Source organism: Vitis riparia, chromosome 19 (assembly GCF_004353265.1).
Source record: "Vitis riparia cultivar Riparia Gloire de Montpellier isolate 1030 chromosome 19, EGFV_Vit.rip_1.0, whole genome shotgun sequence".
NCBI classification, from domain to species: domain Eukaryota; kingdom Viridiplantae; phylum Streptophyta; class Magnoliopsida; order Vitales; family Vitaceae; genus Vitis; species Vitis riparia.
In genome coordinates this window covers 1,947,427-2,018,649 of record NC_048449.1, presented here as the reverse complement: position 1 = coordinate 2,018,649, position 71,223 = coordinate 1,947,427, and the positions used below count along the sequence as shown (strand labels likewise).

The 71,223-nt window shown below is 34.2% G+C and overlaps 7 protein-coding genes across 12 annotated transcripts in view; 4 read left to right on the top strand and 3 right to left on the bottom strand.

Annotated features, from left to right (window-relative positions):
• LOC117909640 (inner centromere protein) overlaps positions 1–759 on the top strand; it is a 5,229-nt gene extending 4,470 nt beyond the window's left edge. For 4 of the 6 annotated variants that reach the window (XM_034823730.1, XM_034823728.1, XM_034823732.1 and 1 more), the window contains one exon: positions 352–443. In XM_034823730.1, the coding sequence (XP_034679621.1) occupies positions 352–358 (7 nt within the window). In that variant the 3' untranslated portion in view covers positions 359–443. Of the gene's footprint in view, positions 1–351 lie in introns of all 6 variants that reach the window. The other 2 variants (XR_004650416.1, XM_034823729.1) reach the window with 2 other exon arrangements.
• A 1,485-nt stretch (positions 760–2,244) lies between these two features.
• On the bottom strand, positions 2,245–6,361 carry LOC117909279 (multiple organellar RNA editing factor 8, chloroplastic/mitochondrial). Its single transcript, XM_034823239.1, has 5 exons — positions 5,922–6,361; positions 5,481–5,578; positions 5,331–5,396; positions 3,059–3,261; positions 2,245–3,010 (listed from the first exon to the last, which is right to left on the bottom strand). The coding sequence occupies exons 1-5, from the start codon at positions 6,305–6,307 to the stop codon at positions 2,468–2,470; spliced, it is 1,296 nt and encodes a 431-aa protein (XP_034679130.1). The 5' UTR covers positions 6,308–6,361; the 3' UTR covers positions 2,245–2,467.
• A 2,278-nt stretch (positions 6,362–8,639) lies between these two features.
• LOC117909557 (ABC transporter G family member 10) lies at positions 8,640–10,676 on the top strand. The gene has a single exon (XM_034823602.1). The coding sequence runs from the start codon at positions 8,670–8,672 to the stop codon at positions 10,509–10,511; it is 1,842 nt and encodes a 613-aa protein (XP_034679493.1). The 5' UTR covers positions 8,640–8,669; the 3' UTR covers positions 10,512–10,676.
• A 40-nt stretch (positions 10,677–10,716) lies between these two features.
• On the bottom strand, positions 10,717–17,418 carry LOC117909558 (cold-responsive protein kinase 1-like). Its single transcript, XM_034823603.1, has 7 exons — positions 17,313–17,418; positions 15,793–15,910; positions 14,857–14,972; positions 14,506–14,716; positions 14,182–14,419; positions 12,674–12,824; positions 10,717–11,415 (listed from the first exon to the last, which is right to left on the bottom strand). The coding sequence occupies exons 2-7, from the start codon at positions 15,863–15,865 to the stop codon at positions 11,047–11,049; spliced, it is 1,158 nt and encodes a 385-aa protein (XP_034679494.1). The 5' UTR covers positions 15,866–15,910; positions 17,313–17,418; the 3' UTR covers positions 10,717–11,046.
• Positions 17,419–23,273: 5,855 nt separating this feature from the next.
• LOC117909472 (protein DJ-1 homolog B-like) lies at positions 23,274–30,457 on the bottom strand. Its single transcript, XM_034823516.1, has 8 exons — positions 30,305–30,457; positions 30,001–30,201; positions 28,853–29,002; positions 27,818–28,000; positions 25,752–25,829; positions 24,314–24,514; positions 24,100–24,240; positions 23,274–23,721 (listed from the first exon to the last, which is right to left on the bottom strand). Exons 1-8 carry the CDS (start codon positions 30,431–30,433, stop codon positions 23,515–23,517), a joined length of 1,290 nt encoding a protein of 429 aa, XP_034679407.1. The 5' UTR covers positions 30,434–30,457; the 3' UTR covers positions 23,274–23,514.
• Positions 30,458–40,582: 10,125 nt separating this feature from the next.
• Positions 40,583–59,730, top strand: LOC117908510 (increased DNA methylation 1). Its single transcript, XM_034822138.1, has 9 exons — positions 40,583–41,021; positions 45,281–48,611; positions 50,457–50,580; positions 51,538–51,617; positions 53,022–53,263; positions 55,939–56,025; positions 57,351–57,450; positions 58,339–58,540; positions 58,638–59,730. The coding sequence occupies exons 2-9, from the start codon at positions 45,429–45,431 to the stop codon at positions 58,952–58,954; spliced, it is 4,335 nt and encodes a 1,444-aa protein (XP_034678029.1). The 5' UTR covers positions 40,583–41,021; positions 45,281–45,428; the 3' UTR covers positions 58,955–59,730.
• A 1,192-nt stretch (positions 59,731–60,922) lies between these two features.
• On the top strand, positions 60,923–67,504 carry LOC117909673 (probable beta-1,3-galactosyltransferase 14). The gene is made up of 7 exons (XM_034823772.1): positions 60,923–61,465; positions 63,258–63,410; positions 63,493–63,575; positions 63,685–63,784; positions 64,820–64,933; positions 66,043–66,185; positions 67,163–67,504. The coding sequence occupies exons 1-7, from the start codon at positions 61,098–61,100 to the stop codon at positions 67,246–67,248; spliced, it is 1,047 nt and encodes a 348-aa protein (XP_034679663.1). The 5' UTR covers positions 60,923–61,097; the 3' UTR covers positions 67,249–67,504.
• The last annotated feature ends 3,719 nt before the right edge of the window (positions 67,505–71,223 follow it).

Here is a 71,223-nt window from a genome sequence, read left to right as displayed (position 1 = left end):
GAAAAATCACAGCATCTTGCAACAGCAATTCCATTCCCAACTTGGTATGGAGTTCCAAATTTTCATTCATTTCAAGGATGTTTCATTTCATGACTGAATTATCATCACTCCATATCATGGATATTTGCTACTGTTTAAACTTGGGAACTGGGGATTAAATGTGATGAAGTTGTCAACTTGACTTGAAAATTCAACCATGATGCTTAGAAATGGACCGACTTTTATCATTTCTGTAATCAAATGAGCATTGTTCTGCTTCTTCTTTTAGTCCAGATTTTGTTGTTCTTTATTTACTCTGCTTTTATTCTCCATGACATGGAGAAGACTGATGAACCTTTTTCCTGAAAACAGATGGTGAAAGAAGTAAATCAGTTGTACAACAACCCCATTTCGGGTATCAATTTGAACCAAAGCAAATTTCGATCTACAGTGAAAATCTTCCAGGGAGCAGTTCACAACAAGCTGTTCATCATAGCTCATCCTCATGTACCAACAGACTAGAGGATGAAGGAGTTGAAATAAGTAAGAACTTAGTTGTCCTTGATCATTCTACCTGATCAGTTTTGGGAACCTTTCAAGAGTATTATTGACCCTTTTACATAAATCAAAGGCTCTGATTGATTTTTAGTTCATGGGAACTCAATGGTGGAGGATATGCAAGCGTGATTTATATGCTGTTTTATATCTCCACGAGTCTATAAAACCATTGTTTTATTTGGTGTGTATTGGAAATGATAACATTCAAGATTTTGTAAATTATATATGAAAATCTTAGGGTATGGGAACATTTATGAAAATAGTTTTTGAGAACGATTTTAAAAAACAAATCTTATATATTTTCTATGATGATAGTTTGTTTGCAAATTTAAAATGTTTTTAATCTCTTTTTTATGTTTTCAAATATTTTTAAAAAATAACTTTTATTTATAATGTATTATTTTTAATTATTCTTTGTATTTATATAATTATTATTTTTAAATAATTCTTAAAACAAATGAGAACAATTAAAATATATTATAATAAATTTTTCAGAAAAAGTTTTCAAAAAATAGTTTTTTTATTAAAAAAAAATATTTTTAAGAGCAGAAAATTATTTTGAAAAATGTTTTCAAGAAAATTAATTAATATTTGGATACAATTGAAAAAAAAAAAGTTTTCATAATGCCTTTAATAATGTATTAGATCATGTAAAAAATGACTTTCAGAAAATGCACCTATGGTCTTGAAAGTCACTTTAAGTTTTTCTTTAAATTTTTAAAAATAATTTCTAAAAGTTTACCAAATATCTAATTTTTGTAACAGAAACATCCCAAGACAATTTTTTTTTTCCTTTCCAAAATTAGTCTGGAACCAGCTCCAATGGGCAAGGATAATATCGCATTCCACAATGAGCATGTAAGGCAGTTAAAAGGAAAATGTCACTCCCATTTCCATCGCCAAGGGAAAGCTCACATTTTCCATCCAAGTGATAGTTTCCTTGGGCGTTTTCCATTTATACCAAGCCTTCATTTCAATCACAAAAATACTAAATCAAAGGGAAAAAAAAAGAGTTAGAATCTCTTGAGTTCAAGTGGTAAAGGATGGGGAGGGTTTGTGGGAGATTCAAGTTCAAGTCCCAATTGGGACAAAAATTTACCTATAAGATTTAAAAAAAGAAAAAAGAAAGAGGAATACTTTAATTTAGGGGAATAAAAAGTATTAATAAAACATAAAGACATTTTCAAATAAAAGAGAATTGAGAAATAAATTAGATAAAAAAATACATTAGGAAATTACACTTTCTACAAACCCTAAAAGGAACTCATCTGTGCCATCCCCCCTCAAGCAAAAGCCACCATGGCATTCCAAGTTGCCCTATTTCATCCAAACTTAGGTGGCCAAGGTTTTCTTAGCCAGAGAGCAGCTTCCAACATATGACACAAACCAAATCATGGATTGACGTTCCTAATAATGATACTGCTAACTCTTTACAACATCTAAAAATTAAGCAGGGCTTTAATCTTAATGGGCAATCGCACACAACAACAGATCAAAACTAGGGAGTTAGAATCTGACTCCCTACTGTTTAAACTTGTGTTCACAAACCCAAGTAGCTCTCAATGGGATCAGCATTTTACCTGTCCATAAGACTCTGTCCTGAACACCTTAAGATCAGATATAGGCAGTCTTACAAACCTTAGATTCAAATTTAATTTGTAAAATATTTAATTCAAACTAGCTCATAACTCCTTATGATGCCTTGGATGCTGTTTAAATATAATGCATTAGAGAGAATATATTGGAGGAAGGATTTCAAACGCAATGAACAAAGTAATATGAAGTGTATTATAGCTAAAGAAGTCTATTTATGTTAATCTCGGTGCTAACAGGAACCTCTTGATTGGTTGGAACAAAAATACAGAGAACTGATGGAAACACCACCATTCATGATTGAAAATATTTACCCTCTGCATTTGGTGCAGTAACTCTATTGGGAATTTCTCCCAGGTTGCTGATCAGCATTCCACCATTGTTGTTGAGAAGCATTCCCCCCAGCGTTGTTAGGTGGCATTCCCCCTCCAAAATTGCTCTGTGGCATACCTCCACCATAGTTGTTTGGTGGTGCTCCTCCCCCATAGTTGCTTGGTGGGGCTCCTCCCCCATAGTTACTTGGTGGCGCTCCTCCCCCATAGTTACTTGGTGGTGCTCCTCCCCCATAGTTGCTTGGTGGTGCTCCTCCCCCATAGTTGCTTGGTGGCGCTCCTCCCCCAATGTTGCTTGGTGGCGCCCCTCCTCCATAGTTGCCTGGTGGTGCTCCCCCTCCATAGTTGCTTGGTGGCGCTCCCCCTCCATAGTTGCTTGGTGGCGCTCCCCCTCCATAGTTGTTGGGTGGCCCTCCTCGAAAGTTGTTCTGCGGCCCTCCAAAGTTGTTCGACGGTGGTCCTCCACCCATGCCCATGTTCGGAGGCGGCCCTCCACCCATGTTTGGAGGTGGCCCTCCACCCATGTTTGGTGGAGGCCCTCCACCCATGTTTGGTGGAGGCCCTCCACCCATGTTTGGTGGAGGCCCTCCACCCATGTTGGGAGGTGAGTTTTGCATAGGAGCTTGAAAATCTCTGTTCTGCATATTTTCCCTTCTTCTTTCGAAGTTCCTTGATCTATCAAAATTACGAGGCCTGTCATTTCGCCTATTCCTTTCATTTGCTCGAGCATTATTTCTTATCCATTCCTCGTGGTATTTAGGGTCATATGGAACAGCTTTTCCATCAATAAAAGGTTCCCCTGCCAAATGAAAAGGAGAAAATTAGAAAATAATCATATGCAATATCATACTGAGTTGCTAATTTCAGCACAATGACAACTCAAGGTTCGTATTATAGAATAGAGAGTGAGGAAGGAGGGGTCAGCCCTCAGCCCACATGGCTCTGTAGCAATTTGCAAGCAACAGATTCACAGCTTTCAGAAATTACAGCATTATTTTAAGTTTGGTTTCACAACCACTGTCATCCGCCAAATATATGTGCATCAATATTTATAGGTAAGTGAAGATTGTATTATCAACAAAAAAAAAATAAAAATTGTTATGTGATCTTGTCCATACACAGAATTTTCAACATTCAAAACTCAATGGCTTATAAATACAGGCTTTGAAAGATCAAGAAAATCCCCACTTCAACAGAAGCAAAAGACTAGGGCTGAAGTTTCATTAATCCAAGATAATCCTTCAAGGTTTTGTTCAGACCTCAACTAATGTTGCATTCTATAAGGAACGTTGTTCTCGGGTTTTGATTTAACCCATGAGTTCTTCAATTTTCAAAATTTTCCAAGTATAGGTTTTTAGTTTACACTGACCTGTTTATTCATCATTATGGTGCTGATATAGAGGTGATTAGCTTCTTTTGGGAACATGAAGTGTCAGTCAATAGGAAAAGTGTGTAACTGCAGACCCTTTTCTAATCGCAACCAAAGCCACACTCAAAAGGGTGTTTTGTTTCATTAGAAAACAGTCAAGGATTGTTTCTTAATCACACAAGCTCTGCCGGCTATTCATGAACTGTAACTATTCATACATAATATATGTTCTGCTTTCAGTTGAAATTAGCACATTATGATGTGATGCCGGTTGTTCATTTCAATCAACTTACAAAGATAAACATTACCCTGTCCATACCCTATCTACAATACTAGCAAATGCTTATATTTATAACATCCTAAAAATGCCAAAAACATTCGAAACATATTTCAGTAAAACTATTTTCATTTTATTATTTTTCTATTTTACTATCAATATTTTTAATTATATTCTTAAACATAAAACTTCCAGTTCACAAAGCCTAGCTACTTGAGGCTTACACAAACAGGAAACAAAATTTAGATACCAACCAAGTTTCACTAAAAAGCTGGATTAGCAATCAACTAAAGAACATAAGGTCAAAATTGGAGACAAATGATGTGTTGAATAGTATTACTAAAAAAAGAAAATAATATTAATAACAACAATAAATAAATAAATAAATCACTAAAAAAAAGGTACCAAACAGAGGTTCACACAAAACTAAATAAAGAGGGAGGATTCAGAAAGGCCTTTAATCAATAAAAAGAAATCTTCGTGACACATAGGTTAAGAACATATGTAGTAATCAAAAGAGTAAAAACACAAGCATGCACAATTACAATTTTAAGTAACAGAATCATACTGGGAAAAAAAAAAATCCATGAATGGCAATAAGAAGCATTGAAGACTGGGCACCTGTCCTGAACCTGCAGAGGAAATAAAAATCTAGACAACATTCTCAATGAACCCAAGCCATAGGGGTTAGAGAGAGCCAGAAAAGGATGGGCACTAGACAAATAAAAAAGGTTTTAACATTTGCTCAGCACACTCTATATAAGAGATGTTTAAGCTATGTAAGTAAGGTTCTCCCCCCTTAAAGAAACATATTTCACATGCAAACAATGGTCTAACCTTGTATTGCACCATCTTCTAAAAACTGTTTTAAAACAAATAGTGTAAATAAAACACGGTGTTCTGACAGGGAAGGTTGGAAATCCACCATGAGCCATATATGGACTGGGGTTGAAAGGACTATTCTAACCTAAACTCAGTTGCGAGCATATAAACTAATTCCATTAATCTCAATAAATGAATTTTGCATCTGAAAGCCCGATCAAAATTTATCAACTTCTGTTTCTCATGACCTTTCAAGACATAACAAATTGGAGAAGTAACAAACAATAAACAAGAAAGAAGTAACCATTCTGTCCTGAATCAGAGAAATATGAATAGAATAAATTCAAATACTATACAGGCGAAGGGAAAAACCTCATCCAAAACCCTACAATTATCATACCTCCATAGTCTTTATTCTTAACATCCAAGTATGAATCTGGAAGAACCCAACGGACTCGAGGTAATTCTGAAATAACAAATTTCAAAAGATTAAAATCCTCATCATCTCGGGCAACACTAGAAATAAATCATATGGGAAAAATGAGCCCACCTTTGATCTTCAAGGAAAGCTCTTCTGATACAAGGGCACCAAATGCAAAGTAGCATCTAGTTGAAACTGAATATATCTTCATCCTTGCTTCTTCCTCACTGTAAAAGATCATAAACAGAAAACATAACAAAAAAAAAAAAAGTGATGAATCATTGCATAAAATAATGCTACTTTCTACCGCAATAAGAAGTAAATAGAAAAATAAAATAAGGGCCTGTTTGGTAGCGGAAATGATAACCGTTTCCTGTATTTCTACCCTTCAAAAACCCTAATATTCGGAAACTGTTTTCGAAAATTGTTCAATTTTCTTAGAAACCAATAGAATACTACAAAGCCTTTAACCATTGAAAAATCGAAGAGACTTTGGAAAAAAAAAAAACAAAAAAACAAGTTCATTGGTTTTTTTTTTTTTTTTCTGCAACCAAACCCTAAATATCTCACCTTCCGACAATCATAGCAAGGGTTTTGATATAGCTGTCAATGATCTCATCTCTGGTAGGGTCACCCTCCGGCTTCTCCATCACCACAAGCCAGTGCTCGAAATCGCAACCGTCGAGCAAGATCGTCTCCTTCGGGGGCCGGTTGGACCAGTTCGGATTTGGATCATTGAGCGAGGAGGAGGTTTGGCGAGTGGAAAAGCTCCGTGCACTAGTCGATTGAGGGAGGTGGCGGAGGACGGAGACGGCTGCTGCGGAGAGAGGGCGGAGGCGGAGAAGTGAGAAAGTGGAACAAGAGGCGGTGGAGAGGGAGAGAGAAGGAGTGGAGCGAGAAATGAGAGACGAGAGAGCGGGCAGCGACCGAGCCAGACACCGAGTCAGAGTCGCCATGGTTTTCTGTAAAACCCTGAGATACAGAGGGATAGCAAGTGATGGAGGAGATGAGGGTTTTGAGGGTTTTTGTAAGGCTTTATCAACAGAGAAGTTTTCAGAGTTGCCCTCCAATTCATAGTTATTGCACAGATGCCCTTTTCAATTTCAGGTGCCCATCATAGCCGTTAAAAATTTAATCATATATTTTAAAAAATAATTAATAAAAATAAAATAAATTCCTGGTTATTTTTAATAAATTCGAAAAGGAAAAATGTTTTAATCAACTTATTTGAAAATATTTATATTAATTTCTATAATTTTATTCAAAATGTAGAGTATTTATTCATTATATCAATTTTAAGAAGTATTTTATAAAAATTATATTTAACTTTTTAAAAAAAATTATATAATATCATTTATTTTATTATAATCAAAGCAAAATTTTAAGAACTTTTAATATCTTTAAAATAAAATATAACATATTTAACTAAAAATATGTTTGACGATGTTTTTAAAAAATATTTTTAGTCTTAAAAATGTTTTTTAAGAAAAATAATATGTTAAGAGTAAAATTTAAAAAATATATTTAAAATTTTGAAAAATTATTTATACCGTTTAAAAAAACTCATAATATTTTACGAAAAAAACACATGATTCTTGTGAGAAAACGCTTCATATGAAAAACATTGACAAAAAAAAAAGATTAAAAATTAAAATTAATAAATTATTTTTATACTCTATTTCAATTTTTTCACTTATTTAATTATTTTATATAAAAAATAAATAATTTACAATTTACAAAATTTTTAATAATTTTAAGTATATTTCACTTTTTCATATTTTTTATTATAAAATCAAATAAAAAAAAAATAAAGGGCAGATGAATATTATAAATATTAATATGAATAAAATATTAGACCATGCATATTTCAAATCAAATGTTGTCTTAAAAGTACATTATAAGTATTTTGTTTATTTATTAAACTATAAAATATTATAATTGAATTTTGATTAATTATATATTTATTAAATTATTTTAAATTAAAAATTAAAACATAAAAATATTATTTTTGTAACAATATATCTTATAACATAATATGTGTGTCATATAAAAAAATTAGTTGTAGTTTTATTACCATATTTTATGTTAATAAAAACTCAAAAATCAAATAAAATTTTATAAATTTTATTTTCTAAAAATAATTTTCACTTTACCTAATCAAACCCAACCACCAAACACTTTAAGATCCTCTCTCTATGAAAATTTCCTTCAATCCAAACATCTAATATGAGGATTTCAAATTAATTTTTCTTTTTTAATCAAATTCCACCCCTTTCAAACAAAATGTAAAATGTATTGTTGAGATTCAAAAGATGGTCGTCAACGTTTACCAACTTTCTCCACCAATATTATATCTTAATATTCTAATTAAATATTTTGAATTTTTTTATGAAAACCTTTTTTTAATTTAAAGAATTGAATCCTAATTTAAGTCCTCGACTATTTTTTTTTTTGGAAAATAGCTTATGTCCCAAATAATAATAATAATAAATCTAAAAATAAGAGAAATATTTATATACAGGAATTTAATTGTCAATTAATATCGATGACATGACAAGTAAAAGAAACATTTTAGGGAATAATTAAATAACTCATTAAAGCACGTATTTCAAATTATTTTTAAATAGATGAAACTAGTACCGATTTAAAAATTTTAAGGTTCTTTTTTTACATATATCTTAAAATTATTATGAACATTAAAGTTTCGGATTATCAAATACCTTCAAAATTATCATTACAATGAATACATTAGTATCTTTTAGTATTACAAAATTTAAAATATATATATATTGTATGTCTTATCATACTTCTATATTCCAAAAAAAGAAAAAGAAAAATTGATTTTTTCCAAATTTGGTAGCCCTAATTAATCCAAATTGACCTTGAAACCCTAGAGAACCCCATGTCATAACTCAAAAGTCATTATAACTAGTAAAACAAACTACCTAGAGCTGTCAAGAGCTGTCAAAGGCAAGGGTAAGGGTTGGGGAAGATGGTGAGGCAACCAACACCAACCCTTTACAGTCAACAGTCTGTTCACCCACAAACCCTTTTGCTTTCTTGCTACTTCTCACAAACCACCCCATTTCCCCGAACACCAAAAAAACTCACCAAGTCAAAGCCCAAAGTCCATTCTCAACATGCATGTGCCTGTAGCCCACTTTGTATGGGAATAACTTGTATGCAAAAACCACGCAAGTTTGGTGTGTTAGCTCATCTTCTCCCTCGCAGCCTTCTTCACATCTCACCCCAAACCTCTCCCTCTCCATCTTATCTCTCCCATTGTTCTTCTTCTCCTCCATTTCCACCTCTATCTCCATGGAACTGCCAGTGAAGTCACCAGCTTCGCGTGCCCGGAAAGGGTCTTACAGGATAGAAACCAGGAGTTTGTCCTACAAGCTGGGCAGTAGGTATGATGAGGTGAAAAGGGTCTGTTGTGGTTGGGGTTCTGAGGAGGTTCCTGAGTTGATACTGAAGGGTGTGAGTTGTGAAGCTAGGCCTGGTGAGATCACTGCCATTGCTGGTCCTAGTGGGGCTGGGAAGACCACATTGCTTGAAGTTCTTGCTGGGAGGACATGTGGTAGAGTCTGTGGGCAGGTGCTTGTGAATGATCAGGCCATGGATGCTGGACTTTTTCGTCGAAAATCGGGGTATGTGACTCAAGATGATGCATTGTTTCCATTGCTGACTGTTGAAGAAACTCTCATGTATAGTGCTCTTTTGAGGCTTCAGGGTGGGAGAAGAGAGGCTGGCAGTAGGGTGAAGGAGCTGATGAGGGAGCTTGGATTGGAACATGTTGCAGGTTCCAGGATTGGTGGGGGAGGATCAAATGGAGGCATTTCAGGTGGGGAGAGAAGAAGAGTTTCCATTGGAGCCGAATTAGTCCATGATCCTGCTGTTATTTTCATCGACGAACCGACTTCAGGGTTGGATTCAGCATCAGCTCTGCATCTGATCTTGCTGCTGAAAGCTACGATGGTTGGTAAAGGAAAGACTGTTGTTTTAACCATTCATCAGCCTGGTTTCCGAATCCTCGAGCTCGTTGACCGTCTCGTTTTGCTCTCAAATGGACTGGTTCTTCACAATGGATCATTGAATCTTCTTGAAGAGAGGCTAAAGTTTGCTGGTCATTGCATTCCTAGGCATGTCAATGTGCTTGAATTCGCCATTGATATTGCAGAAAACTTGGCTGTACAACCTTCAGAAGCTCCCAACAACCACTTGGCTCTAGATGAAAAGGGTTCTGAAGAAAAAAAAGATGCATGCGCCAGCTTATACAGAGAAGAAAAGCCTCCCTTCTACTCGAATTCTCGGTTTGAGGAGGTTTTGATCCTAGGACAAAGATTTTGCAGCATCATATTTAGAACCAAGCAGCTCTTTGCTGCTAGAATCATACAAGCCTTAGTAGCTGGACTGGTACTTGGGACTGTGTTCATTAACACCAACAATGATCAAGGGAAAATGGCCTTACAAGCGCGAATTGGTTTCTTTGCCTTCACTCTCACTTTCTTGCTATCTTCCACAACAGAAGGCCTCCCGATTTTCCTGCAAGAGAGAAGAATTTTGATGAGGGAGACCTCAAGAGGAGCTTATAGAGTATCCTCTTATGTTCTATCAAACACCCTCATCTTTCTTCCTTTCCTTTTGATGGTTTCCCTTCTATACGCCACTCCTGTCTACTGGCTTGTAGGTTTGAGGAGGGATATGGATGGATTCCTCTACTTCTCCCTTGTGGTTTGGCTTGTTGTCTTAATGTCGAATTCATTCGTCGCGTGTTTCAGTGCTCTTGTCCCAAACTTCATCATGGGGACCTCTGTGATTTCAGGGCTCATGGGGTCTTTCTTCCTCTTTTCTGGGTACTTCATAGCCGAGAAAAACATACCCAGTTACTGGATTTTCATGCACTACTTGAGCTTGTTCAAGTACCCATTTGAGTGCTTCATGATAAACGAGTACGGAGGAGAGGAAGGGAAGAAGAGATGTGTGGAAAAAGAGGGAGACCAATGTGGTTTGTTTGGGGATGGTTTCCTAAGACAGCAAGGCCTAGAAGAGCCACAGAAATGGAGCAATTTGGCTGTGATGCTAGGGTTCATCTTGGGATACAGGCTGCTCTGTTTTTTTATTCTGTTGTGTAGATGCTGCAGAAGTACTAGAAACTAGATACAATCCTTACAGTTACAACAGAGGAAGAAAATATATACTTGTTACTGTTCTTTTCTTCTTTCTATTCAATTGTTTTTTTATCATCTTTATAATGTTTTCAATCATTGATTAAAGCTTTCTGTCTGCATTTGTACCTGCTATAAAATCTGCATTGAATCTTCACATACTTAAAATCGGAAAACAGAAGGAAGCCGCAAGAAAGTGCATCAAACACTCAACAATTCATCGCCTTTTTCCATTCATTTGACAAGATCAAATACAATATCTAATTGGGAAGTTGTAGAGAGAAAGCATTTCTGAGCTTTGGAAGACTAGTTTGTCTAAAAGAATACACTCCAATAGAGTTAACATGAATTGGAAAATGAAAGGAAAAAAAAAAAATGATGGGTTATACAAAATATACAAGATCAGGAGTCTCACAACAAGGGGAACAGAAGGTAAACAAGGTTGATTCTTTCCCAGGGCAAAACTGGGAATTCTCTCTAAAAAGGAATTGAGTACCTCCAAAACGCTAAAAAGAATGTCTAAGATTTTACCCGCTTCGATCATATATTGAATTGAAGGTCATTGTGGCAATTGAAGTGGGCATTCCTGATGACAATGATGAATTGTCCAGCTTGCCTGAGCCAGATGCCGTATCAGGCTTGTATCTCTGGGCACCTCCAACTTTAATGCCCATGAGCTCAGAAATGAGGCCAGGTCTGGATATATTGTCATCCACATCTGCCTCTCCTGTTAGCATGCTGACCACAGTAGACATGGTTGGCCGGGATTTTGGCATGTCTTGGGTGCAGAGCAGACCAATCTTGAGGAATCTGCAAACCTCCTCAATGTCGAAATCCCCATTCAATGATGTGTCCACTGCATCTGCTAGCTCCCTTCTCTCATGAAGCTCCCATACCTGCACCAGAGAACCAATTCGAAGATATGATTATTTTGAATGACCACAAGAGTCCATTATGCAGTCTCCTCACAGAAAATCTGTACAATAATTAGGTGATTGATTGAGCAAAACTGCTCAAACATTTAAGCATTTTGAAGAATTTACATCATAAGCACAATATTTTTTATTTATTCTCTTAAAAAGAATCCATAAAAAAAGGTGCAAGAGGTTGGGAGTTCAAGCCTCATGTGGGCAAGAATGGACATATGCATCTTGAGATGAGATCCAACAAATCAAAATTGCTCATCAAGCCTACATTTCCATTCCCAGGCACTATATGCTCCATGTAGAACGCAAGGGAAAACAAGTTCCTACAGCAGGAAATTCAATGCCTCTGTGCCTGTTAAAATCTTTGAAAGTAGGCACTTATTTACAGTTCTTAACATCTCAGCTGACAATCTTGGCACTAACTTCTTGTTTCCAGGCTACCCCATTTCATCAAGCACAGGATAAGGTGTGTTAGACATGCTAAACATAACAACTGATTTAGATGATGATTACATGACAGCCTAACGTGAGAAAACCAAACCACAGGGCTCAAAACCCTCTGCCATCAGTATTTCCCCAAGAAACCAAACCTGCATGAAATGGAGTTTAACACCACACATAAGGGAAATAGAAATATTATTGAGCTTCTTCTAAGATGGGAAATCAGATCTCACATATTGAGAATCAAATGAGTGGACCATATTAATCATCATGTACACTAGTTATAACATGGAAAAGTATCAAATATTAAATGATTCCACTGCAATAAAAGCATTGCCGATCATTTCCATGATTCCATTGAGTATACAAGTAGCCTTTTAATGTGTAAAGCCCTCACCCCGAGTGACCATTAATGAAATGGGAATCATTTCCATGACTGATGGTACTGGACCAATATTAGGATTTCATGGAATATAGGTTATGTTCACCATGCTTGATCTATACCTTCAAAAGCTTCAACAAACACAAGACCATTCAATTCACATTGGGCGTCCAAAGATGCCTTAAATAAAGAATATTTTCAATATTAACCTGTCTGAACCTAAAATATTCCCGTTATCTTAAACCAACACAGCTCTTGTTTCAACATTGCTAATTTGGAACATAATAGTTTTTAGTTTTCTGGAGGAACAACTTCCATACTAAAATGTTATCCTGGACAACCTAGACAAATAACATTTCAGGATTTAAAACAGATAAAAACTATGAGTGTTCAAGAAATCCATACCATTTCAAGAAGATAATGTTCCCCATAAGCTAACCGCGTATTCTTGTTGCTTCTCCCACAAACAATTTCCAAGAGGAGAACACCAAAACTGTAAATATCTGCTTTCCTCGTCAGCTGACCTCTTATTGCATACTCAGGGGCCAAATAACCTCTACAAACACCAAAATTGGATTCCCATAAATATAAACATGATGGAAAGAAAATTAAATGAAAAAGATAGATCCCAGGGCACTGCTCACTCATAGGGGCAGCACCTGCCTAATCTTTATCAACGAGTCCTAGCAAGCGTTTGGATTAAAAGTAGGGAAAAGTGGATTTTGACTCACTAATTTGAAAAAATATAGAAAAAGTAACACCAACTTTCATAAATCAATTTTATCTTCATCTATTTAAAAATATTTTAAAATACATGCACTTTTTCACAATTGAGATAATTATTTCCTAAAATAACCTTTTACTTGTCAGGTCAATAATACCAATTGGCAATTTTGTTTTACCATGAGAACTAATTAAAATAAGAAATTTTAAAATTTTAAAATACAATTAAAATTAAAAAAAAAAAAATTAAAGCTAAAAATATAAATATATAATATTAACTTTCATTTCGCTAAATCAAAATATGGATATCAAGAAAAAAACTAAAAATACAATTTGAGTTAATATTTTATTTTATTTTTAAATTTTTAATATTTTTTGTTTTAATTGTATTTAATTTTTAAGTATTTTAGTTTTAATTGTATTTTAAATTTTTTAAATTTCTTATTTTATTGTTAATGTCAGCTAACATAATTTTTATTCAATTTCATTCAAAAAAGATGAAAAGATGAGTGGATTTATATAATATAGGATATAAAATTATTATTAATTAGGGAATTAAAAAAAATTATTTATCAATTGAAGATCCTCGACAATTTTTCCAAAATGATTTGTATTTCATATTATATAATAAAAAAATTAAAATATATTTATTTGAAAGATACTTTTATCAAATTAAAATGATAAATTAATTTTTTGATCATTTTATATAATATTATCAAGTAAAAGGGTATTTCAATAAATAATTATTTGACTTATATGAAAAACTGCATGTGTTTTAAAATATTTTTAAATCAATGAAGATAAAATTGATTTATAAAAGTTAGGGTTTCTTTTTCTATATTTTTTCAAATTAGTGAGTCAAAACCCACTTTTCTCTTAAAAGTAAGCATCTAATTCTGGAAAAAAAAGAAAAAAAAAAAAAAAAAGTAAGATGGTTAAGATGGTACAATCAGGTACCATCAGGACCATTTTAGTGGAGTAGACCTCTGAAGCAGGACTATTAAATGGCTAACCCAACCTTCCTCTCAATTGTACAACACATGCAAATTGTTGGAGTATTATCAAGAACATGTATTTTACATTCCATTTTTACAATCCCTTAAATAGCAGACTATTGAAAGTCACCATGATTAAATTTATTGATAATGATGAATATTATTGAATAAGATAAAATGAATCTCTGAACTTACGTTGTTCCAGCAACACGTGTACTAACATGAGTCTGGTCTTCTGGAATGAGCTTTGCTAGACCAAAATCAGAGATTTTGGGAGTCAGGTCTTTGTCAAGGAGGATATTGCTTGCTTTGATATCTCTATGAACAATATGCGGATGGACCTCCTCATGAAGAAATGCAAGCCCCCTTGCAACACCAATGCAAATTTTTGTTCGGGTTTTCCAACTAAATTGGATGCCACTGCGTCCTCCATCTATAAGAAAAGAGGATCTAAATTATAATCATGTCTAGATTATTAATGTAATAGGGTTTAATATCAGGAAGATTCTGTGGGCTTACCCAAAAGAGTTTGTGCAAGGCTATTATTCTCAAGATAGCCATAGACCAAGATTCTTTGATCCTCGTCAACACAACAACCATACAACTTTACAAGGTTTTCATGCTCAATTACTGAGATCACACTTAACTCTGTCAAAAATTCTCGTAATCCTTGCCGTGACTGAGCTGAAAGCACCTTTATGGCCACAACGGTGCCATCTCTGAGTGTTCCCTGTCCATCCAAAAGTAATTTCAAAAGAAAGAATGTTATTGGAAAAGACAAATGGTCCACTCACTGTGTGAGCAGGAACGATCACAGATATCTCTCATTCCTTAAAAATACATAGACAAGATCAGACAATGTTCAATTACCTTGTAGACGGAACCAAAACCTCCCTCCCCAATTTTATTAGCCAGACTAAAATCCTGTGTGGCAATTCGCAATTCTCTGTAACTGTACCTATTGACATTCTGGATTCCTGAAACCACTGCACCAATTTGAACTCGGTCAGAAGCTTATACATTTGTATACATGATCCATTTAACCTGTCAGAACTTTGAAGCAATTAAAGGAGACAACAAAACCGGTGTATCAGATGCTGACAGAGATGTTGTCTCAAATATAACCAAGCAGAAGCAAGAATCACCCAAGATGCAAAGTCTGTGACCCTATGTTTAGTTAGATGATAATGCTGGAAAGTGAAATACCAACTTTCCTGTAATGTGGCAATTTCCCTACATTATAAGTGGCACAAGATGTACAACTTTGCTAAGGAAGTGCAAGATTATGGAAGTCCTGCATCACATAATTTCCCACAAATTCCATATGGAACTAAACTTCTAACGGAAACACAACATTTTCAGAGTGTTCCTTAACTGTCAAGTTAACCAAAGAAGCCTAATGGCAGGTTTGATTGTCCATCTATGACAATATAGCAACAAGTGGAGTTTCTAACCTGCAGACCACTTAGTAGAGCTTCAAGCATCTTACGGCTTCATATCACAGATTTGAAACAAAAGGTTCATAAGATATTATTAGCCTCTTCCAGACCACAAATCCTCCTTGGAATTTGTAAATTCCACTTCGGTACAAACTACTTACATTCCAGTTTAGAAACACATAGGGGAGTTAACCTACTGTCAATATTCTAAATCAGCCATAATAGTTGGTATAACATGTCTGAATAGTAATTTACCATGCCTATACCGACCTTAGCTAATGAATTTCAGTTCTATGATGGAAACACCAAAATAATACTCACGATGATTAGGAAAAAGAGTAAAGAATAAAACTGTTTGATTATGTACCGTCATCAACTTCTGCTGTTCGTGTAGTTGAAGAAGCTACCTTCTTTCTAAAACAGAAAGAGAAACAAGTCATCACCAGCTTGTTTATGCCAATCAATAGCTAAACCAAACTACTGCCCTGTCAAATGAACCATTTAAGACAAACAAGTTATTATGGAAATTCACCAAAATCAGAGTTAGTACCTAACCTCTCTGAAATAAAATCAATTTTACCTTATCACAAGACCTATACCTCCAATCAAAAACTTCTTGAAAGAAAAAAAAGGGAATTAAATTTATTTCCCTCAATGCATCATAATAATAACAATAACAAAGGTAAATACCGATCATAGATTCGTAATCGACTTCAATAACAGCCAAGACAAAAACTGCCCCTCCAATAAATAACAATTAAACACAAAGATGCTATTTTGCAACATTAGTGATATGAGTTCCGATATTAAGTTTTTTTTTAAATTTTGTCCACATATAAGTTCTTCATGAAATGCCATCTGAAATCCTAACCTTAAATTTATTCACAAATGAACCAGAAGGAAGATACTTATGCAATACCTAAACTTTTGTGAAATTTAAATGAAAAGCTAAGGGACCTTTGTTAGCCTCTGATATCGGATTTTCTCGCAAAATGACTAAAGAAAATGGTGTAATCACACAATATTTCTTCTATAGATCACCCCTTACAAAAATATAAGCTTAGGTTTTGATTGGGGGCCCCTCGGGCCGAAATGAAAATGATATTCTAGAGAACCATTCCCATATCTGAAAATGAAGTGACAAAAAGACAGTTCAATGTTTCATGAAAACTGACCATTTCCAGGTGCTTTTCCAAACCTGTCGCCTTTATTATTTTCACTACCAAATGGGTTACTTTCTTTTTGTTTTTCTTTTCCTTTTTCCCCCACGTTCCCAGAAACCAAACAGAACCTAAAAGTATACTACATCCAACTCAAATTCATGAAAAACCCCATTCTCCTTAATTAAGAGATAAGAAGTTCTAATGGAAAGAGAAACATAGGAACACACAAATTATAACATGAATTATTATCAAATTCCAATAATGATTTTTTACTAAATCAAAATCCTCAATACTTTTTCCCCAGAAAATATATAAAGAAAGTTAAAGACAAGGAAAAATACACAAGATTGAGCTAAAACTCTTTTCCATATCAGTCTGCATTGAATTGGTCAGTCAAAATAAGAGCACCACTTTAAATCCCAAAAAAGCCACAATTACCATAAAAACATTCAAACAAAAGGTGAGAAAATGAATGAAGATCGGAGGAAAAGAAAATCAAACTCTGAAACCGAAAATTTTCTTTATATACAACCAGGTAAAGCTAAAAACCCAGACCCAACTGGGTCTAGCACGCAAAATTGACCCAGTTGAGCTGGGATTTTTCTTTATAAAAAAAAATCATTTCTTTTGGAGAGAGGAGCACCAGAAACAAAGACCAATGATCTTGTTTTCTTCACTTTTCCTTCTTTTTCTCGGAAACCAAACAAGCAGATGCATAGCTCACCTGGGATTCTCTAAAACAGCAGAAAAAATGGAGAGAAGTAGAGATGATGAAGAAATGATTCGGCTTTGAAATGTTGTCCAACGTCCGCAGGGACGAGGAAAGACTGTAAGGCCTGAGAAAGTCAAATCATTTGCTCATTCTCCTCTGACGTCTCATTTATCGCCTAATAAATTCCTTTGAAAAATAATATATCTTTTTTAATTTATAAAAAATAATTTTTTGAATTATTCTTTATGAAAATGTGGCACGCTTATGTAAAAGTTTTTAAGGTATATTTTATTTTTTTTAATTATTGTTCAAAATAATTTATAAAAAAATAGCTAAAAATAACTCAAATGTATTTACAAAAAAGTAATCCATTTTCAAAATAAATTCTAAAAAACATTAGTACATGTTTGATAACACTTTCCAAAACAGTTTCTGATAATATTTTTTGAAAATTGTTTTATGATATTTTGTAAAATAACATATTGTTCATAAATGTAAAATAATTTTAAGATGTTTTTAATATTTTTAAATATAATTTAAAAATAATTTTATATTTAATATTTTATTTTTAATCATTTTACATACATAATTATTTTTTAAAAATAATCCTAAAAAAACCAAGTGAAAATAAAATAAAATAGTTAAAAGATATTTTTTGAAATGCCTTGTGGAAAAAAAAAACATAAAATAAAAAATAATTTTTAGTTGTCAAATATTTTTTTACCTTTTTAAACAGAAAACTATTCCCTTTTTCTTTACCAAATAGCTAATATATATATACATAATTATTAATGTATTTTTTTAAATAAAAGACAAGTGGTTTTGGAAGTTGGTTGAAAATGGTTATGTGAAACCAAGGTTTAGTTAATCTTAATTTTAATGATAACAAGATAAAATTTGGAACTAATGATAATATTTCAAATATGATTAACAATAAAATTCTCAAAGTGACAATTATAAAGGCAAAACCAAGTCAAAAAGAAATCAATAAAAAGAAAAAAACTTCAAAAAAAAAAATGTTTTTCAAAACCTAAGCTTTATAGGATATCTTTATAAGGTTGCTAGTGTACTAGATCTTTCATATATTATATTATTAATTTATACATCAAAATCATTCAAAAGTAATTTTGTTTTAAATCCTTTAAAATTTGATGATTTCATATTTTCAAGTAAAATCTTGTGTCAAATGTTTTTCAAACTTGTTTAAAGGGTTTTAAGTTAAAAAAATATGGTCGTTGAGCCAAAAACGGCTCAATCGATTAAACTAAACGAGGAACTGGTCAACTTGTTCAACTCAATCGATCAAATAGTGTAAAAATCTTCCCTATCTTCCAAAATGCTTGTTTAACCAGTCGAGGTCCGGTCAAGGGGCGATTGAGGTCTAACAGTCACCTGCCAAGCATTAAATGCAAACAGTTAATCAACCGGTCAAACCCCCAACAATTAGTTTGGTCGTTTTCCTCTATAAAAAAGTTACAATCTTCATTGTTTAAAGAGTTTAACCTTCTTAAACCTTTCTTGAACATATTTGAGCCTTTGAATAGTATTTTTTAGTGCACCATTGTTTTAAAACTTATATATCATTAGTACACCTTTCAATCCTTTTTTTTTTTTTGTACATTTGAGCCTAAAGTTTTGTACTAGGATTTTGTGAGATTATTTATTATTTTTTGTAAATCTTTGAGATGAAGAATCTAAGTGTGAGGTATCACTCAAGGATGCTCAAGTGTGGGGTATCACTTGAGGGGTTGTTTAATCCCATGGTAAGATATAGGATATACATATCGATGTATCAAAATTTTATTTTTATCAATTTTTTATTTTTAAATATGCTCATTTTACAAAACAATTTTTTTTATTATGAATTAAATTTAGAATTAAAAAAACTAAAAAAAAATATTTATATTATTTTTATTCATTTCGAAATTAAATATAAATGTAATATAATATATAACATATCTCATTTAATATTATACCATCGGATATGTATATTCAAGGACATCATATCTCATTGAAAATCATATCTTATCTAATAGGATATGATATCTTACTATTGATATTATATCACATCATATCTCACCAACCAAACGTAACCCAAAGGTTTAAATAGAAAATGGGTTTGGGACATGTTACCCTCATCCCAACCCTACCCCATTTATTGCAAATAATTTTCATTTCTATTCCATTAAAAAAATTAAGCAAAGGGTTAACTCTATTTTGAAAATTTTTATTTTTTTAAAATATTTTAAAAAAATTTTAATTACATCAAAATAAATATATTTTACAAATAATTAAAATATTATAATTTTTATAACTTATTTTATTATTATTATTATTATTATATATTAAAATAGAAAAATAACAATCAAATCAAATTAATTTTTTATTTTAATTTTATATATAATCTAGATTGGCGAGACAAGACAAGACAATACAATACCAGAACTTGCCCCAAATTAAAATATATAAAAAAAAAATCACAAATCCATCATAAACTTGTTTATTCAAATGTCAAACTCGTCTCATTAAGAGTGGGACAAAGTGAGTACCCAAAAAAACTCACCCCATTGTCATCCATATAATGGATTAATAATATACATTAAATTTTATTTGAACTATAGTCTAAACAACAATTTTATGTTTGATAAACCTTTCATAATACTAAACTTAGAAAGTATTCAATAATTATACCTAAAATTGGATAACAAAAAATTATTAAAAGCAAAGTCTTAATTCACTTAAGTACAAAAATCTGATTCTTTACTCAAAAATCAAAATTTTTAAATAAATTATATTTAAAAATTAAATTTATTTATATGGCTTGCATGTGAACTCTCACATGACTCGAGTCCTCCATGTGCTTGAACAAGAAGAGTTTGTTCATACTCAAGGAATATCCTTAAAAGTAGCTTATAAAAGTCAAATAATAAAATATATTCTCAACTTTAAAGCATAGGTTAGATTTAGGGTAAATCTTTTTGTCCAACTAATCCATTGTTTAATCTTACTTGAACGTGTCTAAAATATAAATATAATTAAGTTATAAAAAGATAATCAAAGGTGATGAAATAATTTACTTTGAAATTGGAAAAAGTCCTAATATTTATAATCATATAATGTATACATATGGGACAATAAGCATTTATTACATAAGACTAGGAACAATTATATCATTTATGTCATATTTTTCTTCTCGTATTCACACCATTCAAGTAATTGACATACATTTTATCTCTAATATTTTTGAAAGAATATATAAATATTTTCGAAGTTATATTTTTTTATTTCTATATATAGTTTTGGCAATGCTATGATAAGAAGTTAAGAAAGAAAAAAAAAAAGAAAGGATTATTCTTGATGACTTTTGCATGATTTTGGATGATTTTTTAATGTTAAAAGATGAGGCATGATGTTTTTTATTTTGTCAAAAAAAAACAAAAAAAAAAAACCAAACTGCTAAAAAAAAGTATTGTGGCATGATTAACAATTATTTTCAATAACGGTTTTTTATTATTTAGAACAAAAAAACTAAGAAAACAAGTTTAATGACCAAAAACTGTCTTTTATTTTCTATTTTAAAGAATAAAAAGAAATCAAACAACCAAAAAAAGAGTATTAGAGCATGTTTAGCAATTGTTTTCAATAACGGTTTTTTGTTCCTCATAACAAAAAAAAAACCAAGAAAACAAGTTTAGTAACCAAAAACTATTTTTTTAGTTAATTTTTAAATTTGTCTAGTTATATTTTGTTTTAAAAATTAATTATATAAACATATAGAATAATTAAAAATAAAACACTAAATAAAAACTTTTATGATCTGGATTCAACATTTGTCCCTATCATTCGTATGAAAGTGGAAAGATTAATGTTTTTTCTTAAAAATGATTTGGGAAACAATTTTTTATTTAATAGAAAATTTTCAAATATCAAAATCATCTTCGTTTAAAATTAAAAAAAAAAAAGAAAAAAAAAAAAAAACATCAACGCTTTCATTGGTGTGAAACCCTTTTAATTAATGCTTCAAAATTCATCTTAATAATGAAAATGACAAATTTAAAAGTTATCCATGGAATATGATGGAATGGACATTAAATCCAAGACTTGTTTTTTCCCCACTTTGATATGAACCTTGGAAAAGACTATGTCAATCCACTATCAACATTTTCCCACGTGCAGACTAGAATTCTAAAAGTATTTCAACGACCACTAGTCTAAAAATAAAATAAATCCAAGTATCAAAAATTCACCTTCCACACCCATCCCCATGCCATCTAATGCAACTTGACGGGATCATCCCAAATCCAACTTGGACTCTGAGTTGGCACTGTCAAAGCTCGACTTTGATTGAATAATCATTTAACTTTGAATTAATTTTTTTTAATTCAAATCAAATTTGGATTTAACTTTAATTAACGTTCAAGTATCCCAAACTAGATTATAATATTTTTATGAAACCTTATCATATATAATAATATTTATTTTCCAAGATGTGACTGGAAGAAGTTGACCTGTTGGAAGAGACTTTCTTCCACTGCAAAGCCAAAAGCCAATGTTACTAGTTTCATGGGTTGGGTGGGTTGGAACTTGGAACCACCTCTACCCCGACATAATCCCATTTAGCACATAAAAATAATAACAAAATAACAAAATATTTAAGAAGTGTTTTTGAAAACAACATATTTTCCGTTTCAAACATGCTTTTCTGTTTTTTTTTTATTCCAAAAAACAGAAAACTGTTTTTAAAAACAACAACCAAACATGGTGTGAGTCCCTTTAAAAGAGTTTCCATTAAAAATACTACTCATAGAAACATTGCATTTAAAAGTTATTAAACTAAATTCACCCTGTATTTTAAACTTCATATCAACTTTACAAGTAGAGGTGTACTTTTCTCCTTTTTCAAGATGGAGATCTCCCCACTCTGCGGTTGACTTGATGACAGAAAGGGGCTTTCACTAATCAATAGTGGTGAGTGGTAACCAGTAAAGACTCCCATTCTTTATGGAACCTTACCCTCACTTTGAATACAAAGTGGGCAGCTTTGTGGAAACTGGGGTTGACAATGAAAGAAATGAAAATAACAGATGGACTAAGGAATTTGAGGACTTATTCCATAAATTTGGATGAATTTGGACTCTGAATTGAGTTTAGGGGCAAAACATGGGAAGAAGCTATCGACATCATCATGCTGAGAGACAATCCATCTCTCAACCGATAAACCTTGGTTCTAAGACCAATTCTTGGTTCAGTGTTCAACAGATGTCCGACCCATCCGGGCAAGAGTAGTGAAGCTTCATAAGGTCTTTCAGTTCATGTGCAAGTAGCCTGCATCTTCACAAACATATCTATTTCACCAAGCCTCTCCAAGATATTGCCTAAATCGTTACATCTTTCATGCAGGTCAAAGCTTACTCAACAAGGAATTTCACTACCTTAGAACCGTTATAATTACGGCCACCATTTACCAGAGCTTCGATCGTCAATTCCCCTGTCATCAAGTCACCAACTTCCTTGACCTTTCGACAATGGGCAAGCGTATCAGCCCCATATATGACCTTATGACTTTGCAGAGACCTATGTTTTTGGTAAACAGCCGCTCAGGACTAGTTCCTATGACCCCCTTTATGAGGAGGCATCCCTTCTCCCAAAGTTATGGGGCTATTTTGTCAAGTTCCTCAGAGAGATTTGTCTTGTGCCCCTAGGTATTCCCTACCTTTTTTTTGATAGATAAAAGCAATCGTATTAAAAAGACAAGTATACATGATGTATACAAGAAACCAAAAATAAAAAGGCATGGACCCCTAGGTATTCCCTACCTACCCACCTATGTCAGTTTAAGGTATAGGTGTATAGGTACTCTCTTCAGTTGAAGGTCATTCGAATTTTTCTTAGGAGTATGGCATGGGTTACTTCAGTGTCATTGCACCTGTTACTCAAACATTGGTTCAGAGCATCCATCATGACTCCCATCTCAGGATAAACTGGAAATATCATCAGAAAGAGGAGCTACAACTGGGCGGATTAACTATGATCTTCTCTACTATAATATGAAATTATACAAAACCATACATCAAGTTCTGTTATTTGAAGCTCGTTTATTTATAAACAAGACTTCTGTGCATGGCCGTGAACTGAACGACATATTCAAATATGCATTCAGATTTTCATTTCAGTCTTTCTACTAACTTCAGCAGTAGTAGGGGGGAAATACTCTTTACTGGCTTGAGAAAAGCATTACCTTTGCAAGCTCTAGTGCTTTACCATGGCCGAAGAACTTCTCAACGATTGCAAGTGCAAACTCCATGGAAGTTCCGGGGCCTCTGCTGGTAATGAGGTTGCCATCAACCAGAACCCTGTTCTCGATTTCACTCTGATTGGACAGCTTGCTACACATTGCAGGAAAAGCTGTGGCCTTCTTTCCCTGGATAAGAGCAGATTATATTTCTCAACTACAAGCACTGAATATAAGGAATCTAAAGCTGAAGTTCAAGAATTATTCAGTAGAAGGAACAATTTGGAATTCAGAAAATATATGGGACATGGTAAAGCAGAATATTGACAAGAATTTAATAAAAAAATGGGGAATAAATATGGTGACATATATGAGGAACCCATTAGCATAAATAATGCCTAATTCAAGAATTATGAATATGTTATAAAATCCGGTTCTATAACATTGATGAATTCATGCATAGTTTTTTTTTTTTTTTTTTAAAATAATAATAATAATAATAATAATTTGGAGAATTTGGTCCCAATTATGAGAATATTGAATAAAAAAATCAGTAAACGATGCTACCTTGAGTAAGCCATGGGGCTCCAGGACGAGAGCTGGGGATGCACATATTGCTCCATATGGTTTATTTGACTCCCTCTGATTCTTTAGCAAATTCACCAGTTTTTCTGAGCTGGCAAATGCTTGGGCACCACCTATTCCACCCTGCAAATATTTAGCATAAGATTAAGCTTAATTGGTTGGTAATGACAAATGGGAGATGAAAAACCCAACTTACTGGCAAGACGATTAGGTCATATGAAAGTTTAACAGCTTCATCAAGAAGCACATCTGCCACTAGTTTCACTTTTCGTGAAGCCACAATTTCTAATTTGTCTTCAACAGAGGCCACCACAACATTTGCCTTTGCTCGACGCAGAACATCAATGATTATAACAGCTTCCATTTCTTCTGTGTCATTAGCAATAGGCACAAGAATCTGCAAGGAAACTAAAGTTAATTATCCGCAACTCACAAAGAACAGTTGCTTCCAATTAGGTGAAAATATCTGGAGTTATGAGACATATCATAATTATACAGTGGACAACAAGAAGCGGAAGATCAGATTCCATACCATCTCATTATTTAAGAATATCTGCAGTATTAATATGCAAGTTTCATTTTAGAAATAATGCAAAAGTCACATGAGCCTAAGAAAAGGAAATACAGAACTTAGGCAACTTGTACTTGCATGTAAGCAATATATAAGTACAGTATGAACGCAACAGCTTTTAATTCTGCTTAGTCAAACCACACTTGCCTGTGGAGTTGAGAGATATAAAAATTGTACATTTGGGTGGATGAACAATAAAATATATTAAATTTGTGGTGATATCATCGAACCCGAAATGTAGGCTCTAAATATTGAATTTTATAATGCTGTTTCATTCTAGAGACATTAAGCATGATAATCTTGTGCTCGGAAGGATCCAGAAATTTATAAAATAAAAGGCATCCTAAAAGACTTCAACATCCCCATTCATTTACCTCTTCTTCTCCTTTTTATTTTTATTTTTTTCCATTTCATTTTATTCTACTTTTGTGCAACTAGAAAACTAGAATGTGAAGGAACTAGCGGTTCCTATGAGACAAATGGAATAAAAACATAAAAAGCAGGAAGTGTCCACAACAGAAAACCATATTTAAATTTTAGAGGCCAAGTTGAAGCCCAGTCATAGAAAGAAGCAGAATACAAAGCCCTGGAAAAGTGAAGTAAAGAAGGGAGATATGGTGAGGAACAGTGGAGAACAAAGTGAAAAAAAAGGCCAAAAATATACAGGCAGATATCATGGCAATCAGTGAAACATGACCATGCATATAGCAGAGATGCATGCAGTTTTAAATAGACATCACTAAAACCAAATGCTTGGATAAATCATGCAGCAATAAGATATAACAAGCATAACCTGATGAAGGAGAAGAATGATAAGAAAAAGAAAAACAAAGAAAGGAAGAGATGCAGAGCTCAAAACATTCATAACTGCACCATCCAAAATCTGCACATTGTATGGCAACTTGAGAGAGAAAAAGGGGGCACAGAAGGTGGGTTTTGGGCAAGTGTGTCGGTTATGGGTGTGCTTGGGGTTGTAGCTGTGAGGTGGGTAGTCAACAGGCCAGAGAATAGGAGAAAAAACAGAAGCACTAAAAAATTATAACAGAAACTATCAAAATCTCACCTGAGGATTGTCACACTTCCAATCAATCGGATTTAGCTCAGCCATGATGAATTTATCCCCAAGATTGGAACACATCACCTGAATATACCAGGGGGGAAGATGTCTGTTACAACAGAATCTACAGAACAGCAAGAGCATGAATAACATGAAATGCATATGCAGAAGTGTAACTGAGTCGACAGATATGTAAGTCAAGACTATTTGTTGATAGATGTTTCCAGAAACCATGCATTGCAGTTCAACAATAGCAAAAGTTTAGCCTATAAATTGAGTGTTAAGGCAGCAGCTACAGTTTCCAACTATTTTCTTTTTTTTTGATAGGAAACCACTACAGTTTCCAACTATTCAGCATCAAATATCCCATTATGGTGAATGTTAAGATTATCACTCGAGGCTTATGACAGCAGACAGCATCAGAGAGTTCCAGTAATGACATATCACATTAAATTAGGACAGGAGCATACAAGTACATATGAGCACAACACAATATTGCTATTGCCGCCAACTCAATAGAGTAACTTCCTCAACCATGTATGTTTTAGTCAACCACAAGTTCAAACACCATAACCTCACCATATACAGCTACAACCTCTCAATTATCAATCACAGAAGCTAAAGCACTACTTCATTCAAGATGAGGGTCCAAGGGCTGAAACAGGAGTCCTGAACATCAACTTAAGGTAACAACTCAACATGCAACAATGAGCAAGAATAACCTAAACACGTACACATTGTAAGTTTTTCACTTGTCCAACCAGAAAATCTATCAAAACTCTTTCAAGGATTATTACAAAATTTGATAATATGCAAGGTACTGTAAACTATCATCTGGACTCAGGTAAACACCAGAAACTGTTCCCATAAGACAAAATTATCTGAATATAGTCAATGCAACATTATATCAAATTAATAACCACAGATTTGGACTGCAATACAGACAGCAGTGAATCAATTTGGTAGAAACATACTTGGACAGAAATGCAGTTTTGGGGACTCTCCTATTTGGTTAAGAAGAGGGGGGAATGAAATGGATTCCAGAAATTCCCTCATCCACATCTTTTGAAGGTTCTGGAGCCCAAATACAACATCAATGGTAAATAGACCTACCAGTTTAATAGAAAGAATAATTCTTTCACACCAGCACAAATCTGAGAGATATTATGAGGCATTAGATCTGAGATGTGCTCTTCATGTGCACCAGTCCAGGGACCATGTTTTCAAGTATAGGTTCGATTAAGTATCAGTTGACCCCAATTCAACTAGATACTAGCAACTTTGTATGCTTTAACATGCAAAAAATAGTGAAAAATCACAAACAATACATTTCATATTTTAACAATGGCATGAACTATACGTCCAGTCATACAAAAAATAAAATAAAAAATTCAAACAGAACTATCATGCCTGGTTATCCCACTTTTACACAAGCAACCACTAGCAATATCTTGTCAAGCTATCAAGCTTTTGGGTGACTAAGGTATTAAATATTGGATAGGATCTACATGCGATTACATTATTATATGCTCTTTCAACAGGAACATAACAAATATTTCAGTGCCATCCTAGAAGTGTTTGTAACCAATATAAAAACTAAACATCCATTTCTATGATCTAACATAATTTAGATTTTTTTTTTTGATAAGTAAATAAAATTAATATTTAAAAGTGCCAAGAAGGGGATAACGTAATTTATATATCAAATGGTCCTTTGCCACACTCTAGCAAGTTCATAAATGTCTTCTTACCATTTTGCACTCAATGAACAAAAGCTTGATAGCTGGAGAGATTATATCCTCAGGAACTTTATTTTACCAATTTTTCACTTTCTAAAATCTTCATTAGCACCAAGTAAAGCACTGTATCAGTTATTATCATTAATACCCTTCCTAACACTCCCACCAAGTCATTTTGAGAGACAGATTTATTCCTTAGATTCATCAATAATTTTTATCACCAAAACTTAAGAATTTTTATCAGACCAAACTTTCCCAGAAAAGTCCACATATTCTGATGCACATGTAAAATATAATCAATGAAAATAAAGGACAAAAGCAGAAACTAAATACCAGTGGCCCAGAAACTTCATTAGCTTTCTCTTTTCCATATAATTGCTCAACCAAAGAGACTGAGAACTCCATAGTAGTGCCTGGTCCACGACTCGTCACAACTTTGCCATCCTGTTGGACTCTTGATTCAACTGTAGTTGCAGTGGAAGACAATTGCTCCATGAATGATGGATAACAGGTTGCCTATTGAAAACAAACATTGCAGCAACTAAGAAACTCGATGAGGTGAATCTCCAAGTGCTATACAAGGAAGAAAACGAAGAATTAAGAAAAATTTTCTGATCTAAGTTATTTAAAGTCAAGTTTAATAGTTATTTGAGTCTTGCCTCTTTCTAGTATATACTTTTCTTTACTTATAAAAAAAAAAAGGTTATTTGAGTCTTCACTTAAATTTATAGAACTTTCTTTAAAAATTCGCCATTGGAACAAGTTTCAATACTTCAAGTGTCCTATTTTCCAAAAGCTATTTTTTTATGGAAAAAAAAAGAGAATTTTATTTCTAAAAGTTTCTATTTCATAAAAAATTTAATTTTTAAAAAGTTTCTATTTTGTGGAAAGTGTCATGATTTGAGGGAAAAAATGAGATTCCTAACAAGTTGCAAATAAATGAAGTTTCTGTTTCATGGTCATATTCAATTTTTATGAATTTCTAAAGTCTATAAATATAGCTAATTGCTTTAAAATGAGATTAATTGATGATCGATAAATAATACCAATTTTTCAGCATATTGTGCAATTCCCAATAGTCATGCTCCATTGTTTCTCTTTTGGGTGAGATTCTTAGAAGACCTTAGTGAAACTTTAACTTTTCTATCTTTTTTCCTTTCCTGTCTTTTATTTTCTTTTCCCTGTCTCTCCTTAAATCCTAAAAAAGTGAATCCCTAGCCCACCAATTTCATTTTAGACAACCATCCCCCAAAGTGGTTCTACATCAAAGCTAGTCCGTCATTAACATCCAATCAACAATGACAACGGTTATAACAGCAAAAACCCAGAAACAAAATATTGATATGTGACCAATCAAGTGCTTCTTACCTTCAAACCTTTCATCAAACCCCATGATCCAAGTGCCACAGCAGGTGCTGCACAGATTCCAGCATAGAGCTGCCCATCAGCAGCATGCTTCTTTACCATGCTTTCCAGAATGCCACAATCCCTGAGAGTGGCAGCACCTGGCATTCCTCCCTGTGATGTAAAGCCCCAATTTCAATCTAAAACATTTTAACAGACCAAACTCACAACAAGCACACATACACAGAGAGAGAACATTCATCCAAATGTTCTGAATTCTGATAGCAGTCAAAATAATTTCAATAGCCTATTTCAGGTGTCATAGTTAAGATATCTACCTGAATAGTATAAATATTGTACAATTATAAATGAACAATTTCCTTTCAACTCCAAATGTTCCCATTCAGCCTCACACAAAAAGGAGATGGTACATGTTCCCTCCCCAAACATAAATTACATGATGTTTCTAACACAAACATCATCCATAAACTTGCAGAATGGTTGACATAGATAGTTATCATAAAAATTTAACTAGAAATTCTACTATTAAGTTACCTCCAGAAGCTCTTCTATAAAAGTACCATCCAAACACACCAAAAAATACCAAAACTTTCAATTGAGAGGTAAACTCAAGTTATCAACAACAAGGATAAGCATTGATGAAAGGGAAAGAGTTTCGCTCCACCAAACTCAAGAACAAAATCAATCTCATCCCATTTTCCAAATTTGGAAAAAAGTAACGTCCCAGAAACTCATCATTTTCTTTTGTTAAAATTGTCTGCCCTTTCAGAACACCAAAAAAATAAAATAAAATAAAAAGGTAGAAGAAAAACAAATAAAGATCTAACATTTTCAATAACACCGCATTTCAGGCCAAAACATCCTACCAACTGATCTTCTGCGTAGTTAACAATTTTTTCTGTTTTCAACAATAATAATAATATGAAAATGTATGTATTAACTAAAACTCTCCCTTTCTGGAAATGAAAATTCAAAACCACGACTTTTTAGTTTTTACCAATTCGGCTACTTTATAACAGACCCAATCCAGTAGAAATATCATATCTTCTCGGATCCCAAATATCCACAAACTCAATACTCAACATTCAAAATCCCAATTCCTTTTTCTCAGCAACCAAACAAAATGCGGGAGATAGACATAGAGATAATACCGGCAGCGAAATGAGATCGAAACCAGTATCAACGCAGTCAGAAATTAGGGCATCCGCAACAATCTTCACGCCATGGCACGCATCAACTTGAAGCCGCTTCTCCACAGAAGCGACGGTCACATCGGCACCAGCTCGCCGGAGCACATCGATGGTGATCACCGCCTCCAGCGGCTCCGAGCCGTGGGCGATCGGAACCAAAACCTATAATAAGGAAACCAGAAAAAAAACAAAGCCAAAAAAAAAATTATCCAAATTGCGAATCTGACAGGCAGAAGCGCTTCTTCTCCAAAGAAGAAATCAGTACCTTACGAGAAGAAGAAGCCATGGATGCCGAGACGGAGAGAGAGAAGGGCTTCTGAGTGAAACGACGTCCTGGAGGGATGCGTGTGAAGGGAGAGAGTGGACTCAGTGGAGTGAGGTGGCGTAAAGCCATTTTATAGCGCGCGTGCTGCTGGAAGCATTACAGTGGCTGCTTGCTTGTGGATATGCTTGAAAATGGAAATGGTCTCTCAAAAAAATTAATTTAAAATATTTCTTAATTATTTTAATATATATATATATATATTGGAAACTCATAATAAAAAACATTTTTTTCTAAAATATTTTTCATAAAAATAAAATGCAAAATTTTTAAAATTATTTTTCATATTTTTTTCAAATATATTACTCTAAATGCTATAAAAAAAAAAATTAAAACACCTCAATTCTATTCTTAAAAAATAATTTATTTTTAGGATAAAGTTTCTAAAGTTTTTTCTTAAGCAATTTGAGAGGTCGTTTGAATTCTTTGTCTGAAGGAAAATAAGTTCTTGATAACAAGATGACATTCGGAGGAATTGGAATAAGTGTTGGGCTTTGTGGAGCCTAGTTTTGTTTGATCCAATTTGACGACCCGACCCGAATAATATTGCATGGCTTTTTAATGGGAGAGAATATTGTAGTCGTCAGGTTGTACTCTGAATTCTTCCCTGATAATAGTGATATCCCTGCAACTCCGTGGACGTAGGCAAATTACCGAACCACGTAAATACTGTCTTGTGCGTGTGATTATCTTTTCTTTGGCGTGTGTTTTCTTTAATTTTGTTTCTCACGGGTTGGGAATTCGGTTTAATTCCCTACAACTGGTATCAGAGCCTAGGGTTAGGTTTGAGTGGGAGCAATGGCAGAGGAAGCAGGAAAGGCGTCTGGAATAGAAAAGTTTGATGGCACAGACTTTGCGTATTGGAGGATGCAGATTGAAGATTATCTTTATGGGAGGAAATTGCATCTGCCTCTTTTGGGGACAAAACCTGAGAGTATGAAGGCTGAGGAATGGGCGCTTCTTGACAGACAGGTTCTAGGAGTTATTAGGTTAACTTTGTCTAGGTCTGTTGCACATAATGTTGTAAAGGAGAAGACCACAGCAGATTTGATGAAGGCTTTGTCCGATATGTATGAAAAGCCGTCCGCAAACAATAAGGTGCATCTGATGAAGAAGTTGTTCAATTTGAAGATGACAGAGAATGCATCAGTAGCACAACATCTGAATGAATTTAATACAATCACAAATCAATTGTCGTCTGTAGAAATTGATTTTGATGATGAGATTCGTGCTCTGATCGTCTTGGCTTCTTTACCAAACAGTTGGGAGGCAATGAGGATGGCAGTAAGCAATTCTACGGTAAAGGAAAAGCTCAAGTACAATGATATACGAGATTTAATTTTGGCTGAGGAGATTCGCCGAAGAGATGCAGGTGAAACCTCAGGATCTGGTTCTGCCCTAAACCTTGAGACAAGAGGCAAAGGTAATGACAAATATTCAAATCGGGGTAGATCAAATTCCAGAAATTCTAATCGGAACAGAAGCAAATCTAGAGCAGGCCAACAAGTACAATGCTGGAATTGTGGGAAAACAAGTCACTTTAAAAGGCAATGCAAAAGCCCTAAGAAGAAGAATGAAGATGATTCTACTAATGTTGTAACAGAAGAGGTACATGATGCATTACTTCTTGCAGTAGACAGTCCACTTGATGATTGGGTTTTGGATTCAGGAGCTTCGTTTCATACCACTCCACACCGAGAAATCATACAGAATTATGTTGCAGGTGATTTTGGTAAGGTGTATTTGGCTGATGGTTCAGCCTTGGATGTTGTGGGTCTGGGAGACGTCCGGATATCGTTGCCCAATGGGTCTGTTTGGTTACTGGAGAAGGTTCGACATATTCCTGACCTGAGGAGGAATCTAATTTCTGTTGGACAACTTGATGATGAAGGACATGCAATACTATTTGTTGGTGGTACTTGGAAGGTTACAAAGGAAGCTAGGGTATTGGCTCGTGGAAAGAAGACCGGTACTTTGTATATGACCTCATGTCCAAGAGACACAATTGCAGTTGCTGATGCAAGTACTGATACAAGCCTATGGCATCGTAGACTTGGTCACATGAGTGAGAAAGGGATGAAGATGCTGTTGTCAAAAGGAAAACTACCAGAATTGAAATTCATTGATTTTGACATGTGTGAAAGTTGCATCTTAGGAAAACAAAAAAAGGTAAGCTTCTTGAAAACTGGCAGGACACCGAAGGCTGAAAAATTGGAACCAGTACACACTGATTTGTGAGGGCCTTCTCCGGTTGCATCCCTAGGAGGTTCAAGGTACTACATCACTTTTATTGATGACTCAAGTAGAAAGGTATGGGTTTATTTTCTGAAAAATAAATCTGATGTATTTGAAACTTTTAAGAAGTGGAAGGCCATGGTTGAGACAGAAACAGGTTTGAAAGTAAAATGTTTGAGGTCAGATAATGGAGGAGAGTACATAGATGGATGGTTCAATGAGTATTGTGCTGCACAGGGAATTAGGATGGAGAAGACCATTCCTGGGACACCACAGCAGAATGGTGTGGCTGAGCGCATGAACAGAACTCTCAATGAGCGTGCTAAAAGTATGAGGTTGCATGCTGGACTACCAAAAACTTTTTGGGCTGATGCTGTTAGCACTGCAGCTTACCTGATAAACCGAGGACCATCAGTTCCCATGGAGTTCAGACTTCCTGAGGAGGTTTGGAGCGGTAAAGAGGTGAAGTTTTCACATTTAAAAGTTTTTGGTTGTGTTTCTTATGTTCATATTGATTCTGATGCTCGTAGCAAACTTGATGCAAAGTCAAAAATATGTTTTTTCATTGGCTATGGTGATGAGAAATTTGGCTATAGGTTTTGGGATGAACAAAACAGGAAAATCATCAGAAGTAGAAATGTGATATTTAATGAACAGGTTATGTACAAGGACAGGTCAACTGTAGTGTCAGATGTTACAGAGATAGATCAAAAGAAATCTAAGTTTGTCAACTTAGATGAATTGACTGAAAGTACTGTCCAGAAGGGGGGTGAAGAAGATAAGGAGAATGTAAATTCACAGGTAGATCTAAGTACACCTGTAGTTGAAGTTCGCAGATCTTCCAGGAACATTAGACCTCCGCAGCGTTATTCACCTGTTTTAAATTATCTCCTGTTGACTGATGGCGGTGAGCCAGAGTGTTATGATGAAGCCTTGCAAGATGAGAATTCAAGCAAGTGGGAGTTAGCCATGAAGGATGAGATGGATTCCTTGTTAGGGAATCAGACATGGGAATTGACTGAATTGCCAGTAGGAAAGAAGGCTTTGCACAACAAGTGGGTATACAGAATAAAGAATGAGCATAATGGTAGTAAACGTTACAAGGCCAGATTAGTTGTTAAAGGGTTCCAGCAGAAGGAGGGCATTGACTACACAGAGATATTTTCTCCAGTTGTGAAAATGTCAACAATCAGACTTGTAGTAGGAATGGTGGCTGCAGAAAACTTACATCTTGAGCAGTTAGATGTAAAAACAGCATTCCTTCATGGTGACTTGGAGGAAGACATTTACATGATTCAGCTAGAAGGGTTCATTGTTCAGGGACAAGAGAGTCTAGTCTGCAAACTGAGAAAGAGCTTGTATGGCCTTAAACAAGCTCCTAGACAGTGGTACAAGAAGTTTGACAGTTTTATGCATAGAATTGGGTTCAAGAGATGTGAAGCTGATCACTGTTGCTATGTTAAGTCTTTTGACAATTCTTACATCATATTACTGTTGTATGTGGATGATATACTTATTGCAGGGTCTGACATTGAGAAGATTAATAATCTGAAGAAGCAATTGTCCAAACAATTTGCAATGAAGGATTTGGGAGCTGCAAAGCAAATCCTTGGTATGAGAATCATTAGAGATAAGGCTAATGGTACATTGAAGCTTTCACAATCAGAGTATGTGAAGAAAGTTCTCAGTAGGTTCAACATGAATGAAGCTAAACCAGTGAGCACACCCTTGGGGAGCTATTTCAAACTAAGCAAAGAACAGTCACCGAAGACAGAAGAAGAAAGGGACCATATGAGCAAGGTGCCCTATGCCTCAGCTATTGGCAGCTTGATGTATGCTATGGTGTGTACAAGGCCAGACATTGCACATGTAGTGGGAGTTGTGAGCAGATTCATGAGTAGGCCTGGAAAGCAGCATTGGGAGGCAGTCAAGTGGATTCTAAGATATCTGAAGGGTTCATTAGATACATGTCTTTGCTTCACAGGTGCAAGTTTGAAATTGCAAGGTTATGTAGATGCTGATTTTGCTGGTGATATTGATAGTAGAAAGAGTACTACTGGGTTTGTTTTTACTCTAGGTGGTACAGCTATATCATGGGTTTCAAATCTACAGAAGATTGTTACTTTGTCTACTACAGAAGCTGAGTATGTTGCAGCAACTGAAGCTGGAAAGGAGATGATTTGGCTACATGGTTTCTTAGATGAATTGGGTAAGAAGCAGGAGATGGGCATTCTACACAGTGACAGTCAGAGTGCAATTTTTCTTGCCAAAAATTCGGCTTTTCATTCAAAGTCGAAACATATACAAACAAAATACCACTTTATCCGTTATCTTGTTGAGGATAAACTGGTAATACTTGAGAAGATTTGTGGATCTAAGAACCCTGCAGACATGTTGACTAAGGGTGTCACTATTGAGAAGTTGAAGTTGTGCGCAGCTTCAATTGGTCTTCTAGCTTGAGAACAGGAGGATGAGTTGTAGGGATGAGGGATTGTTTCTTGGAGGATAGCGGTTTGATGTTGGTGATTGGACTAGTCTCCAAGTGGGAGATTTGTTGGGCTTTGTGGAGCCTAGTTTTGTTTGATCCAATTTGACGACCCGACCCGAATAATATTGCATGGCTTTTTAATGGAAATTTATTGAGGCCTGTTGGTTCGTTTAGCCCATTGTGGAACCACCCTTTATGATTAGGGTTTTTTAGTGTGGTGGGGTTGTCGTGTTATATATATAGAGAGAATATTGTAGCCGCCAGGTTGTACTCTGAATTCTTCCCTGATAATAGTGATATCCCTGCAACTCCGTGGACGTAGGCAAATTACCGAACCACGTAAATATTGTCTTGTGCGTGTGATTATCTTTTCTTTGGCGTGTGTTTTCTTTAATTTTGTTTCTCACGGGTTGGGAATTCAGTTTAATTCCCTACAATAAGAACAAAAACTTGGTTTTGAAGAAATTGTTTTTTTAAGATATCCATTAATGTGATAAATTCGAATATTTTATTTCATCACCCCAATAAAAAAACCAAGAGTGATCAAAAGGGCAAAATAAAAAAGGTATAGTACAAAGCGTTAATCATATGACTTTGAGCTAAAAATTTGAGAAAACATTTTTGTTTTTAAATTGATAAGATATCCATTACCTAACAAGAGATATATTATTGGACACCTTCATAATGTTTCAATTTTCTCAAAATTTGATATGAAGCCTAGATTTTAACAAATTCAACTTCATGAAAATAATAAGTAAAAAATTGTATTCACTGTTTCATTCTAGCGTTATAAATGAATGTGATGTCTTTTGATTTGAAGAATGCTCATTCAAAATTTCAAAATATAATGAATGACATTTTCAATTCATATACTAACTTCTCCTTAGTATATATTGATAATGTTCTTATATTTTCAAATTATATTAAACATCACTTTAAACACTTAAATATTTTTCAAAAAATTGTTAAGGAAAATAGCTTAGTTGTGTCGGTCTTGGAATCTATCAAGGTATGATGGTATAAATATTGCCAATAGAAAAACCCAAATTTGATTTCAAAAAATAAAAATGGAAAAACATTTTCCAAACTTAATTGATTTAAGTTATCATAAATAAACTTGGGATTAAATGAGGGATAACAAGGGAACAAATTCGGGGTGGGTCACCTCGTCCCTACCCGCCCCACCCAAACCCTTTTAACTTTTTATTGAAATTACTTTTAATATGTTTTAAATTATTTTAATTACATTCAAATAAATATATTTTATAAATGATTAAAATAATATAATAACTTATTTAAAATATATATATATCTTATTATTGTATATATATTTATATTAAAAATAGAAAAATAATAATTTAATTTAATTTTTAAAATTAAAATTTATATATAATTGGGGCAGGGTGAAACAAAACAATACCCCAATCCATACGAAACTTGGGTGTTTAAAAAATTCTCAAATTCATTCAAAACTCACTTATTTAAATTTCAAACTTGTTTCGCTATATGCAAACGAATACCGAAAAAATTCGTCTCATTGTCATCCTTAGTTTTGAGGTGGACCATAAATAAATTGTCAAATAATATCCTTAGATGTTATAAAAAAAAAAATTATAAAAAAAATAAAAAAATCATCATGATATAAAATACTTCAAAGCTTGATAAAATATGGTTTTCCAAATATTGTAAATTATAAAAACAAGATTTAAATATTTGGTAGAACTAAATTATTCCATTATTATGAGCATGTATGGTATAAAAATAGGGATATTAAAATTTTGTATCACTTATTTTATTTAAATATAAAAATTAATATTAAATTAAATAAACTACCGTACCATTTAAAATCTAATTATTTTTATTTAAAAAAAAACTTTTATACTGTATTTTAATTAAATTTAAGTAAATATGTTTGTAAATAGTTCTTCTTTTTATATTTTATAGTGAGTGGTATAAATTATAATTAATGATAGAGAATGCTATGAAATAGAAGATGATTAGAAAGAAGAAATGTGTAAAAAAATATTGAAAATAAGTCATTTAAAGGCAATGGACAATTATTATTAGGTTCCGTCATGGAAAGCTTCGTATTGTGGGGTGGATTGTTGTCTCTTACGATCAAAATGGATTGATGATCATATTTAATATTTTAAAATATTTTATTTATCCTAATTGGACATCAATATGGCAATAGAGTTAAGGCTATGGGTTTGAGTAAAAATATAAAAGGATTCTTTTGGAGGAAGGATTTGCATAACAATAGAATGAGTTTTTTTTGTATTGTTTCATTGAATTTTTTATTTTATTTTTTATAATTAAGGACAAGTTAAGGTATTATCTTATCCTGTCTTGTCGTGCGCCATTATATGCATAATTAATTTTAAAAATAATAACTTCATTTAAAATTTTTAATTTATTATTGGACACTAATTTTAATTTGAGGCTTTTCTTACATGACAGACATTAATTAGCTTTTAATGATTAAAATTAAATTAAATTTAAAATTTAAAATTTATTTGAAAAGTTATCAAAAGATAAAAGCCAATTTTTACTAAAAGATTGTAAAAATAAGTATAACATGTGAATTAATTTATTATCTTAAGCCCAATGATGATCACCCAAGCGAAAAGGATATCCAATATTATAAAAGATTTCATCTACCCTCTCACTAGATACCAATTGATTTTCAATATCAAAACGAAATTTAATATCAGGTAATCGTATTTATACATGGATTCTAAGTTTCATAACAATTTATGACCAATGTATTAATTATAAGCTTAAGGACAATTTGTTATATTTTTATTTGAAAATTTGTAAAGAGATAAATTAAAGTCGATTTTTACTTAAATATTATATAAAAAAAAAAAAAGTATGACGTGTGAATCGATCAGTTGTCTTATAAACCATGGATCATTCTTGATAATCACGAATTACCAATTGAAACAAAAGAAATCAGAGTTTTGGTTTTATAATTTTTTTCAAATTACAAGGAAAAATATTATACTTAAATTTAATGTTAATTTATTTATACTCAATTACTAAAATGGAAAATACAATAAAGGTTTTCAAGTAATAGGCGTGCATTTTCTCTTTTTAAGAATTTACAAATACAACATCACTATGTTTATTTATAAAAAAAATAAAAAATAAAAAAAATATAGGAATTTACTAAAAAGGACGTAGTAATTTTTCATATCCAAATAAGCTTAAAAAAACCTTACCAAATATAAATTTACTAAAAATGAAAAATTTATTCAACAAAATTGTTCTAGACATTTCAGGTAGATTTTAAATGGGTAAAAAATATATATAAAAATGTTGATTCAAATAAAGTATAAGAAACGGGGCATTAATGACGATGACAAGGATGATATGGGAGGGAAACCAATTAAATTTGAAAAAAAAAGAAAAGAAAAACTCTATGATCACTTTCTATTTCAAAAAAATTCAAATCCTACCAAATTCTAACATTTTGGTAAAAAAAAAATTAAAGGTTTAAAATCTATTGTAAAATTATATTCAACCTCAACTCTTCATAAATTGCTTTGGCTTTAATGGTAATTATTTAAGATTTGATTCAATTCACTTATTAAAAAAAATAATCAATTCGATTATTATTTTTTATCTCTTCATCTAAAACACAATAAATTCATAAAGGGGAAGGCTAAACTGACTTTATACTATAAATTTTACTATAAAATCAAGCATAAATATCACACAATCATATTCTTTTATTTTAAAATATCGAACTTGCATGTGTTATATTCAATGAGAAGTCGACATAAAAAAAAATGCAAGTATTGAATAACTATTTATACATCAAATGCCTTTTAAAGATAAAGTTGCTCATAGAACACGCATCTCCATAGTTTAATAAAAAACCACAATTTCTAGGAGTCTTTCATATGTAAGAAAAAGTTATCACAATCAATATTTTAGAGCAAAATAGGTATAAGAATAGTCATAGAATATTCAATCTAATTATAAAATCAAAACACCCTTTTCATAGCTGATCATATACAATTAGATATCATGAATGATTCTTCTTGTAGGTTTTAAAAAGTGAAAATCTATATTGATCCATAAGTTGATGTAGAAAAATTCACATATCAGTGTAACGGTTTAAAACAAAGAAACGGTTGATTCTTCATAATTGATTATCCTTAACATATGATTGGACATTTCATTCCGAGCATGCAATCAATCATCAAGTATAATGCTCATTTCAATAGGTTTCAAACATCAAAACCCTATATTTGTCTTATGATTAAGTAAATTCATAATTCAATTATTTATGGAAAACAAAATGGCATATAAAAATTACATCTTTGTTCGCTACTCAACTTGCATTCTCTCATGCAACACTTTGCTTAAATTTCATGCAAATGCCCACGTAGTGCAAACCCCCTCCCTAGGAATGACAATGACAATGGTGCTTGGCAAATTAAATAGCCTTGTTGCTAGGCCCCATCAAGTGTGAACTCTTGCTTGAAAAAAGTCACAAAGCCTGTTTTTCCTCCTATTATATGTATGGTTGCCGCGTATGAAACTTCAACATAAGAGACATTGATCACTATTTGATCAGGTAAAACCGATAATGTATAGATAGTAACTATAACAAAATAAAGACAATTAATCATTAAGTAATTATGTTATACGTCATGGATCTAACAACGACAATCATATCTCAAAAGACATCGATCACTTTTTAATTAGGCAAATGTGATAATTTATGAATGTAACTATATTCTAATAATAGTAATTAATCCATTAAGTGATTACATTACACGTCGCAAGTCTAGCAATGCATTATGAACTAAAAATAACTTGCATTTGTCTCATATATGGAACAATTCTTTGTCGAGTAATTCATCATTGAACATAGTACATATGATCCGATCCCCTCCCTTGTCTTTTTAATACAACAACAATAAAACAAAAGTAGGGTGTAAACCTTTTTACTTGTAATTATTCACATTACATGTTAGCAACCAAACCTAAGCTATTAAACTGGTAATACCGTTACCGTTAAAACGAAAAATCTTTTTTTTTTTTTTTTTTTTTAGTTTAGTTGTTATCACTACTTATTAACGCAAATCGAAAAAACTAATCCAAGCCTTCTAGTGATTAATCTTAGTAATCCTCCCCTCTCCCTCCCCTTCCATGGGACCCTAACAGGGAAAAAGGAGCCATGTCCTAAGAGTTCCCTTCACACAACTCTATTTCCAACTAACAAAATCCACCACCATGGAAATATCCCCACAGTGTATATCCACCAAAAACCCTAAAAAAAAAAAATTAGGAAAGTTTGAAGGGATTTTTTTTTAATTAAAATGCAGAACCATACACAGAAAGAAAACAAAAAGAAGGAAAATTTGAGAGGGTGTGGAAAGGTAAAAAACCAAAATACGAGTAGAGATTATAAACCCTATTTTTGGGGTTTTAGAAAGGATAATTACAAGCACACAAAGAGACAAGGCAAAGTGGAGAGAGAAAGAGAGTGTGTGTAAGAGAGAGAGTGTGTACACTCACCAATGACCTGTACAAACGCAGAGATGGAGAGAGAGTAACATATGGAATGAAATTAACATTTACAGGTGTATAGGGAGGGAGCCAGGGGTGTAAAGAGGGAGATGTAGAGAGAGAGAGAGAGGGAGAGGGGGCGCGGGCTGGAGATATAGAGAGAAGAATAGAGATGGGGGATTGAAGTACTTGCCATCTGTTGTACTTTGAGAGCTCTTCGGTATTTCCGAAGCCTTTCCCTTCGCCTATATAGTGATGGTGAGGCAGCCAAAGGAGGTACCTTTCGTGCTCTCTGTGGGTTCTCTCTCTCGCTTCTGAGGCAGACCCACGAGCTTCGTCAATGTTGAAACCCTAATTCGGGATTCTAGCCCTAATTTTGTGTGCTGGTTGATCCCAAAATGCACTGTGGAGGTGAGGTTTTCGGTTGGGTTTTTTTTTGTTTGATTTGCCGGTTTTGATCTCTGAAATGTTGGATTTTTGAGTTGTTATGGGTTTGATTTTTTGTTCTTGTGTGTGTGTGTGTGTTTTCTTCTTTCATTTCTTGTACATTTCCGAGACTGAGATGGGTTTGATTAATTTTTGTTTTATCTTTATGGGTTTCTTTGGGTTTGTTTTCTTGATGAGTTTTTGTGGTTTCATCATCTTCGATTGCATGCAGTTTATTCTATGAGAATTCATGATTTTTTATCTCTCTGTCTCTATCCATATTTGGGAGCTTTGGATATCAGAATTTCAACGATTTTAGTTGATAATCGTTTGGTTTTTAATCCCTCTCTCTCTTTTATATATATAATCCTTTGTTGTGGTTGAGTTATCGGGTTTGGAAATTCACATGGAATTCCTCTTTCCTTGTAGTTGGGGGGAATTTGTTTCTCGGATGTGTGTCTGATTAAATTCTCTCTCTCTCTCTCTCTCCTTCTAATTCTGTGGGGAAACTCATCAACCTTTTGTTGGAAAAGTTGAGGCTGAAACAATTGGAGCCTCATTTTAAAACTTATCTTCTGGTTTGCATAGAAATATTTGGCTTGTTTACAGGGAACTAGGAATTCTAGAGTTAAAGTTGATGATGCATGTCTAGAAGGTTCTTACTTTTCTAATTATTAGCGAATGCATCATTTTCTCCTACGTGTGTCTCCTATACTGCAGCTTTTTTTTTCTAACAATTGTAGGACGATGTCTGACTCATATCTTGTTTTGACGTTCGTTGTTTGCCTTGCTTCATGATATATGAATGAGATCTCTGATTCTCAGTTTCGCTTGACATACTTTGTCAGTTCTAAGTTGTGCAAAGCAAATGAACGTTGAATCTGACTAAAACATGTACTCATAGACAAAATTGATTTCCAAACAAATAGGTTGAGCCATTTATGTCGAACCAGACAATTGAGCCTTTTGCATGGGAACTCCTCCAACCCCTCCTGCTCTTTCCCCTTTTTCTTGCTAGGTTTACTAAATGGGTATTGATGGAAAATTTTAAAAAAAGTTGTTCTTCTTTGTTCTGTTTAATATTTTTTTTCCTGATTAAACTAGATGCTTTACTTAAAGAATTATATTGTTGTTTGATTTTTAGTGATTTATTCAATCTATTATATCAACTGTTTTTATTTAATCGATCCATCTTCAAGTCAGGAGTCAAGTGGTTTTATATCACTATTTCCATTAGAAAATAAAAGGAGTTCAATGCAAGATATTCGTGAACTCTATTTCTATCATGCTGTCGCTCCCTTAAATTTCTGTCATTGTAAGAAATTTGTAACATTGAAGCATGGCAAAAGGTGGTTTGAAGCATTGCATGTTATAATTTATTTTCTCCCATGGGATGAACATAAAACCTGCAAATCTATGTCAAAAGTATATAATCTGTTTTAATGTAATGATCTTACCATACAAGTTATTTGAAGGCTAATTATTAGGTTAAATTGTTTACCTGCCCTTCTTAAGCTAACGGTATTGGTTTGAACCACATTTGATATTATTCATTAGGCTTTGTATGGTTGTACCATAGTCTTACTCAATAGCGTTAAGATGTGCCAGTAGACATGGATGTGATAATAATGCGGTGAAAATTATCATTTATTCTGTCTAAGTGATGTCAGTTGAAAAATGGAATTTGCTAGCTAGAATTTTCTTGTCTTCTGTTTGCTTCTGTATTAATTGAAAGCAGGTTTCTCTAGGCATATATCGTTTTGATAGGTTTCTCTAGGCATATCTCATTTTGGTTGGTTTTGCTACATACAACAAATGATGGAGGCAAGTCAATCTGATGAGCTCTCCTTGTAAAATCTCTCTCTCTTTCTCACTCCCACTCACTCTCTTCCTCTCACTCCCACTCGCTCTCTCTTTCCCTCACTCCCACTCGCTCTCTCTCTCTTCTGCCCTGCTTCTTCCTGTACCATGTGATTCTGAAAAACTGTTTCTATTTAAAGACATTGTTTTGTGTTGGTTATGCTAGGTATCAAGAGGTAGTTTTGTTGTAGACTTTTTATGATATGGTTTAAATCAATCCAGTGTTTTCATATGCCTTCCAAAAGAACTTGCTTGTTCTGTTCCAGTTAAGGGATGTGGGAACACATACTCATGGAAGAGTGTGCAATTAGAGATCGAGTCCTTGTAAATACTCTTGACTATCTTAAAATTTGGAAGAAATCTCTATTGAAAGCAAAATTCTCATGCATTTAATATTGCCTGGTTTTGGTTCATTTTAACACACGATGGACTTGATTTAGTGTGGTAATTGACATTCATCAAAATCCTTCTCTTCTCGCCCATGAAAAGACAAAAAGTAGTGAGATATATACTTCAGAAACCACTTAGCAAATTGATAATTTGGAGGTCTTTCTAGTTGGTATTAAAGATATTTTGGAAGTGAGAACTTGTTTTCCTAAAGTTAAAAGCAGATGGTTTAGAGTATGATTTTGACTTTTCTTGTAGTCCTGAAAAGTGGTATCACCTTATGTGCCACTCCCCTTTTTTTTTTTTTGTGGGGTGGGGGCCCTGGAAGTTTGGTGTTTACTTGGTATACAATGCCTGTATATGGAATACACTCCATCTAGTGATAGTTGGTCTCCTGTAAAAAACTTGTAGGAATATCTTGCCAATTAAAATATTCAATTTCATCCAAATCTTATCTGGTGTTTTTGCATGGTAAGGTGCAAAGAGATATGGTGGGTCATAGATGGAATACATGCAATACACACATCGTGAATGGCAAATGGAGTAGCTTTAAAATGTTGCTACCTTTTTTTTTCATCTAAATTTTGTGGTCAAACTAAATACTGTATATTCTTATAAATATAAACAAGTTCCCTAATGGTAACTTGGTTTTATCAAATTATTATATTTTATTTTTTGTTCATTATAGTTTTTCTAAATTGAAGGAATGTAGATATAAATATATTACTTGTTTGTTTCTTGGCGGCCTTTAAATCTGGTTGACTAAAAGTGAACATCATTATTCCATAAAATTTCCTTTTCTTGTTGTGCTCTAACTTCTAACAATTTGTATCAGTTTGGAAACAAGCATGTCTATGATGCATAATGGGAAGCTTGAGTAAAATAATAGCGGTTCAATTATGAACCTTTCTAGAATTGTTTCCCCTGAATAATAATTTTCAGATTGGATGAACACGAAGTTCTCCTTTTTGTCTTGATGAGCATATATGTTTTTATCTATTGATTTGGCTTCGCAAACCAGTCCAATTATAATGTTTGTATGGAGTTGGTTTTCTGTGGCATACAAGGTGACAATCTTAGGTAGGAGCAAGAATCACATGATGCATTTTCATTTAAACTCTTTAAGATATACTGTTCTCACTTAGTGCATTATTGCCATTTACCAGAGAAAAATATTATTATTATGTTACAATGATTATAATTCTTGTTAATTAATTGATGTTCTTTTTTCCGTTTTTGGCGTGGGGGTGGGTTGTTTATTTAAGAATCTTCAATTCCTTTCTTATTCAGGACAAGACATGTTTATATTCTCTATGCGCTGGTATGAGCTTATATATGTATCTTTTAGGAAAAGGAAAAAAAATATAAGATTGTATATTTTTTAGAAAGTGAACGAATAAAAGAAAGCTATGATATTCACCCTTATGCATGCATCAAAAGTTAAGGTATGTGGAGCACACACGACCTTATTAATGCACTTTTTTTTTTGATCAGATATTAATGCACATTCTAAATGGCAGAGTAAGAAAGAAGTGTAGTATCTCCCATTTGGTGAGCTTAGGAGCATTATTTGAATTCACAGTGCTGAACTTTTGTATCGTGTTTCTTAATTGGATTTATTAGTTGGATATATTAGGGCAGGGATGAAGCTGTAGGAGTGGTCCTTCTTGCTTTTTGAGATTTGTTTTTTTCTTCATAGCTGATGAAATGAAAGAAACGCAACCGCCTGAAGCATTGGAAAAAAAATCCTCCTTTTTTTTTTTATAATTATTATAAGTGCTTATTTCTTCATTTGACAATTTAAAATTGTATTGCTTCAGTAAGTTGAGTACTTTCTCTTTGTGGAATTATTTAATGTACTTATAGAATTGATTGTTGTCAGGAATCACCACTCTCTCTCTCTCTCGTATGCACTGCAAAGATACTGGAAATGGCTTAGTATTTTTTCAATCTTTTCTACATTTTTTTTTTGTAGCTTATTAGTTTTTGTCTTGCAGACTTGTAGCAGTATTAAATTATGTCAGCTTGAAGTTCTGCTGGTATTGAGTTTAATATTTTCTTTTCCATGAAAATGATGGTGGTTACATATGAGACAAAGGATTGAAGTTAGTGCAGATTAAGTTTGACTGTGATCAGTAGGTAAAGATGTTATTGAGCAAAGAAATTGAGGATTTGCATGATGATGATTTTGAAGGGTCAAATGATGAGTGCCGTATTTTTAGAGAGGTCTTCTTTAGAAATAACACCGATAGTGCAAGTAAGAGGTTTCTTGTCACTGGATTTATTAACTTTGAATGTGAGGATAATAAGCAGACAGATACATCGCTCTGTTCAAATAGCGAAAACTCAGCAGTAACAAGTCAGTCGTCTAAAGATTTGTACATGGGCGATTCTTGTAATGTACCTGAAGATTCTAGAGGAACTTCTGGTCCGGGGTCTTTTTCTGAGAGATTTACTTTGGTGGAAGGGAATGACCATGATGTAAACGTTAAGCGAATGAAGTTGTCAGATGATGAACTTTGTAACTTGAAACCTGATTTTGAGAAGTTTTTTGATTCATCAGCACCCTTGAAAGAAATTGTTTCTGGTATGTCCCCTCCTGCTTCTGAATCTGTTTATAAAAAGGTAAGATGCCATTTAGTTGAATCTTCGGATCAGGGTGTTAAATACCGTTGCTATCTGCTTAAGCGTCATCTGCAAATGGAGAGAGCATGTAGTTTCAGTGACCGGGATGCTATGAAGTGTAGATTATCCAGCTTAGATGGAAGTGATCGGAAGGAAGTTGTTGTAAGTAAAGCTATTGCTTCTCCTGTTTCTCAGGAGAGCTTTGCAACCAAGCTTTTGGTTGCAAGTCCACCCGTCGCTGTTGCTGATAAGTCTGGGCCTCCGCTCTTTTCCGAGGACAGACCAAAGAAATCCGTATTTCTAGAATTGGATGCGCTTTATGCATCTCCAAGTGTAGAATCTCTGAAGGATCCTCGTCCTCTTCTTCATGATCATATCAATCATGTGCTTATTGCAGCGGGTTGGTCTATTGAGAAGCGTAAAAGGAACAGTAGGCCTCATGAGGAGTCAGTTTATAGATCGCCAGAGGGAAGGCCGATTCGTGAATTTCCTAAGGCTTGGAGATTATGTGGTGAGAATTTATTTGCTGATAGATACAGTTTGGTACAGGAAAATGATGCTAAGGAATGGACTGATATCAGTGAATTCTGGTCTAATCTATCTAACGTATTGACATATATAGATAAAAAGATTAATGAAGCAGAAACTGCTATTACATTGGCTCATCGATGGAGTTTGTTAGATCCCTTCATAACTGTTGTGTTTATTGACAAGAAGATTGGTGCACTGAGAAAGGGAAACGCAGTTAAAGCGATAAGAAGTATAGTGGTTGAAAAGAAACAGAAAAATAATGCTGTTTTGGTCATGAAAGATGTGGGTTGCATAAAAAATCAGTTTGCACGGAGAGATCCTCCAGCTGCGATTTCTGATTCTTCTTTGGCCAGTGGAAGTGCATTGACTGTTTTTGAAGGGACTTATCATATGGCTGATGAAAAAGGTGAGCAATTTGGTGATGGAAGGCCCTTGAAATTTGGTCAACATGCACAGAAGGGGGCAGTGAGGACTCTGAAGGGGGTTTCAATATATATGGCTGATGAAAAGGGTACGTGTTCAATAGATACTGTGGATGCAATGGCAAATCAGGGTGGGGGAATGCTAGAGAAAAAAAGAAGCAGTTTGGATCCGAGTTCTTTGCAAGCTTGTGTGTCAGATGGTATGTGTATCCAGTCTGGTAAGGGCCTTTATGATGTTCCCATTACTTCTGAAAATGTTGATGTTATGCGGTCTGAAACTGTCTCCCCTCATCAAGATAGTAACATGAATTCTCCAAGCTGTGATAAACAGATTTCAGATCATAATATGGAATTGTCTGTGGACATTGTTAAAGCTGCATCAAATGATATGTGGGACGAAAAAGATGAATGGCTGGAAGGCCTAGTCACTGATAAGGTGGGGAGCCATCTGCTGCAGTCACTGGAGGTCGTTCCAAACTGCACCATAAAGAATGGTCTGGCTCAAGGTGATGACCCAGATAAAACTTATGCTCAGTTGGATTTCTCACTCTGTGGTGATGCGCCAATTTCACATAAAATTGTAATTCCAGGGGTTTTACATCCTTCTGGACATATAAGGAATGAGGGTGGACGAGCTGTTGAAGCTTCAGAATTGAAGACGGATGGTACTTATCTGTCAGCAGATGCGATCTTGAAAAAAAAGATGCGCAGGAAGTCTAAAAAGATATCCGAAATCAAACTGAGCACATTATACAGAAATGAAATTTTAGGTCTGCCCTTGCCTAGTAGAGCTGAACTGCAGAATATCCACGAACATGACCCCGAGTTAGAGTCAGAAGAAATGGAGGAGTCCTTGATGGCCATTGCTAGAAACAATGGTGGTTGCAAAAGGTCCTCATCTCTTAGCTCTTCCCAGTGTCAAAGTGAAAGAAAACGGTCTAAGTTCAAAAAGTTCCACCACAGTGTTGATAGTTCGGGAGGATTGGTTCAAGTGGTTCATGATAGTGATTTTTCAGAGGAGTTCAACATTGAGAATAATACTAATAATGAATCTCTGCATGTAAATATTGGTTCTAAGCCTGAAACCAAATATGGAAATGGACAAAGGAATTCAAGCAGTTGCCAGATTGAAGATGATGATCTTTTGATTGCAGCTATTATACAAAACAGAAATGCCAGCTCCAGCACAAAGCGTCCAAGCTCAAAAATGAAGGTAAAAAAATCAAAAGCGCCAAATAAGCTCAAGAAAAGAAAGGGGAATTGCAAGTTGCTGCCAAGAAGCGTGGGCAAGGGTGGAAGGCATGCCACAGATGGAAAGTGGACATCCTCAGGAGTAAGAACGGTGTTGTCCTGGTTAATAGATGCTGGTGTTATATCTTCCAATGATGTTATCCAGTACCGTAATCTCAAGGATAATGCTGTGGTGAAGGATGGTTATGTAACCCGTGACGGGATTGTTTGCAAATGTTGCACAGAGCTGTTTTCAGTTTGTAACTTCAAAATTCATGCTGGTTTCAAGCTGAATCGGCCCTGTCGCAACCTATTCATGGAGTCTGGCAAGTCATTCACTTTGTGCCAGCTTCAGGCCTGGTCTACTGAATATAAAGTCAGGAAAGGTGGCATAAAAAATGTACAAATTGATGAAATTGACCAAAATGACGATTCGTGTGGATTATGCGGGGATGGGGGTGAATTGATATGCTGTGATAACTGCCCATCTACTTTTCATCAGGCTTGCTTGTCTGCAAAGGTTTGTCTTTTTCCCCCCTAGTTTTAAAGATTTAATGATATTTTGCTTGCTCTTTCTTTATTTATGTTCCTTCCACTAGGCTTTTATAATTTAGTGTGATCTTTAATTTGCTTTTTCATATTTCTAGATGTCTTCAATATGTTGTCTATGTTTCTTAAAAAGAAAAAGAAAACAAATACTTCCTGTGTTGGTTGTATGTTTCTTTGCAACCGCTCTTTACATTTTTTAACATCTCATCAGGGACACCTTTAACTCTATCTGATTGGGTGTGATGTACTACATTATCATGGATGGTTGCATGATTAACTACCTTCTTGATCTTGTAAATATAAACACTTCTATAGGAAATAATTTTGGTCTACTTTTTCAGGACAAAGTGATACTGTATCTATATTTTGAATCTGGAATTAATCAGTCTTATGAATTGTGTCATTCATGGATTACAAGAACCCTATTGAGCGTAGAAGTCATTAGCTTAGGAGCTATATATAAGATAAAAGAGTCTCTGACTCTCTGCACTGTTATAGATGTTAGTTAGCAATTTCCAAATAAACTAGAAGGAAACTAGGTGTACCTCAGGTGCCTAGCAGAGTCTGGAGTGTGCCAGAGGGTTAACGTGTTAGACATGTTAGTCATTAATTGCATGGAAATTTTGTGATGCAATCAAGGAAAAATATTGCAGATGCATTTAATTTGGGTTGGACAATGTCCAACTGAATCTTCTACAATGAAGATACATGGATTATATTTATACTGAATTTGGATTTGTTTGAGTTTGATAAGATGGTAAATCTTTTTATGAGTTCAGTTTGGTTGTAATTGGATCAATTAGGTTCTCAATTTCCTTTCCATAATTCATTGTTGAAGTGGATGATGGATCTGTGTATTCTGACTGTGGTTTGAAATCCCTTAGCTTTAAAAAACCATGGTGAATTGGTGGCAAAAATTGAATTCCCTCATGGAAGATCCGCTGTGAATTATTTGTTCATATTGATGGTATGCAACTATGTTCTTGATGTAGGTCCATTTAAGTTGGCAGTGTGCATCTCTTATGCCAAATGCTAGTCATGGCCGCCAGCGGTCTGAATACTCTGCACCATTTATTCATATTTGAAAGTCAAATTGGTGTAGCAAGATATGTTTTCTCTTAACATTGATATATTTCTCATTATGAAAATGATTAAATCTTAATTTTTAAAAACACAATTTTATTTTTACCAGAGGCATTATTTCCTTGTACGTACTGCCTTTTTTGGACTCTTCTTTTCGATCTTTCTACTGATGGCCTTCTTGCAAGGTTATTAAGGGAATTCATAAAACAGTAAAAAGTGTTCAATATTTCCTTATTATTATCATTTATGGTTTTGTTTTTTTGTGTCAAGCATGAAAAACATTATCTTATTTTGGGATTAGGCCAACATCTTCCTACAACTTTGTTTATCTCCCTTGATCTCTATGCTAATCTAGATTGAGTACTACAAAGATTTTAACGTTCATTGGAATAGTGATCCATGTGGTATTTCAAGTTTATGTGTTAGTGATGTAGTTATGAATTCTTACTCCATTTTAAGATTGATTTGACCATGTGGTGCTATTATTCATTTACATGTGGGTCTTGGGGCTCTAATTTCTTGTTGATTGGCTTGTGTATCAATATTATATATTCTTTCTGCTTCAGAATATTAGTATTCTTACATTCCCATGCTTGACTAATGATGAATTATTCTCCCAGGTTATTGGGAAAGTTGATTTCTTCATGTTTTTCTTAGTAATGTTTTTTATTTAAAAAAATTAAAAGAACTAATTATCTACCTGTACTGACCTGATCTTGTTTATTGAATTTAGGAGCTCCCTGAAGGCAATTGGTATTGCCCAAACTGCACTTGCCGGATTTGTGGAGATTTGGTTAAGGACAGAGAAGCATCAAGTTCTTTTCTTGCATTAAAATGTTCCCAGTGCGAGCACAAATGTAAACTGCCCTCTTTTAACTTTAGCTGGATAGTTTTTGTTAAACCTTATACATGTTGGTTGTTTGTGGATAGCATGAAAATAAACATGACATAATGGAATTTGAACTGAAATCTTTTCTTGAAATCTTTTCTTTTCTTTTTTTTTTTTTATAAAAAAAATGAGAATTCAGCCTATTGTTTATTGGTATTAGAAACTAGAAGCTGATGTATCATGTGAAGAATTATATTTCATCACACCCCTTTATCTTATTTTTTTGCATGCCACATCATACATTATCATTTCTTTCAACTTTTTGAAGAGGAAAAACCTAGGTTATCTTTGTATTTGCTATGCAATAGTAGAGTTTTATCCAGGAAGAACTTTCTAAACCCGAAATGGATACCAATCATATCACAGAAGATTATCTAGCTAGATTCTAGAAAGTTAGTATATAAAACACTGTTGGTAGAATTGGTAATAAAAAACTTTCTCTAACTCAGAACTGTAGGAGCACCATAAAAAACGGCAAGTTGAGAATTTGAGCTCTGATACAACCTGATCCGCCTTTTTTACCTTGAAATGTTCTTCATTATCATTCCTTTCCATCCATATTGTCCATCAGGTGCAAAAAGAGATATTTTCTATACCATACGTCCCTTGATGTCCCATGTGTGACAAAACCACCCCTGAACTGCTTCTTCCATAGATTTAGGAATCTAAAAAAGTAGACCCTTTTTTTTTTTTCGGTGGGGGTTAGTGGCTTTGGAGACGGGGTGAGGATGTTGGTTTGGTTTCTTTTTCTGATGTCACTAGGAACTTTTGTTCCCTAACTTGAAACTACAATTATTCCTGAATTAATAGGGTATAAGTAAACATTGGCCATATATTTTATTTTTCTTAAAAATGATTGTTCATGCTTATTACTTTAGCAATTTGGATGCTTAATTTGCCTGATATTTGTCATGTTTGTAAATAGATCATATGCCATGCTTGAAAGAAAAGTGTGTAAAAGAAGTGGGTGGTGATGCTCGGTTTTGTGGTGAGAATTGCCAAGAGGTACGCTAATATTTGACTTGTGTTTCCAATAACTTCTTTCTAATTGGCCAGTTTTGGTAGAAGGATCTGTTAGCTTTTGAATGAGGAGATATTTATTATTTCATTCTTGCATGCTAGTTTTGAAGATGACATACAACTTGAGATATGTTTGGTTGTTTTATTTTCAACCCAAAAAACTGTGTGGTCATTTTCCCTGCTGCACAACAGTGTATCTTTATCTTTTCCATGATCCAATAAAAGAGTAAAAGAGTAAATGACCCACCCTTTTGGTAGGAATTTTGCAACAATTAACGACATAGTATACACATTCTTGTTGCTTAGAATGGTATTAATTAATTGAACCTTCCAAAACTGGTTCTCCCTCTTTTATGCATTCCAGTTATATGCAATGGGAGTGTTTAATAGTCTTTCATGATCTTCTCTGATATATTATTACCCTTCATATTAAAATCAAATAGTGATGATAACCTTTTTGTTTTTGAGGCTAAGATTCCGGGGCTTTGTAGAACCCATTAAAAGCCACTGGGAGAGGGCTCAGCTGTTGGCTGGAAGATGGGACTCTACTGTTGTCTTGTCATTGCTTGGTTGATGGAGGGGGTTTTGTGCTGGTAAAGCTTTGGTTTGTTAGAGAGAGATCTGTGAGATATTGAAGTTTGAGCCTTCTTGTCCTATCAAAAGAAAAAGAGTGAAGTTTTCTTTTTTGGTTTTGTTTGTGGGGGGGAGAAAGTTGGCAATTGGTGAAAAGAGAAGCCATGCATCTTGTTAAAGTTTGCCTTCTTCCTAGTGTAGTTGCTGTGCTTTGTGACCAGTGTTTGTGAGGTTTATTGTGGCTTGGCTTCCTGGGTAGAGTTTCAGTGTTCTTTTCCTTGTTCCCTGTGGGGAAGTATTCTTCATCCTTCCTCGTCTTTGCAGTTCTTTAATTCTTTAATACAATACTTCTGGTTTATAATAATGTGTGCGCACACACGCATGAAACCCTTAAATTAGAACTGCAGGGCAATAGAAGAAATATGATGTGTTCCTTTTTTTAATTATTTAAAATAAGGTGAATTTATTAGTATGAGTTCAAAGAACAGATACACAAAAGCACTAGGATGTCTCTTTTATAATATGTCTATATTAGAAATCAGTTCTAAAAGTCTACTTCCTACCCTGTCCCTGAGGAAATGGTGGTCAACGAAGTCTTGCATTCTGCCTGTGGGAAAATGGTGTTTGCTGAGTTACCTGCTACAGCCCCACTATCAGGGCTCCTAATAGTCGTCTTTTTTTAGTTAGTATATTGCATTGTATCTTCTAATTTGGACGTTTCTAGGTGATCCAAAGTGTTATGGTTTGAACTCTGTTGTACTATTGGTCTCTTGCCTCTGCTATTTTTAACAGATTTTGATTCACTGATGCATGCAGATCTACTCAGGTCTTCAGGGTCTCCTTGGGTTTGTCAACCATATTGCTGATGGCTTCACTTGGACACTCTTGAGATGCATCCATGATGACCAGAAGGTTCATTCTTCCCAAAAGCTTGCTCTGAAGGCCGAATGTAACTCAAAATTAGCTGTTGCTCTGACTATAATGGAGGAGTGCTTTTTGTCCATGGTGGATCCACGAACAGGGATAGACATGATACCCCATGTGTTATACAACCGGGGGTAAGTACTTTTCTCTTGGAAAATTTTTCCCATTTTGTTCTTCTTTATTTTTTTGATAGGTAAATGGTTCTAGTATTAATAAAAAGCGCCAAAAGGGGGGCACCATGGTACACACGGTGTATACATTGACTGCCAAAGAGTGCCAAAAGGTATAGGGAAAACAAAAATACTCTCTCCCTCAATCTAACCTTAACCAAGCAATAGAATCGAGTAAAGATATAGTTGAATTTTCTATAAATAAATTAGACCAAGATAATAAGCTGCACAAAAACAAGAATGTTAGCCTTTGAACAGAGAGCTCCACATTTTCGAAATATTTTCTATTTCTCTCTTTCCATAATGTCTAGAAAAGGCATAAAGGTGCTACTTTCCAAACTTTTTTCCGCTTTCTACCAACAAAGGAGCCATGCCACCCTAAAAGGGTCTCTCTAATTGTAGTGTGGATCACCCAATGCAACCGTAATAGAGAGAACAACATCTCCTACAACACCCTTGCCTTCTCGCAATGCAAGAGGATATGATCAATCGACTCCTCATGTGCATAACAAAGGGAGCATCTATTGGCTAAAACCCATCCCCTCCTTTGTAGTTGCTCTAAAGTCAAAACTTTCCCCCATGATGCCTCCCAAGCAGAGAAGCTTAACTTAGGAGGAACCCACGCATTCCACACTCCATTAGAAGGGAAAGGCTCTACCCTTCCCACCTCAAGAATAGAATAGAGGGACTTAATAGAGAAGGATCCGCTCTTTGTTGCTGCCCACAACAACTTGTCCTCCTCTTCCACAACCACTGCCTTATCTTGAAGCCTTGACAAAAAACACTCCACAGTCTCAACCTCCCAGCCATTGAGGGATCTGGAGAAAATTGGAAACCAAGTGCCCCCTTCATTAGAGTGCATCCACAAGTCCGCCACCCAAGCCTCTTTAGAGTTAGATAAGGCAAATAAGGAGGGGAATGAACATAGAGCATGTTATTTTTTCTTCTTTCATATTATAAAATATAACCAATTTAGGTTAAGTACTTTGATTTGATGCCTTTTGGATTGCTTTTTTTTTTCCTTTGTTTTGATTAGGTTGTATAATCAGGGAAGGATTTCTCATCCTTGTCTTGTTTACTCTTTTGGATCTCTCTATTGTTTTGATTTTGCACAACTTTATTTTGTTGTTTTGATATTCTCTGCTAAAATTTCTATTGCTGTTATGTTTCAGTTGTTGTGAATGTTTCATTTTGGATTCATGCAGGTTACTTCGGTTTAATCTTATTTTATTTTTAATACAACTGGTTGATGTTTGATCTGCCCCCTTACTAGAATGTTCCTTAATATTTGCCTTAATGGAGGTGAGGCATGCCCCTGATTTCAATCTGTTTAGGTCCTGCTTACATAATATAAATTTTCCAATTTTGAATTCATAGAATTTTTCATGTCTGTTCTAGACTTTTGGCATAACATTTGTGGGTTGTTTATTTACTCATTTATACAATGAGAGCCATGTTAAACAGTGGAGGCTTGGTAACTTTGAACTGGTTGTTCTATGAAAGGATTCCTTTCTAAGCCCATCCGAGGAAGGAGCTGTGGAGGTGCTTTTTCAATCACGTTTATTGTGTTTAGATAAGTATTTATTATCCTAGAGAGAAGTTAATTGGAAGCCACACCATTTTTCCAATAAGAGGTTTTACGAGATATATTTTGGTTTAGGGAGATAAAGCCATATGAACGTATTATTTATTTGTGATAGATAAAATGAGATATGAGAGGTGTTTTGGACTGTCATGAAGGGATTTCTTCGTCAAATCAGATAACATAGATGCATTCTTTTTGTTTCTTCTTGGTAGATTGCTTTCCCTCTTGATGAGCAAACATTATACTGCAGTTTGCACATCAATGTTTGGTCTGCAGTAGAATTCAGATATCACATGCAGAGTAGATATGGAAAAAACATATAGTAATATGAAATGGAATTTTGATGATAAAGGTTAACTGGAATTTCCTTGTGTATGTGCCAAGAGGATTGGTTTGAACTTTTGATTGATTTTGTTGATTGGCTGGGTCTTCTTTAGAGTGAGGGTGCTTTTTTGTATCTACTCTCTTGAGGTCTTTCTTTTAGGTGCCTCATGTATATGTCCTGTGTACTTCTGTGTGTTTTTTCTGTTATTATATATATATTTTTGTATGTAAATAAGGAGAATATATTTAAAGCGCTTGCAGAAACTTTTTCTGTTATTATATTAAATGTACCTTTTTTGCTAACCACAAAAAAAAAAAAAAAAAAAAAAAAAAAAAAAAAAAAAAAAAACAAGAGTGTTAGTGCAATTGATGATCTCTCACTCTTCATACAAAATGGAACTTTTAAATGTTGGAAACCTAGTAATGCAATTGGCTTGTTAGTAATCTGTGGCACCATTCTATTATAGTGTGTACCAAATCTTAAGTTGTTAGGAGAAGACATTATGCACTTTTACAGGCTCATATGTTTATTGGTCAACATGGATATAAGGTGTCATTGACACAGCAACCTCCAAGAATTTGAGTGGAGTGGCATTGGGTTAGGATTTGAAGTTATTATTATTGCTTCTTGCTGTACAAAATATATTACATTAATCTGTTATGAGTAATGAAAATGCTTTTCAATTGAATCGCTTTATTTGTTTTCTTTGGTTTTCTACTTGATCCTCAGGTCAGATTTTGCACGTCTGAACTTTAATGGGTTTTACACAGTGGTTTTGGAGAAAGATGATGCGCTGGTATCTGTAGCATCTATCAGGTAGTTTTGGATATTTAATTGCCTGCTGGTACTGGAGTTTCCTGAATCTTCTCTAAGAACTTTTTGCAGTTTCAGTGTTGTTTTGTGATATTTTTATAATCTTAAGTTTAGTTTTATCAAAAATATGTTAAGATTTTGATCTCCAGGTTATGTTCTCATTAATATGCCTTTTGATGTTGTTTCTTCCATGCTTGGAGTTTGCATTGATAAGTTCTGTTTGTAAACAGCTGCCAAGGTTAATATTATAGATTCTCTGCTAAAAATTTCAATATGATCGCAAGTGAAGTTATGCCTTACACTTCTCAAAATAAAAAATAAGTAACCATGATTATTTGTTTGATACTTAAATGTCTTGCCATCATTTCAATAAGTAACCATGATTATTTGTTTGATACTACGTTTGGAGATACATTTAAGGCACAAAACAATTTTAATCTCATGCAACAGATATGTTTGGCTGACATATTTCTAGCAATTTTTATGTTTATACAGTTGACAATTGCCCAGTGCAGCACATGACTTGCTTTTGGTTTAATACATCCATGGTTTTCTTTGTTGTGTTATTGTTTTGTGATATAACTACTTAGCTAATGTGCCTCACATCAACTGTAGTTGGATTTGTGGAAATGTGTTTTTTAATTGAAATGGTGAAAATATCTAAATTATAAGAGTATTTTAATGGACCTATGTAATGGAATATCCAATTTTGACGTAGATCCAAACACAACATGTCAGAGACCTAAAAGAGAATTTACCAACTCTTGAGAAACCCTGAGAAATCTAATCATGCATGTGTTCCTACATGCAAGCATTCCATACTTGCATGTTCTTAATACATACATGCTTCTACATATGCATGATGCATCTTTATGTACATACACCCATACACACGTAACATCAAGAAGGGTGGGAATGAACATTGCTGGTTTATATCTCCTCTTCCACTTGATTATATACTCTTTTGCATATAAACATGTGTGTGTGTAGTTCTTTTTAGAATTTGTTAAAAATTTATGAAACATGATATGAAAAATATAGAAAACACTTACAGAGACCCTGATTTGACAACCATGATCTTTGGGCCTCCTAGAACTTACTGGTGGTGGGAGCATTGTTAAAATGAGTTCGATCAAAAGCTCAAACATGGTTATTTTGGAGCAAGGACCTAGTTGGGCCTAGGTGAAGCCTTCTTATTTGTCAAAGATTCTTTCACTAATTGTGGAACGTATTTATAAGAACATGGTGCTGGATATTGTATACTTGAACACTGTTGATGAAATATGCTTAATGTTAATGGGTATAAATAAACCTTGATTTTCTTGCAGGGTACATGGAGTGACAGTTGCAGAGATGCCCCTGATTGCAACTTACGAAAAATTTCGTAGCAAGGGAATGTGTCGACTACTTATGAATGCCATTGAAAAGGTTTATTATTAGTAAAATAACATTCAAATGTTCTATTTTTATTGGAATACTGTGGTTGTGTTGATATCTGTATCTTGTTCAATGGTGACTTCAAAATATTACATGTTGAGGACATACGAGTGACTGATCCAGTATTGTGCTGATGTAAATAACTATTTCAAATGCTATGTGAATCACATTAGAATACTATGTTTGTGGGAGGTGTTGAAGCTTGAATCAGAATGAACCGTAAGTTAGTGTAATGAGAAGAACATGATTCCATGGTTTGGAAAGTTTGTTCCACATTCTCTAGTTTGCATGAGGCTTGCTCATCTTATTTTGATCAGAAATGCTTCTGATATTTTCTTGGACTTTACAGGTTTAGTCGGAATGGCTTTCACTAATATATATACACTCTTGTCTTTATTTCCATTATAAGACCTCATTTCTGGTACTTTTCTTGTTTCCTTTTCAACTTCTCTCTACAAGCTTTATGTCCGAATTCTCTGAGGTTACATTGTGTTGTATTTTCTATTCACCTTTACCTAGCCCTTATTCTCTTTTAAATCATATGTCAATCATGTCTTTTCTCACTGCATGGACCTGTGTCTAGGTGTTCCATCTAGTTTTTCATGACTGCATATCATTTATAATTTTCATTCTCTTTTAAGTATTTTTCTCTTGCCACTCATCCATCTTGACATGTTCATTTGTGCTGTAATTTTTTATGGACATTTTCTCTTACGGAAGAGAGAACAAAGCGCATGCTAGATCAAATTTGTTCCCCATAAACAACTCGTACATGGAAGACATGTAATTGAAAGTTACACAGTTTGAGTTCCTCACTTGTTTATCTTCTAAGAGATCCATCTGACATTACCTTTTATATATTTTTATTTGTGCCTCTAGATGCTAAAATCTGTCAAGGTCGAAAAGATTGTGGTTGCTGCTATTCCAAGTTTGGTGGAGACGTGGACTCTGGGTTTTGGCTTCAAACCCGTGGAGGATGATGAAAAAGCAAGTCTGAAGAAAATCAACTTGATGGTGTTTCCTGGAACAATACTGCTGAAAAAGTCTTTGTATGAGAACCAAGAAACAGATAAACAAGCAGGTGAATCCTCTCTGACTCTCCTAATGAATGAACCTGTTTTCCTGTTTTTTGTTCTTCAATTTTCTAAGAAATTAACAGAATTTCTTTGGCATTGCAGGAACAGATTGTGCGTTACCCTTAGAAGCGGCAAAACTGACTAAGTTGGATGCTAGTATCAAAGAAGAGTTAGTCATTGAGTCTGCACAACTATCTAATGCGAACTGTTGTGTTGAAGGAGGTGCTGAAATGGAGATTGGATGCCCCGACTCCCAGAATCTGCAAGTAGGTGAGTCTTATGAAGAACTGGCTTCAACAATAGTGGACAGCCAACTTGAACTGGCTCCCAATGTTGAATCTGAAAGTGTGTATGATGTGAGACAACTTTCTCCGATGGAACAGTCGCAGAAAGCCGATATGTTGGATGAGCAGCAGTAATAAAATCATAGATGTTAGAAAAGCTTGACTTCTTGGATTTTGCATCCCGGTAAACGGGCCGTTTTTTTCCTTAAATTTTCTTTTCATTTTTCCCCCTTATGAACCAAAAATAAGGAGTTGATATTTTGGACAAGGAAACAAAGACAGAAAGAGCCAAAGCAATAAAGAATAAAGCCAATCAAGAACAATAGGTTTTCCCCAGAAACATTTTAAAGGGAATTGACCTTGGACAGGGGGGAGTAGGCAAATCAGAAACATAGAATGGGTTATAACCCTAATGTTGCCTTTTTTTTCTTGATGATTCCTTCCATCTTGGGATACAGATGATGAGGGAGTGGATCAAGACAAAACCCTCAATAAAACTTTGTTATTGTTTTTCTGGGTGATGTGATGATGTGTGAATGTTCTTCCGGCGGAATATCAACTGAGTAGTAATGCATGTGATCTACTATGGTCTGAACTCTGAAGCAGAGCCTTTAATGGATGCCATGGCCAAAAGCAGTCAGTCGGACCACCACCAGGGAAATCCTTTGCCTTGGGTTTTATTGCATGCTGTGTACTATAGTCTGAATCAGAATTTTAATGCATGCAGTTTATGATTATGATCTGAAGCAGGTTGAAGAAGCTGCATAAGAAAAGCAGATCAAATCTATGATTATTTTAGGTTTTCTTTCTGCTTAGGACTTTGTTGGATGGAGGAGATTAGGCTTTTGATGCTGGTAGATTCTTCATGAAAAGACCCTCATATATGATCTCTAATGTTGATTTGTTTCTTTGATTACTTCATTTTTATGGTGGTATTGTATGAAGTTCTTGGATTGTGACTTCGATGCGAAGAATGTGATTAGGGTACAAAAAATATGGTTAAAAGCCGAGAATGAAATGAATCTTTGGCACCCGAATACACAAAAAATGTGATTAAGATAAAAAAAAAAAAAAAAAAAACAAACAAACAAACAAACAAACAAACGTGCGATTGGGTGCATTTGGAGTAAAAATATGATTAAGATACGAAAAATGTAATTAGGGTAAGAATAAAATGATCGGAATGAAACCCTAATAACATAAACCATATGCTAAAATTTGATGGTAATATTAAAACTTCTATATCTCCTTAGATATCTAAGAATTTAAGAAAGCTATGAGGAGCTGGGGAAAACAACAGTGGAAAAGGAAACTAACGGTGAAAAAAAGATAAGAAATGCAGAGAAGTAATAATGTGATAAGAACAATGAATGTTGATATTATGGTGTGCAGAGAGAAGTAGGAGAAAAAAGATTTCAACATTTTCAAATAAATTATGAATTTAGGTGTAGTCAATAAACTTATATTTTCTTCTCAGTGGTATTAAGATTTGTGATGTGTCATAGAGGGGACAATATGTCTATCAATATATATATATATATATATTTTAAATATTCAATTTTTAAAGTTTAATAACAATTATTTTATTCATATTTGAAGAATTTTTTACTTATAAGCAAATAAGGAAATTAAAATAATATTATTTTTTTAAAAAAACTTTTAATATGTACATTTGAGAATATCATGTTCCATTAGATAATAAATACGTATTTAAGGATATTTTTAAATATTATATCCATTGAATATGAAATTCTGAGATAGTATATATAATTAATATGTTATGTTATACTTATATTTAATTTGTAAATTAAATAAAAAATAAAATAATTTTAACTATGTTTAAAATAAAAATTATATTACCCTTTAATCTGTTATTAAAAAAATGAAATTTGTTTAATAATATTTATGATTAAAATATTTAAAATTTATAAATAATTTTAAATATTATTTCATTTATTATATAATATATATATGATAAAATACAAATAGCTTTTTCAAATGGAGTTGTATTAAAATTTAATTTAAATATTAAAATAGGAAATAAAAGGAGAAAAAAAGAAAAAGAAAAAGAAAAAGAAAAACAATAACGAACATAAACGGTAACTTAGCTGAGACTCAATGGAGGTTAGCTGTCCCTCTCTCTGATCTCTGAGAGAAGCCATAGTTTCAGTTTCTGTTCTCTCATCTCTTTCTCTCTCTTTCGATTACAAATAGTATGAACCATCATCATCTCTCAGATTCTCAACTCGAAACCCTAAGATTGCTAGGGTTTTGAGCCATGCCTTCCTCTCCCAAATTCTTCCATGCCCGTCAACCTCCCTCGCGCAGTAAATTCACGTTCTTCATCCTCCTCTGCCTCGTCACCGGCTTCGGCGGGTTCCTTTTTGGGATCCTTGCCTTTCTCCGTCCAGGTTCAGGGTACAGTTGCATTGGCGGCGGCGGCCCGGTCAGATCGGTGTCTGTGGTTTGGGATAAAAGTGGCGGTGGAGGGGGCGGGGATTCCGGTGATGGTGGTGGTGGGGATGGGGGAGGGAAGAGGTATAAGGTGATGGGGTTTGTGGGGATTCAGACTGGGTTCGGGTCTGTGGGGCGGCGGCAGTCGCTGAGGAAGTCGTGGATGCCCGCAGATCGGCAAGGGCTGCAGCGGTATTGGTTCTTTTCTGGTCTTTTTTATTTTTATTTTTTGGATTTCCAATTTCGTTTGTTGGTTTTTGAGATAACCTGTTTGGGATAATTTGCATTTGCGCTCAATTTAATGTTTTCAAAATGTTGAGATTTCTGCCTGTATTTAGTCCAAATGAAACCCTTGTTTTTGTCATTATTGATACTCCTTGAGAATCGATGGCCTGAAGATATTGAGAATTTTGAAGAGATGTAGTGTTACTGAGTGTTTTCATTCTGATTGCATGGCATTTATACTATACATTGGCCGTCCACTCTTTATACTGTCAGGGGAGGACAAAGGCACTAGTATATATTTTGGTTTTTAAGGATTTACCTCAGAAACGATTCATTCATAATATTGATAAATTACCTATCAAAAAAAAAAAATCATAATATTGATAAATGTTTGAAGATATCAATAAGCATGTTGATCATTTTATCGATGTATTGGACCTATTGGTATTTGGTAGCATGTAGTGAATATTGTCCTGATATTTTGGTCACTAGATATAAATGCTGATGTATATGCATGTGCCTGTGTAGATACATTCATAAGTTTGTATATTGAGATATTAGAAATATTATTCCTTAATAATGTAATATATATTTAATTTTGTTGATACCTTTTATAGATTTCCAGCCTTTTCTTTTTTAATGTTGGAGAATTTTTGTTTAGGGTGTAATTGCTGAGATTTATTGAATATGATGGAGAGACGAGTGAAAAAATAAGAGAGGAAGTCTGTGGTAAAAAGGGTAGAGAAAAATGAACCAATTCAGAAGATGGGCAATGTGCATGGGGAAAAGATAAGGTCTGGATAGGAATTCCTTGAAGAAAAAGGTGGCATTTGTCTGGGAGATAAAGAAGTGGGATGTGCTGGCTGTAGCAGGAAAGGAAAAAAGGTATGGGTGGTCAGCTTGCAGCAAAATATGGGAGGAAGGTTATGGGAAGGTGAGTTTTTGGCTGCATAGGAGGATGAGGGAATGGGCAAACTCTGTTTGAGACATGCCCAAGAAACGATCTATAGGACAAACATGAGGCTACAAATGCTGGCAAGGGTCCAATAATGAGGCGAAGACATCTGAAATTGCTGGTAACATGAGCACCAGAAGCTTGAGAAGCTGCAGTTGTGTGAATAAAAGATTTTCACAAAGCTAATTGTCACTAAAAGGTTAGCATTGGATAAGATGCTATAAAAGATACAAGGAACATGTGACATAACACTGGTGATCATGGTTACCTATCAAAAAAAAAAAAAAAAAACACTGGTGATCATGGGAAAAGAAAAGGAGAAAATTCTCTCATGGAAAGAGTTATCTTCTGCTGTCAAGTAGTATGGGGCTATATGCTCCAATAGATGACCCTAAAACAAGGTGGTTAGGAAGGTCCTACTTCAAAAGGGATAGCAGGAAGAAGTTATTAACTGTTTTGATGAATGATTTCCATTAGATGTTCAAGAATTATACATATAGAGGAATAAATTTAGGCAATGATTTCAAACAGGCATATGTTAGTCATAGTTTATTGGGAGGATCTGTTAGCATTGCTATTTTTCGGTCTGGACTTGCTGTATGCAGGAAAAAATGGTTTGGATATGGTTCATTATGATTGCATTGTTTTTATGATCTACAACTGTGAGTACATTGTACACTTGTGCATGTGCACATATATACACATTGAAAAGACTGCTGTTACATAAAATTCCTTCCCCTAGTTTGTGCTGTTTTGCTATTCCTGTTTCTTGAGTCACTTTTGAATTGGAACAATGGCTTGCAGCCTGGAAGACGCTACTGGTTTGGCATTCAGGTTTGTTATTGGTAGAACCAACGATAGAGCAAAGATGGCAGAGCTCAGAAAGGAGGTTGCACAATATGATGATTTCATGTTATTAGATATTGAGGAGGAGTACAGTAAGCTCCCATACAAAACGTTAGTGCTGGTGATTGTCAAATAGTTGTCTTCTGTGTCCAATGTTCTTGTAGATGTGCACTGATCGGTGTCTCTATTGCAGGCTAGCTTTCTTCAAAGCTGCCTATGCACTTTTTGACTCTGAGTTCTATGTTAAAGCTGATGATGACATATACTTGAGGCCAGGTGACTAGAATCACAAAGTTTTTCCATGCTCTTATGCCGAGTGCTAAGGATTTCCTTTGCTTTTGCTTTTTCATGCAATTATTTGCCTGTTTTGCTGTATTGGTTGTAGATCGCCTGTCACTGCTCTTGGCAAAAGAGCGTTCACACTCTCAAACTTACCTTGGATGCATGAAGAAGGGTCCGGTTTTCACTGACCCAAAGCTGAAATGGTTAGTTCTGGGATGTTTTTTTTATAGTGTTTTGTTTCATGATTTTCATGTGATGACTTTACGTCTTGCTTCAGCTTATGACTGTTCTCTCTTTGCTTGACGCTAATGGATCTCTGCTATTGGACAAAGGATGAAAGACTGGATTAACATGCCTTGTTAGCTTGATGATGTTAATTTATTAAGAAAGAAAGGAATAAAAAGGAAGAGGGAATCATGGAATTACTTCTGGATGGATGAAAAATGTGAATGTTCTTGTTTGAAACTAACTACTGATAGATATTGTACACATGAAATTGAAGAATCTAAGCAAATATATGAGTATATGAAATTAATGGTACATTTATAGAATGATACAGTCATGCAGATACGTAGGTAATTCACCTCTTGAAGAGCTAATTATAAACTGCTTTTCCTATATGTTTTCATTGGTATATATCCATGGTATTTTGTGCATTCAGATTTGTTGATAAAGTACTAGCAAACCTTTATAAAGTCCGAAACTTTTGAAGAATCAGAATCTACTGTAACTATCTAGACTTATCTGCAGAAATATGATCTGATGATCAGTCTCATGGTTGAAAAAAACACCATAGCAAAATGAGATCCAAATCCAGAACTTCTGCTCTGAAGTAGTTAAGTAATCATACTTCTAGTAGAAGGTTTGAAAGTTTTCTTTTTCCTTTTTTGTCATTTGACACTGTAGAAGATATTGGAGAGGGTACACTTTTAATTAATTTTTTTTTTAAACTAAATTTTTTATCTAACTTGAAGACTCTGAAGGACCAAAACAGAAAAAATAGGTATGCAACTCAGGAAAGTTTTAATCTGTTGTAATCATGTTGGAAACTGTGAAAATATAGGGAATTGTCAATCAAATTTAGCCATAGGGGTCTATATGCATTGTTTTTCTTCTGTTTAGAGGAATGAGGCCATCCATAGTGGCAATATATTATTACCATGTAATGTTTAATGATTGCAAGAAATTAGGGCCAATTATGTATTTATGATGTAACCGGGTCAATGAAATTGATGCAGGTATGAGCCACTCTCCTACATGCTTGGGAATGAGTATTTTCTCCATGCTTATGGTCCAATATATGCTCTTTCTGCTGATGTTGTTGCAAGCTTGGTTGCTCTTAGAAACAACAGGCAAGTTCATCCTTTCAATGACTTAAATTAGTGGAGAACTCAATCTATTAATTATAGCTTAAAGTGTTTTTCTGATTTAACTTCCTATTACATCCATTATCAAATTATATTCTCATAGCTTAACTTCAATGAAGTAACATCATTTAATTTGGGATTTACTGGTATTTTGCTGTTTAGTTGACTTTGAAAAAACTTAATGGAATTTTATAATTGTTGGCACCTTGATACCTACTATGATGTAAAGGTTACTGATCATCTGCAGGTTGTTTTGGAGGTCACATTGAAAAAAGATTAAAATCTGCCATATACAAAGGTTGTCTTGTAAAGATGGGGACTGATTTTTGATAGAAAAATAATAAGATTTTATAAACAAGAGCCAAAGAAACGGTGCACCAAGTACATAGGACATATAAAATGTGCACTCATAGGGTAATCTGGTGTTTTAAGATTGTTGAAACTACAATAAGACGAGAATGCATTCTAAGCTATGTGATCCTTGCTGAGTTGCACCACTATGCTGCATTTTCACTGATAAAGGGTGTTCTCATTAGAGAGAGGAAAAAAAAAAAAATCTCTAGTCTCCTTTCCTTTTTTCTCAAACCAGAAGTGAGCACTTCTTGTCTCTCCCATGCCCATGTCACCTTGACCCAGTTGCGACAAGTTCCTCTCGGTCTCAGGTATATTACAAGGTAGAAAATAAAGTTGACTTACCCTGGAGGCCTGGTTCAAGTGGCAAGGGGCTGGGTTGGGATGTAGGAGGTCTGAAGTATGATTCCCAATGGGGACAAAAGTAGGTGATGTATTCCAAAAGGAAAAAGAAAAATGACTGCTAAGCTCTTTAATGTTTTAATTTTGAAGAGCTGTTAAACATCACACTCCCCTCCTCCCCAACCCCCAAATTTCAATACAATTTTATCATATTGAAAAAGATGCCTTTGCCATTTTTTTTTATGCAATGAAAATGTCTTCTATATGCTGTGAGAAATTCGGTGGGCACTTATTTGGCTTTCACAGATTAATTATTAAAACTTCTCATAGTCGCACAGTGCCCTTTTTTGAATCTTTCTCTTAACATGCATATAATATGTTCCATTTGTTTGATATTTCAGTTTCCGGATGTTTAGCAATGAGGATGTTACAATTGGGGCATGGATGCTGGCGATGAATGTCAACCACGAAGATAATCGAGCACTGTGTTCACCAGAGTGTACATCATCATCAATTGCTGTGTGGGATATTCCCAAATGTTCAGGTTGGTATCTCTTCAAGCCTTAATAAACAACAGACATGAATTGGTGGAGAGAATAATTCCATTTAGTAATTTCAAATCACCCCTTAAGGCCTGACTCAAGTGAAAGGATTATAGTGGGGATGTGGGAGGTTCCAAGTTCAAGTATTAGGGAGGACAAACCAAAGAAATTTTTTTACCCATAACAAAAATTACTTCTATCGATCGATTATACTTAAAGCTAATTTGAAAAAAGGTGGTCTCCCTCATTTATTATGTTTGATAATGCAGTAAAAATTAAATTCTACTTGATTAAATTTGTAAAATAGATTGGTTTTAGGATTTGATTATTATTGTTATTATTTACTTATCAAACATTTTTGTTAAATCCAGCACTCAGATTCTGTATGATGCCAAAGGCCAAACAGTTCAATTACATTCATCACTCAAATTTCATATGATGAGCACTTAATTCGGCATTTAGGATTTTGACATTTGTAATTCAAACACTAAAAATTTAAGCACTTAATTTTTTGTTTTATCAACATCCCTTTACGCTAGAGACCTGATGCTCAAGTTTATTACTCCATATGCCCTCAAAGTTGAAGAACTCTTGCACATCACATGGGTGATGTACTGTTTCAAGTCTTTGCCATACCCTTTTCAGGTACATATTTATACTTCAAATGAAATTCATATCCCAACAGAAGTGAACCATTGCAAAAAATTAGAGTCACCGTAGAAACTAGTCATAAAATTGAATTGGTGCCTGCCTTTAATATCCTAAATATATTAGGAATATGCAACAGTGGGATTTGTTTTTGTTTCAAATGTTGTTAAGACTCATAAAATTTACGTTCTTAGGCTTCCTAATACTTTCTTAGTGAACAAATAATAAAGCTATTAGAGTGTTAGTTCTGCTCAGGAAAAGATGTACTTTAGTTAAATCCTCACAGGCAAGTTATTCATAATATTATAATAACACTAATCTTATGATGCAGGTCTTTGTAATCCAGAGAAGAGGCTATTGGAACTCCATCAAAAAGAGATCTGCTCAAACACCCCAACTTTGGTATCTGATGATTAGCATTCTTCCTGCTATCAATTATGTCTGATTCTGACCATCCTTCTTTCCATTTTCTGTGTAATTTTGTCCCTTTTTACAATGATATAAATTCAAATACAATTTTGTCACAGCATCACAATTTTCCTTTTATGTCAAGAGTGAAAAAATCTAGGAAAATGGGTAGTTATTATGTTGCCCATGCTAACTCACATTTCTTTCAACAAACAGCATCTTGAATGTATCTACGAGCTACATAATTATGTTAGAGAGGTTTTTAGCTGCTTGATCTCAATAAATAAATAAATCGATAATGATGGAACATGGGTACATGGCTATGTGTTGCTGGTACATATGTTTTTTACCATCTTAAGTTTGGTTCATCTATAAAAAACATGCATGAAGTGTTCTTTGGCAAGGTATATGGCGGTTATATGAGTGGAATAGCTAAAATTAATTGGTCAAGTCAGGCTGATAAGTTGAGTCGTTCTTCTTGGAATTAAAGCCTCCTGCCTGTGAATTAAAGTCAGGCAAGGACCATTGAATGTTGGGTGCTCAACCCCTTGCTGGTCACTATTCCTACCCGTACACTGACTTGAAGTTACTTGCTGGGTTTCAAAGTTCAAACAACTACAATTAAACTTTCACAAATTCTTATGTGGTATCAAGACTGATATTGTCGTTATAGAGTTTATGTGGGCTTTGATTTCCAAGAGGTTAACCGTTTGGAGCCCAAATTCATGCACAGCTCAACTATCCATGCTTGGGCTGAGTTAACTTACAATGATCTGGGTTTGTCTTTGAGCAACATATGCTTCGCATCCTTGGTGTAATTCTGAGAATCATTTAGGCTAATCCAGGCAATGTAATCAAGGAAGCATAGTACATTTATGTGTTTGGAGAGATGCATGGTCTAACTGTAGTTCTCATATTTATCAGAAAACGGAAGTGCCCATAATAGCTGGTTGGCTCCAGCTTAGGTAATGAATCCAATCATTTTTAGGTCCTAGCATTTGTGTTTGAGTTTTGGATAGGCTTGGTTGGGTTTCAGCAGTGGAGTTGAATTTGGATCTTAGGACTCAGACCCAAATTTCATAATGTGGGTTTGGTTGGGTGTCTTTAACCTATTCTATCTAGATGTGGAGGGTGATCACCATACTAAACTCAGCCACCCCTTGTTGGTCTGAGTGATGGAGGAGGCTAGGTTAGCAGATATATGCTGATAAGGTTATCAGTCCAAGGGCACAAGGTGACCCTTTTCTTTCAGGGAAAGAAGGATACCAAGTGATATAAAGTGACCTTCAAAACAAGGGCCTATACTGAAAATCCAGACAAGTGGGTAGTTAAAGAATAGCTAGGAACGACTCTCAGGGAAACTCAGCAAAATGGCCTCCTAACCTTAGAAGAAAGGATACATTCTTATAGAGGTAGCCCTACTGACTGAAAACATGGTTCTCCAGAGACCATTTATGGGGCAGGTCTCTGCCCTATCTTAGAAGGTCCTCCATTGCTAAGTTCCGCCTGAAGGAAAGGCATAACAATATAGGCATGGTTTCAGAGAGGCCCAGTAGAATAGAAGAAGCTTGTGAAATCCTACCTCCCTGCATCTTGAGAAAGGATTCTAGGAAGCTTCACTGAATCACCACTCCTTATGATACCTAACTCTCTTCTTTTTCCTATGCACATTTCTTCATAACAGAATCCTCAGCTTAGTTTCTGGTATCAAACACCTCCCCAAGCTACTATTACGAGTAAGAGCAGAGAAACCAAAGTCATAGAGAAGACTTGTGAACTGTGATCAGGACAAAGTTTCAAACACCCAAAATGCTATCACAAGGGGACATGGTCTCCTCACCCCATCATTAAATCCCATGTGACAACACCCAGTTTCACATGTCTGAATAGTTGCAATGGTTGCCCATGTTGGTGGGTCTTTTCTTATGGCCCGGATGCATGTGGAAGCCATGCTTAGAGTTATACTGCTGTGCTGGTTGGTATCCACCCAAGACTTGATGATTTTTAAAACTTTTTGTTTGTGAAGAAATTTCTAAATTTATAAAGTGAACGCTATTGAATTATTTGTCATTTAGCATGACTATTACTTTTCTCTTAGTTTGACTCTCGAGGCTACCCTTTCCATTTATGACTGAGTATTAAAACCCTAAAAGTGTCTACCCAAAAGTCTTCAATTCCATTATGACTCGATGTTAAAACCCTAGAAATGTCGAGAAATATCTTAGAAAATTTCAACATGACATATACATTTTCCTCTTCAAAAAAGGGAACAAAAATTATAAAATTAGAAGAAAACAATTAGGAGGGATGGCTTTGAACCACCTACCAAAAGGGTTAGGTTTGAGAGACATTGATTAAAAGGGAAATGGGTGAAGTCTAAGTGAAGTTTTTGACTTTCAATTATTTCTTAATTGATTTGGAAATCATTCAAATGATGGTGGACTAAGGAGTAGTAATCAAGGGAAACTTGATAATGAATCATATGTTGGTGGGTCTCCAAAAAGATAGGGCTTTTCATTGGGCTAAGAAAAACCAAAAGATTGGGCCCATCTTGTAATCCATTATTGCTTGACTATACCCCATGCACACTTGCAAAGCGATTTAAAACGTGGTCACACATTCATGATTATTTTAAAGTCTTGAAATTTCATATTTTCACTTAAATTCCAAAGGATCAAAAAAAAGAAAAGAAAAAAGAGGATTTTTTTAAAGATTTTTTGTCATATTTATAAATAAGGTTGATTACCATGTTTGTAATTATGATCATCGGATGAGGATGACACCGTAAGAAAGTAATAATCATGCTTCTAATATTTCAAATCTCCAAAAATAAAAAAAGAGAATAATATCATTTGATTCCTCGATCATTCTTATTTTTTATCTTATCGTCTAATGAATTTTCCTTTTTTACTTTATGAAACTAAAATCTTGTTTTGACTTTTAGGCTTTCATATTGGCATGGATTTTATATTTTTAGTTTTTTTTTAATTTATTATTTAAAAAAAAAAAAAGGATGTGGAGAAACCAAAGACATAATTTAAGAATTTTTTTTTGGGGGGGGGGGGTATGGAGACATTAAATAATCTTAAGGAGAGGGAGGACCAAGATAGTAAAGAGGTGAAAATAGTAATTCCCTTGTATTAGTTGTCACTAAAGCATAATCATATCTCATATAAGTCAAAACAAAGATTTGAAACAATACCAATATTTTATTTTCCCTTAGATTTTATTTTATTGTTCATTACTATTTTTCTATAGGGATATATTATCAACTTGAATCTACCCTCAAAAGCTTTTGGTACTATAACCGAAAGGGAAAAAAATGATTAATATCATTTATCTTTTTTGAGGTTTTAGTTAAATATAATTAGTTTTTACTGGTTTGAAAATTTATTAAATACCTCTCTTATTTTGAATTAAAAAGAAGGTAAATGAAAATAATAACTGAAAAGGGTAGGAAAACTAAATGTATTTAGTCAAAATCTTAAAGGAGATCAATAAAAGAAATTCTATTTCATAAAATAAAAAAAATAAAAAACCATTCTCCGTTTTTATGGTAAAATTTTTAATTTTTAATTACTAATTCTAAGTATATAAGTGACAAGATTTAGTACACTTTACACTTGAACACCCAACCAAAAAAACTCAAACACATTTTTAGCTTGTGACCCAAAGACTCATAAATGACCAAATTCCATACATTTTTGAAATGAAAATTAATTTTGGTACCATTTATCATATGACCATATGGATAAGATTTGCTTTTGATGTACTTGTACAAAAGCTTTAAAATACATCCGTATAAATCAGATGAGGTAGTTCATGGGTATCTAAGAACTTCCCTTCTTCAGCTTGTGTACCACATCACACATTATATCAAATGTTATTAAAAGAAATTATTACAAATTAAATTAAATTAAATTACCAGGGAAGAGGATACAAAAGTGAAGTACAAAGGTCTCCCAACATGATGGTTGCTCTACC

Coding starts and splice junctions, on each gene's coding strand:
- LOC117908510 (XM_034822138.1), top strand. CDS start 45,429: ATGTTATTGAGCAAAGAAATTGAGGATTTGCATGATGATGATTTTGAA. Junction 48,612..50,456: donor AGGCTTGCTTGTCTGCAAAG/GTTTGTCTTTTT, acceptor TATTGAATTTAG/GAGCTCCCTGAAGGCAATTG. Junction 50,581..51,537: donor TTCCCAGTGCGAGCACAAAT/GTAAACTGCCCT, acceptor GTTTGTAAATAG/ATCATATGCCATGCTTGAAA.
- LOC117909558 (XM_034823603.1), bottom strand. CDS start 15,865: ATGACTTGTTTCTCTTTCTGTTTTAGAAAGAAGGTAGCTTCTTCAACT. Junction 12,825..14,181: donor ACACGTGTTGCTGGAACAAC/GTAAGTTCAGAG, acceptor TGGTGTTTGTAG/AGGTTATTTGGCCCCTGAGT. Junction 11,416..12,673: donor AACATTATCTTCTTGAAATG/GTATGGATTTCT, acceptor TCTCTGGTGCAG/GTATGGGAGCTTCATGAGAG.
- LOC117909673 (XM_034823772.1), top strand. CDS start 61,098: ATGCCTTCCTCTCCCAAATTCTTCCATGCCCGTCAACCTCCCTCGCGC. Junction 63,576..63,684: donor TGACATATACTTGAGGCCAG/GTGACTAGAATC, acceptor TATTGGTTGTAG/ATCGCCTGTCACTGCTCTTG. Junction 64,934..66,042: donor GTTGCTCTTAGAAACAACAG/GCAAGTTCATCC, acceptor TTGATATTTCAG/TTTCCGGATGTTTAGCAATG.
- LOC117909557 (XM_034823602.1), top strand. CDS start 8,670: ATGGAACTGCCAGTGAAGTCACCAGCTTCGCGTGCCCGGAAAGGGTCT.
- LOC117909472 (XM_034823516.1), bottom strand. CDS start 30,433: ATGGCTTTACGCCACCTCACTCCACTGAGTCCACTCTCTCCCTTCACA. Junction 28,001..28,852: donor GTTTGATGAAAGGTTTGAAG/GTAAGAAGCACT, acceptor TGTTTTCAATAG/GCAACCTGTTATCCATCATT. Junction 23,722..24,099: donor AGCCCCATGGCTTACTCAAG/GTAGCATCGTTT, acceptor GCTCTTATCCAG/GGAAAGAAGGCCACAGCTTT.
- LOC117909279 (XM_034823239.1), bottom strand. CDS start 6,307: ATGGCGACTCTGACTCGGTGTCTGGCTCGGTCGCTGCCCGCTCTCTCG. Junction 5,579..5,921: donor CTTGCTATGATTGTCGGAAG/GTGAGATATTTA, acceptor GATCTTTTACAG/TGAGGAAGAAGCAAGGATGA. Junction 3,011..3,058: donor TGCAAAACTCACCTCCCAAC/ATGGGTGGAGGG, acceptor CCTCCACCAAAC/ATGGGTGGAGGGCCTCCACC.